Raw genomic sequence first — 68216 nt, 5'->3', positions numbered from 1 at the left:
AGGAACAAAAACCAATGGCCGAACCAAACCGAACTGAACCAAGGAGTGCAACATGTTAAGCCAGAGATTAAATTCAAATAAATCGACATGCTCGCCTGGAAATGAAAACATTCACAGAGCCAGCGACAACGGCAACAACAGCAACAAAAACGACAACAAAGCGAAATGAGAAATAAATTATTTTTGTTGGCAAGCACATTTGAACGTGCTAATACCCTGTAAAGTTAGCGAAGCTTAAGCTAGAAATTACTAAATAAATAATATTAATATCAAATCAATTCGATTTGATATGAATACAATGTTTATATATATTAATACTATATATATACTGCAATAATATTATATATAAAAAAAATATATAATACTATGTTTATATATATTTATACTATATATATACTGTAATAATATTATATATAAAAAGAAATATAATATAAAAAATATATAAAAAATATAAAAATAAATTAATAAATATTATATATTATACAAAAAAATGGAAATTCAAAAGAGATTCCCAGCAAAACCAGGTTTGATATTAGGAAAAGCTTGTCTCAATATGAAAAATTATTTCTGGCGCTGAAACTGCTAACAAGTATGAATAATTTGCAAGTCTTATCAAGTTGTCAAGCTACCACCAAATTTTAGTATAAGCCACATTACGAAAAGATTCTACCCAAAATCTGGACAAATGAGTATTGAGAAATCTAGTAACTCAACATGGACCTGGACAAGCCTTGGAGCTAAGGTATATATAAGCTATATATATATAAGGTAATTAAATATACGAGGATGGTTAGAAAAGTTGCATGTCTTAATGTAATAGAAAGACTAAAAATTATAAAAAATAATTTAAAATAAAATAAATATAAATAAAATATTCCGAAATATTATACATTTATAAATTACTAAAATTATTTATTTTAAATTTAATCTACATAATTGTTGCATATAAAATTAAATAATTTAAATCTTTTATAAAATTGCATAATCCATAAATACAAATATAAAGTTATATATTTATAATTAATTATTAATTATTAAATTATTATTAAATTTAATAAAATATATTTTTCTGCCTGTTCTGCCTTAATGATTAAATTGAACTTTTATTTACATATTTTATATGTAAATTAAATTCCTAATAATTATCTCTCTTAAGTCCACCGCATTGACTATTCCCATAGACTCTAACTGCACTGCCGGAGCCATCGCTGGGAGCCAAAGTTGGCAGGCAGCGACGTTGTCGAGTTAACCTAAAAGCTGGTTGGGATTTGCGTGGCTTTAGTCGGAGACGTCGATGAAGATGGAGCTGGAGACGCGTGGAGCTGAGGTGAAGAGCAGCGAAGCGTTTGAGGAACAGATCGCAGCGGTCGCAGGGCGCAGCCAATTTGCGAATATTTTCATTTCAATTGCGCGCTCTGCCAGGATGAGCTCGACTGGCTGCCTTGGCCCAGGCTTTGGCTGGCCATGTGTCTGCATCTGCGTCTGTGTTTGCGTCTGCGTTTGCGGCCATTGACACAGGTCACACACGGCAAAGGCAAGGCCAGAGCCACAGCTCTTGAGCTGATACGCAGACCAAACGTCATTTGGTTGCATGATCTATGCCCAAGTTTTGCCGCTCACCTGTGCTACCTTTGCCGAGCTGATCCTCTAGCTGGAGCTGCAGTCAGGGCTATCATTAGTGGCTGCCCCGAGGCAGAAGAGTACGCTCTGTCGTTCTGTTACCAGATACCGCCAATGGCTTTTGTTTTTATATGCATCATCGCCTTTTGTTTGCGAAAAACTTTCTTAAATTCTTGAGCTGCTGTCGACGGCGGCGACGACGACGACTGCGCTGCCAGCGCAGACTAGTTTCGTATCTTAAAGATGAAATAAAAATTATTTACGATCGTTTTGTCAGCCAGAACTGGACGCAGACAGCGAGGACTGAGACAGTGGCCTGGCCACCTTCACCTTCTCTCTCTCTCTCTCTCTCTCTCTCTCTCTCTTTCCGTCCCTGTCTCTCGCTCTGATACTGTCTCTTTCTATAGGCTGTCGCACTTGTTGTTGCTGCTGCTGCTGCTGCCGTTGCTGCTGTTCTCAACTTTGTTGTATTTCACGCTCATCAAACAACCAGCGACAACTGTTGCAACTGCCTCTGGCTTGCCGTCCGTCCATCTGGCCGTCTCTGGTCTCTGGTCTGGTTCGCTTTGCGTGCCGCTCAGTTAATCGGCTATGAACAGTTATCGGACTGGTTTTATTGGGTAGCATTTGTTATGTGTAGCGGCTGCCTTGGCTGCCACTGCGACTCGGCCTGCGGTTGTCGTTGTGGTTGCGCCTTCTGCGGTTCCTACTGGCCGGCTATTTATATTGGAATTAGTGCGCTTTCTGGCGATAAGCGTTGTGCGTTTTATAAGCGTGTTCACTTGGAAATTTAGATAGGAGCTGTGAAACCGTTTCCCATGTCAAAAAGTATCTTTCTCAATGCCTCTGCTGACCACAGCGCGGCGAATTACTTAAATATCTCAAAAATAAACTTTAATTCGTTTCGAATTGCTAATAAACAGTTACTTTTATCGATTAATCAGAGTTGGCCAAAGCTATCGATAGCATATCGTAAGAAGCGACAATCGGACAGGTTGTTCTTTAATTTTTATACCCTGTATGCACTGTCTGGAGCTGATTACAGGGTATTAAGGCGTCGATTAGATTACTTACATACACATTTAATCAATACTTTTCATTTAATTAACAAATTACTCAAATCTTTCAGATCTTAAAGCCGATTAAGCGCTGGCTTACGAAGCGATTCGAGCGCTCACCTGGCTCTGCTGCAAGCCTGCCCACATCAAGTGCTAAACTCTCCAGTCCACACATTCTGTATATTAGCTTTACTTCGTGGATGTCCACTGAAAATGAATATCAATTTGCTGCCTGATTCAAGCTGCTTCTAGAAATTTATTCACTTGCAACTAAGTTGGCCGCATGAAGGCGCCTGCTTTGCACAGTCAGGTGGCTTACACCTGTGCCACATGCTGGCGACAATGCCGAACTGGCCTTGGCTTTGTTTTTTTTGCGTCTATGTGTGAGTGTGTGTGTGTGCGTGTGTCTGTGTGTGCTATGCCACCTCCTGTGCCCGTGTACTTGGCACAGCTTTTCCTACTTGAAGCAGCCAGCAACAAGGACTTTTTGTCGTCTGCGCTTGGTTCAGGGGTTTTTTGGCCTTTGTGAGCGCTTGTAAAATGTTATTTGGTAGTTCAGTTTGCCGGTGCGTTTTACTATCTACACACGCGCGCACACACACACGCACACGCACACACAGACTGTTTGACTGGCTGGCAGGTTTTTGTATTTATGGGTCGAGGCTACTCGCAGCCCGTTACAGCGCCGAAGGTTGACGCTGAGTGGGCGGGACAGCAGCCACATAGCCTCCAGCCAAGTTTGAGTGCACGAGAGTGTGCGTGAGTGCGTCTGTGTGTGTGTGTGTGTGTGCTTGTTGTTGTTGCTAAGCTATTCCCAATTAAAAGAGGGGCCCGCGAAGGCTAACACCGCGTCGCTGCTGAAGGTTAATAAATGTGCTTGGCCAACTTAAACATTAGGCATTTGCCCATATATTTTTCGCTATTAATATACGTGCATATATATATATATGAATGTTTTTTTATATACATTTAATACGATGACGTCACAGCCTTGCTGTGACGTAACTAGCTGTTGCCCACACGCTGACAAGCTTTGATATTCTTAGCTTAAGCATATTTGCCTCTGCTGAAGGCAGGTGCCTACAATTGGCATTTCTAATGCCCCCACACACACACTTATACAGCAAGTAAGCGTTGTGACACATAGATGTATAAATAGCAGCTGTCCCTGCCACCCAAGCACCCAACTAGCTTTGTTTTGCCTTTTGCCTACTCGTTTTTGTCGTTTGTTTTACTTTTTACATTTTTGCTGCATACTTTGCGGCGCTCAGAAATCAATTGTTGTGGGCGGTAGCTAAGGTCAAAGGTAGCGCACCGCAATTGTAATGTAATTGACATTTTACAAAGCGACGTCAACGATTTCAATTAATTAACTCATCATCAGAAAGAGAGAGCGACCGAGTGAGAGATAGGCAGGAGAGTGAGATAGCATGCGAAGCATTTGCTGACATATTTCATTTGTTTGTGCTGCAAATGTCTAATTGATTGAACAGCTTAAGCAGCTTGCCGTTTCTTTGACGTAATAATCAATAAGTGATTTAATTTTAAATGAAATTTTTCGTCTCATGAGTTTTACGGGCTTTGCTGTCAACACGCGCAACCTGTCGCCTGTTACTCAACCTTTTCGACCCATCCGCTTGCTTTACGAGGCGCGCAATAAAAGCCACACGCATTCACTTGCCTCACCTCTACTGTGTCTCTGTGTATATGTGTGTGTGCCCATTCCTTTCAATGCTCATGTCGGCTTGCTGTTTTGTTCCCTTGAAACGCTGTTCGCTCGCTCGCACACTTTAAGCGCGACACAAATTGCCAACGTTTTTGCATCCTTTGCCATATTTCTTGCTTGACTGTCTGTGTGTGTGTGCACACTTTTGTATGTAGCTATGCATGAAACATAATTACATATTGTGCGCTGTCACTTTTGGCGCTCCGCGTCGGCATCCTCCTCCAACCCTCCCCCTCCGACCAGATACTCCCACCGCAGACTGTTTCACCTTCTGCTGCTGTTTGTCATTTGTTACATGTATATATGTACCTAAATATATATATGTATATACAAATTTATATATATATCTATATACATATAGCTGCATAGACAGGGTGTTCCACTTCCCTGACGCTTTCTCTCTTTCTCTCATTCTCCTTCTCTCTTTCTGCCCCTCATTCCATTTCCCTTAAACATTTTGCTCGACGCTTTGTTTTTAGTTGTTATTTATGTAATTATTAACATTTTCGCTTCTAAGCTACGTTGCTGTTGCTGTTGTTGTTGTTGCTCTTTTGTAGCTGGCATTGTCACTGTGGACGTCCCTTGGTTTTTGGCTCTTGCCTGCTGTCATTCTGTTGCTGTTTTCATTTAAATAATAATTTCATTGCGAACGCCCTCAATGAAGATTTGTGCTACCCCTCATAAAAAAAGGAAAACAAATGGGAATTATAAGTCGGCTAGCTGGAGTGGGCAGATTGTTTTAGCTAATGAGGAAATGTTTACTTGAATTTTGCGTTTTCCACATGGCGTATGCGTAATGTGTGAAATACTTTGGCTATGTCGCGCCCGATTATAAATTCCAAGCGCATATTAGATCAAAGTGAACTTTATTATTATACAAAAAATAAGCTCTGGAATACTAAAAAGGGAAAACTTATGTACAATTATTACTGAAAAACAATATTCTTACACTTAACAACACTGAGAAAACTTGTTGACTAAATGTTCTAAAGAAATTCATTTTATAACGTGCTGATTTACGCTACTTTATATATATTTGACTAAGAAGTTGAATTTATGCACTGTACAACACTTTATTTGACACTTACCAACACTAATATTTCAATATTAAATAGAAACTTTTAGAATAAATACAAGATTTGTTTTTAGATATTCATAACTTAGAAATATTCTATTTGCATTATAAATAACATTCTACAATACTTTATTCGGCATTTACCAACACTGATATTTGACTGTATGTCATATTATAAATATGTGTTGGTTTATATGTACTTACAATTGACTAACACTTTTCAACACTACATGCAAAAAGTAATAAACTTTAGTTAATACAACTTGCTACGTTTAGTGGATAATTGATTAATTCACACATCATGTTTTCTTTTTTCAGCTGCAGACTTTAGCAATTGTTAAAGCTCAACAATTATATTAACTTTTATACACCCACACACACATCGGTGTGTGAGTGTTTGCACACATCCTTGCCGTGGCATGCAAAATCTGCTCAACTAATGAATTCAAGCGTATTAATTATTACGCATACGCCACATTGTGCGAAGGACGTTGAGCACAGTCAACACAGGCAACCCAGCAGGACTCATGCCCAACCTCAAAACCCATTCCCTTTCCCACCCTCGCTCGCTCTCTCTCTCTCTCTCACTCTCTCTCTTTCTCTCTCATTCCAGGCATTGCTCCATAAACACGCGCCCAGCCACCTACTCAGAGGCGCAAATTGTGCTTTGCTCGTTCGTCCTTTTTGCTGGTGATGCTTCCTGTGCTGCCGTTTAGAGGCTGCCAAAAAACATTTATACAATTTTGCACGGAAATACGCATACACACACACACCAGCACACACACACACACAGCGCATAAAAGTTTAAGCAGCGCAGCAAAAATGCCAAAAAGTTTCCACAGCATTCAACACAGAAAATGGCACAAAAAGCGAGCGCAAAACAGAGGAGAAAAAAAATGCCAAGAAAAATCTATGAAAATGAAAATTAAAGCAAAAAAAGACAATGCAAATCTGACAGCAACGAGGAGGCGTGGTTGGGCCAAAGGGAAGAACCGACGGGAAAAAAGGGTAGAATAACTTTTTTCCTTTGTATGCCCGAGCAGCCAACATATTTTTGGTAAAATTCTATTTTAATGGATGCTACAGAAGTTTTTTCAGCTTAAAGCTTAGCTAGCTAAGTATCGAAAAACTATATATACCATATGCAGTTACGCAAAAAATTTATATGCAAATATAATTGTTTAAAAAAGTTCGCGTTAGCGTTTCAAACATTTTGTTAAAAGCTGCTGGAAAAAGGCCTCAAAATTGAAATTTAAAACTGAAATTGTTTGATTAAATTGGGCAAATTTTTAATGTTATAAGTTATATAAATAAAAAGAATTTTAAATAATATTATTTCGGCTGAAGCAAACTGTGATTCACTAGAGATTTACTCGAAATCAAGTCTAAGATCTGATAGTTGTCATAAATAATATTTATTTACAAAATTTTGTTAATTTACAGGGTATTTTCAAATCGTTACTCGCCATGCAACACTTAAAAGGTAGCAAAAGTTGTTTGTTGGCAGCCAAGTTTGAGTTTGAGTTTGAGTTGAGTTGAGTTGAGTTGAGGTTAGGCCCCATTTACAGGGTAGGACCTCGGCAACACTTGATGACACGCATACAGACGTACATGCATGTATGTATGTAAGGGACTATATGCGATGCTGTGTATAAGTAAGTGTGTTGTCGTTGTTCACGTTGTTGTTGTTTTGCCTGCCACATGGCACAATGGAGCGATTGTTGTTGGAGCTCCCGTTTCGGTTTTGTGCGGCTCCTACGTTATCATTCAGCGTGCAAGCTGTTTGCTCATTGTCTATTTATGCAAACACACACACATACATACACATATGTGACTGGCAGAGAGAGGAAGAGAGGGACAGAGATAGAGAGAGACGGAGCAGAGCGAGAGATATGAGCACGTAAGCCAACGCATTGAGGGCCAACTGAAAATGGGCATTTCGTTTCGAAGCTTGGGGCAATATAGCCCAGCCCCCATCTCTCACACACACACAGCACGCACGTGTGTTAAACAGACAGTTACAATTTGTATATCAACTGCGTTACAGCACACTCGCACACACACACACACACACAGATGTGCATATCATGTATATAAGTGTGTAAAGTGAGTATCCTTCGCAGGGCTCGTAAAGTGACGGCGGTTGCGGCACACACATGTACATGTACATGTGTATGTGTATGTGTATGTGTGTGTGTGTGTGTAGTGTAACGGTAAAACAGACATTGACAATGCATTTGGTATGCTCAACTGCCACGCCCACAGCGTAACAAAAACAACAACAACCCAGCAAACATTTGCATGGCAAATGCAGACAGCATTCCTGGAGAAGCTGGAAAGGGTGAGAGAGGGGGAGAGAGGGAAAGGAGGGGCAAAAGGGCCAGAGAATCGGACTGAGAGTTTCAATGATTGCTTCATTTGTTATGTCCATTAAGTTAATATAACATATATATATGTACTGATTGTGCACATTAACTATACATAAACTATGCCTATAACTGAATTGTCTCAATATATATATATATATATTTGTATATAAATCAGATTACTGAAGGCAGCCAGAGGAAGAGAAAGAAGCAGTAAGTAAGACTTACTGCAAGTGAAAGACAGTCTTAATATTTATAAGAAAACCCAATCAAACACTTACATAAAGAGTAAAGAGTACTTCTTGCATATATGAGAAGCGCATAGAGAGGCGAAAGTATATTTTATGTAGCATACTTGTAGTTATAATAAACCATACTACGACTAATCAGAGTATCCCTAATTAAACACAGATGCTTTACTTACTACTTATGAGAAGCGTATAGAAAGGCTTTACTGTGTTTCATGAAACATATTTATATATCTCACATTTAAGAATTCCTTTTATTAAACATACCTATATATTTAATAATTGAAGAGAAGCGCATAGACAGAAGACACTTCAAAGCTCCTTCAGTTAAACATACTCACATCACATAAAGTTGAGTATTTACATTCATGCTCGGGCTTCTGGCACATGTTTGAGATACACACTCCCAGATACACTCGCATCTATAAATGTATTGATAAATCATGTATACATAATTCCCAATTGTCCTCACATACTCACCGATTGATGGGCTTACCTCAAAAACTTGAGGTCGTAGAGTGGCCTTATGTGTATGAGTGAGGCAAATACGCACAAGTATTTAGCATTTCACAAATGCCATGCCACAGCTGCTACAGCTACTTGATGGCTCTGTCCAGGGTTGGGGTTGGGGTTGGGGTGAAGGTAGAGAGGGTGGGCGGGGTGTTGAGGGTTTGGGGGACTGGGGGACTGGGCGCTGGGTAGGTCAACTTTTATTACCATCATGACCCGCAAATCGCACACAAAATCCGCATACAAAACTCACAAAAGCCTCTTGGCATCAAAGAGCAGTCGGGGTGGCTACCTATATGTGTCCTCTGCATGTCCTGTGTGCAAACGTGTCAGCTTGTACATATGTGTGTCCCGGTGTGTGTGTGCGTGTGTGTAAGGATATGCTGTGCCATGTTGATCGTCTGCCCGCTTCCCCAGTTGCTCTGTGCACTTAACTTCTGTTCGCCTGGCACTTTGTAAGCAAATTTTTAAAATTTGCCTCCATATACAGACATGTTTGCATGCGTATGTACATATATGTATGTATGTGTGTGGGGATGTACAAGCGTTAGCATGTGTGTACATGTGTACACAGCTAGCATAAGCCGTCGAGTGTGTGTGTGTTGCTTGCCAACACTTGGTCTGCTTTCTCTCTCTCATTCACTGTGTTTCGAAATAACCAATTTCATTTACTTACATTTCTATGTTTTATTTTAAACTACATTTAACTACAGTTATTTTAAGGATTACAGATTTACTTGAAATTAAATATAAAGCTGCTAGAATTTGTTGAATGTTTTTAAAACGAAGTTTAATAATTATTATTGTGTAACTACTTCACAGTCACTTTTATAAGCTCCACTCCAATTGAACGCCATAGACTTTTATGGCTTTTTATTTGCTTAAGGCCAACTGCTGAGCTAATGCGCTATAGAGGCGCAGCAAAGGACTCATGGCTGTCGCAGTGTAAATATAATTTGTTAGACTTTACTTCGATGAAGCAAGTATTATATATGAAGTCTTCCAGCAGCAAGAAGACTGCTTAGGCTGTTTAAGCAATCAGCTCATATTTGTAGTTGCTTTCCCTGCTCTGATTATAATACTCCTTAGACATGAGTCGTAACGTATTAAATAATTACAGGGTATACTCTGCTAGCTTATGCGCCCAAGCTATGCTTTATAGTAACGGCATAACATATTTGTCACACTTGCTAGACTGTGTTCCTCTTGATTATATTTTAGCCTAATTCATTTGCTTACATTTAAATAAATATATATATATATATATATATAAATATATATATATATATATATATATATATATATATAAATGTGTATATATTTATAAACTTATAAAAATATATATTTATAAATATATTTGCCACCATGACATTTAAAGTTGGAAATTTTTGTTTTTATTTGAGCGAGAAAATTCATAAGTGTGCATTATTAGGCAGCCATAGATGCCCACACACCACTCACACACACGCACCCACACATACACACACAATCCAGTGGGGACGACAGGTGCTTGGCTCAGTTTACCGCCCACGCCGCCCAATGCGCCACTTAGCATTTAAGTGGGCGGCATTGTGGGTGCCCAACACTCGCACCAGATGCCCAAGTCGCCCACGCCGCCCACTTGTGCCACACACAACCAGCCCCCTCCCTCTCAGTCGCTGCTAAGACATTTTGGTAAATCTTCTTTAACAAGCGCAGCCAAAGGCAACAAAAACAAGAAGCAAGCGCATAAAATGCTATGAAAAAGCAAGCCAAAGCAGCACACCGAACGAGAGCGAAAGAGCAAGAGAGCGACAGAGACAGATAAACTCAAACATAAGTCGCACACACACACATACACACACAGAGGCAGCTAAAGCCGCAGGAGCGGCAAGGACGTTGTGTTATAAATTTTATGAGCTTGCCAGCAGCAGCAGCAGCAGCTGTGTGTGTATAAGTGTATCTGTGTGTGTGTGTGTGTGTGTTGGCTCATAAAAATAAGCTGCACTCGTGCCACGTTTTCCACGCTTTTCTCACATTTCGTGTGCTGCTTCTCCTCCTGCTTGTGCCACTTGCTATAAAAAACTTTGCTTGGGTGTTGGCATTTGTTTGCTGTACGTGTGTCTGTGTGTGTTGGTGTTCGCTAATGTGTGTGTGTGTGTGTGTGTCTCTTGGCAGTCAGTCAGTCAGGCATTGTTGTTGTATTTCCCTTTCGCCTGGCAAGCGGAAACATAACCAGAAGGATAACGCTATAATGCCCCAGTGGTACAATACATACGAAAAACATTTCTCGACTATGTCTCTTGCCTTCCTGCTCTCTCACTCTCTCAGTCTCTGTCGCTGTCTCACTCTCCCTCTCTCCCCCTCTGACTCTGCTAGCTATGTATTTTTCTTTGTTAGCCACTCCACTGTTGCCTCTTTCAACTTGTTGTTGTTGCTGCACTGCTTTTGGCTTTAGCTTTTCTTGCCATTTTTCTCATTTTCTTTTGCCACTTTTTTCAGCTTCTTTTTTGTATTACTTCACATTGTGAGCAAATATATATACATATACCTATCTATGTATGCATGCAGCCAGTGGGGAATGTCGTAGAGCTGCATTTAAGAATTCTATTCTATAAGAAACATTTTTAAAATAATTTCCTAAAATATTGATTCCGAGAATAAGTATGTAATACAAGTGCGTAAAGTTCTTAAATATTTAATAAAGTATTTCAGTTTTGTATCTGATTTCATGTGCTAAAAAAATTTCATTCTCTTCAAACTTATATTTAGCTTATATATATTTCAGTTATTGGTATAGGATAACTACACATCGATCACAGTCCACTAGAGCGTGGCTAACATTTTTTTTGCTTGTATGAATGCCCTGTATGCAAATTTAAAGAGAGTATATAAGCTTCGTATTTCCCTTAAGCTACTTTGAGTCTAAAATAGACGTAATTAGGCTGGTATAGTTTATAAACTAACCTCATTTATACTTACTAGAGATCCAATAGGCTTAGGCCTTATATTTTTTAAAGATTTAATCATCTAATATTTCACTTTCTTCGTCTAGAGTCCACACTTCAAACAGAGCATCGCCCAGTCGTCTCTACCTCCAGCAAAAAAGACTTCAGTTGCCTGTATTGTTGCGGATGTACATTGCGTGTGGCTGCTGCTGCTGCTTGTCTGTTGTTCCTGTTCGCCTGCTGACGTGCGGGTTGGTTTGTTACTCTTATTTTTTGCTCATTTCTCACAGCTCTCTTCCTTTTTTGCCCTGGTATATATGTTTATGTAAAGTATATATGTTGCTGCTTGAATATAACTTTTGTTGCTTCATTCAATGTTGGTTAAATGTGGTATGCTCAAGAGAGTTGCGAGCAATTTCATGGGATCGAGCGCGATAAATGCCCCTTCACAGCTCGCCTTCCTCTGCTAGCCCTGCCCATAAAAGTATGCTACAAAAAAGGAATGGGTGAGCGAGAGAGGAGCACGCACACAACCAAATAGAAAAGTAAGCTCGCCTTGCATTTCATGCAGTTTGCCACGCCCACAACACTATTTTTGGTGCTCGCAAGCTGCCTCTGCAGCCCCTGCCCAAGACTTTGCTGGCGAAAATGATTTCAGTTTCAGTTATTTTTCGTACATTTTTTACGATGACGCTGCCTTTTCGTATGCTTTGTTTTTGCAAGATAAAGGATGGGGTGCAGCTTGGGGGCTAGAGGGGGAATGGAGTGGTTTGGGGAGGGGAAAGAACTGGGAAACGGGCACAGTGACAGCAGCGTGCGCGAAAATGAAATAAACTTTATATGCCACTCTCTGGCACAGCGGAAGGAGTGGCTGGGGGTAGCTAAGGGATGTGGAGAGGCGCGTCCATGTGGGTGCCTCTTTTTGCAACGTCGACGCGGTGACGGAGGCCAAGTTGAACAGGCGAGAAGCGCGTGCAGCAAGTGGCACATTTCACGCGGCAAATGAAACTCAGCGAGTGGCAAGGCATCAGGCAACAAGGGGAACAGAGTTCTGTGCGCCCAAAAAACACATTTCGTATTCAGTGCTCGTAAAGTAGAAGCAGCAGCAGCAGCAGCAGCAGTAGGAGCAGGACTTTAGTGAGATTTTTTGGCCATAGGGTGATAGGCGGTAGGAGGGAGGCATGGCAGCAGAGAGCGCTTACAGCTAGCTGATGGTTTATGCTGTGGGTTTTAAAAATCTTGCGTTGATGTCGTTGCGTGTGGCGCAGCTTTTCATTGTTGTTGCAATCGCTGTCGCTGCTGTTGCCGTTGTTGCTGTTGCTGTTGTTGTACAGCTTCCACCTGACGAGCACATAAAACGAGAAGCAAAGGCACACAAAACAGTTGAGCGCCTGAAATAGCAAAAATGTTCAAATTGCAGTAGTAAAATTTTAGCCCAGCGCCATAAATGAAAAACGAAACTTGTCTCCGCTCTGACGACTTTTGAAGTGCAGCCCAGCCAACAGTCGGTCGAATGCCATAAAGCGTTTGGGGTGAAATTTAAGTGTAGAGCAAAAACTGGGCTAGAAGAACAAGATGCTGCCAAGGGAGCAGTAAAACCTGAACTATAATGAACTGATATAAAATATATATAACTTATCAAATGATCCAATTCAGTTTCGCAATTAGGGCTGCAAAACAGTTAAGAGGAAAAGCAGTTTCTAATTTAGAATAACAAGTTATGGGAAAGGAAAGGTGGTCTGAAGAGGGATTTCAGGTAGTCACCAGTTCTATCAGGAAACTAAACTATTGCCACTGCTGCTAAGGCGATAAGCCAGCTGAGAATATTATGATTACAGATTATGCTAAGAGAGTCAAAGCCAATGAAGCTACCGTCCACTTTCTGTTCTGTGTGTTCACCCAAAGCCAACAGCTTTGACTAATTAGTAAGAGAGAAAAGTGAACCTGGATATATGAATATAAAAATTCTATGTTCACAAAGTTTGGAGAGAATTTTCCGTGCAATACTTTTCCAATTTTCTTTCAGAGCTTGCACTTGACTTAATAATTGCATTTAGGATAAAACTCGCATATTATATTTTGCAACATAATTTCGCATTTCATACGTTTTTATTGAGCATTAGTCAAGAGAAAGAGACAGGGAAAGGGGGAGAGAGGGAGAGCGCGCCAAAGAAGCAAACATTTCTTTTCATTTGAGTTGAAGCTTCTCACCCACTTGTCACTTGCGTCCATGCATTTTTAATAGACGCTCTGACATGAAAAAACTGCAAAGGGAAGCTGGAAAAAAGAAACAAAAAAACATATTTGCCAACGCGGCGTATACGTAATTTTCGCATATTGCATATTCGTTGCAACGGCAAAGTTGCCAGCGTGTGGCATATAATGCAGCAAGACTTCAACGCACATTCACACACATTTCATGGCTTATGTAAGCAAAGTGAGTGGCTGGGGTAGGGAATGGCGTAGGGGATGACGTGGGGGTGGAGGCAGCAAGCAAAAGGCAGCGCTTTAGTGTCAACATTTTGCATGGCGGAAAATGCGAGAAAAGCGAATACAAGCGAAACAGTTCAACAGCAAAGAAAGACCAGAAGAGACAGAACAAGAGAGAGAGAGCGAGAGAAGCAGAGTAAGGGAGGAGGCTGGGCGTGGAAGTGGGTGGTTGCACTGTGGGCGTGTCAGACAGCAGCAGTAAGCGGAAGTTGAGTTACAAAATTAAATTGATAATTTTTTTTTTGCAGCAGCAGCAACAAAAAGTTGACTCCACAACTTTGCGAGAAGTAAGACTGTGTATGTGTGTGTGTGTGTTGTGGTATGCTTGTGTGTGTGAACAATGGCGACGCAGTCAGCGTCAACATAATGCACAACGGAAACGCTTGAAGTACATTCACATGCCACAACAACAACTACAACAAAAAGTAACTGCTTGGGATGAAGAGCAGCCAAGGAAGTTGTCTGCTGTCTTCTTATATATATATATATATATATATGTAAACCTATATATATATATATACACATATATATACATATATCTGTAGCAAGGACACGTAGACGCCAATGCACTCTAGCAGAGATGCGAGCTCCAGCTAAGTACATTGCCACTGGCTACACGAAAAAGCGAAAAAAAAAGTGTGCATTGCTTGCAACGCAATGTGGCATGCTCGACCGCTATCCGCTATCCACTATCCACAATTTGTGGCAAGCTGCTTTCAAGTGGCACACGCAACATTTCAAATGTCAATACACAGCTCGAGCTGTGATCAATTTTTTCTTCCTTTTTTGGGCATCGAACATCGACTTGATGAAGTGGCAAACACCACGCGCCCCAGCCCCTTTTCGCAGAGCAGGCAAAATAGTTTGCTGAAAAACTTTGCAATAATGCTGCAAAAGCAAATACTTGAAGACCACTCAAAACAGCTCCAACTGGCCCACGCCCCGTCCCTCGATCAGCCACCTTTCTTGGCGCCATTGGGGCTGCTGTTAATATGACAAAAAGCAGCAGCAGCAGCAGCAGCAAGAAATGCAAAAGTTTTCTTGCAACGTATACCCAGCCCCTGTGCACTCCTTCAAAGATGCAGACAAACTTTGTGCCGGGTATTGCAACGCTTTATTCCATGTAAAGGACCCCAACGACAACGACAACAACAACAACAACTAAAGCAATTACAACAACAAATCCAGACAAATTTAAAGGCAAAAGCCCGTGAGCAGCATCCACAACAAAAGTTTTGCACCAAAGCAACTAAATGAAATTTTCATGCTGCATTCAAAAAGTGAACCAGCGAAATAGGAAGAAGAATAAGATGAGGAAAAACTTGAAAATGAAAAAGCAACCGAAATAAATAAACGTATGCGAATTCAAAGAGAAAACTGAGCTCTGCACGTAGCATAAGAAAGAAATCGATTTTTTAATTAAAAGTGAAGAAAAGAGTTGAAGTGTGCGAATATTTTTGCTATAGTTTAAAAGTATAAGTAAATAAAAGTAATTATATATATAAAAATATAATATATATATTTATATGTATATAATACATAAAATATTAAAATTATATATATATATATATATAATTTAAAATATTACCTAAATAGATCTCATAGTTGACATATAGTCTGAATGCTAACAGATCTTCTTTTGTAATATTTAAATAATATTTAATATTTAAAAATATTTCTTTTAATATTTTTTAAAGCAAGTTTAGATAGTCTACAACACAAAATAATTATAATATAAAATGAAATAATTATATAGCATAGCTTCTAAATGTTGAGTAAGAAAAACTAGAATTTCACTTTGGTCAACTTAAGTTTATCAAAGTTTTGCGTATATGCTATATATATGAAATCTATATATGAAATATCACATATGTCATTTTATGTAAAACATCTAAGAGAGTCCGCATGCTAAATAACTTTTCCTAGTAAAATATAAAGCTGGAAAATAGTTTCCATGAACTCAAAGATATTTCTAACATATATATTATACATTTACATAACATTCTTTATTCTTAAATGCCTCGAGCACATATACTATATAATCAGTTAGCTGGCAGCCCGTGTATATCTGAAGAAAAAACTGATAAATAACGCAGCTAATTTCATAAAAGTTAAAGAGCGACAGATAAAAATAATATGAAAATGGAATTCGCAGCAGTCTTCACTTGGCTTGGCCTTCTGAAATATTAAAATCATTTGAAAATTAAGTTCAAATTGCATTGCTGTGGAGGTTGTGTTGTTGAGGGTGTTGGGGTGTTGGGGGTGTGGGTTTCATGGCTGGGCTAGCGGGCTGGCGTGTCTGCGACCCCTGGGCAGCCACTGGCCGTGGCCATAAGTCGACTGTTAAATGCTACTTACGGCTGCTTCATATTCCATAGGGCAACTCAGTTGCCTTGCTTCTGCTGCGCCCCGCTCTGAGTCTGGCATAGGCGTAGGCTATTACTTTTTGGCATAAAACTTTGTCCTCAGCTCAGCGTTGACTTCTTTCGTTACTGCTGCCAACTTTTGCCAGACATTCTCGTATCCTCGTTTGGTTTGCCTGTTGTTCTCTGCAGTTTCTTTTCTACAGTTTGCGAGTTTATAAAAGCCTCAACTGCCTGGAAGGAGGGGGAGTAGCTTCTACTTTGGGCGTGGCACCTTTGGCGTTTTAATTACGCAAAAACGTAAAAGTTTTTGTAAAAGCGAAATGCAAATTAATCGATATCGTTTAAGTTAATGTGACGCCCACCAGCCCGAAATTCGGTAGCATTTGATGTTTATAAAGCAGGAGGAGGAGGGCATTTAAATCTTCACAGAGCATAAAATTGGAATGTGAAGCAACAAGGCCTAGACATAGAAACGGCAATTAAAATCGAAAACTCTATTCGTCTTCTTCTTCTTCTTCTTCTTTTCCTTCTGGCTGTTTATATATGCTAATTAATTGGCCTTTAGCCAAGTAGACAGCAGCTGAAAGTGAAGGGAGTCCGCATCGAGTATCACCAGCTCTCAATGGACCATAAATGTTAATTTCGAAAAATGATCAACGTTCATGAAGACAACAACAACACCTACAACGACATCAACAACAACAACAATGAACTGGGCCACAAAATTTAGCCTAATGAGATTTTTCAACTTATGACAAGTTATGCTAATTCAGCAACTGCTGCCACATAAGGCCGCATTGCGGGGGAGCAGAAGTTGCTATTGTTTAAGCCCTCCCCCCCGCCGCGTCCCTCCACACCACTCCACTCCACTCACTCAACAACTCGACTAGCATGGGAAGCGCTAAGCAGCGAAAGATGTTCGTCTGACCCAGTCCATAATGTAATTATTCAATGAAAACCTCTTAAGATTGAAAGCGGCTTGCGGCTTGAGGTGTCGCTGCGCTTGAGAGATATCTGGGAATTTGGTTTTATTATGAGGTTATTAGTTAAGATACTTATAGTTACTATTAATCATTATTATTTTTATTTCTAATAATACTAATACTAAAACTAATACTAACACCAATAATATTATAATACTATATATATATAATACTAATACCAAAGCTAACCCCAAATCAAATTCAAATCTTTTAGCCCTTGTATTTACCTGAACTCAATTTTTCAAGCGTCTAAAAGCGAACAGTTCCTAATTTTTCTCAGTATTAACAAAGCTTTTTTCCATATTCGCAGTTCCTCCAAAAGCATTAATAACATATAGTTAACAATTAGTTATAAAGCAAATGCGATCACATAAAGCGATTCGCTTTGAGGCAAAGCCATAAAAGATGTCACTTGGCGTGTATTGCTAATTTTTGGCAAACAAACCAGTTGACAAATGTGCGCAATAAAAAAACTTAAATTTCGAACGAAAGAGCGTTTGTCAGTTGCAGCAGCTGGCGGCCAGACACATTTCGTCGCAGGTTGCGTAGGTCGCGCTTGAAATTATAAACAAAAAACAAAAACACAAAACTTGGTTATTTCAAGAAATGTTGAAGAAAAACAAACAATAAAACTTGAAACTTAAAAGAAACCGGCTTGAAACTGTTGAAATTTTTGGCTCGCTAGACTTCCTCGCGCATTTGCACTCGCATAGCCCAGCCATCACACCCACACGCAGACACACACTCTCTAGCTTGCACGTATTCGTAATGCGTATTACGTATACGCAATGTTAGCCACGGCGCTGAAACGCATTTTGTTAATCGCACAAATGCTTTTAATAAATATGTTACTCGCTGGGTATATTTGTTGTCATAATAGCCAATAAACCAAGCATACACACGCACACTCATGTGTGTGTGTATGGCAGTCACTTCAATCCAAAGGCAATGACACAAATGTTTTATGGCCCTGTCAGGCAGTGGCAGGTCCTTTAGCCACTTGCTCCAGCCTTCCGCACAAAACACAACCATTCATATTCACACACCCATTCACACATACACACACACATTCGCACAGTTGAGTGTGTATTTGTTCGGCTCGTTCTTGCTTCTTGGGTCCACAAAATGCATTTCTAATTAAGTTAATTGCGGCAAATGCTAAACTTAAGTCACTAACCTAAATTAATAAAAGGCTGCGCAGCCGACATATGAATGTGACTGTGAATCTATGAGTGTGTTTGTGTGTGTGAATGTGTATGATTTGTGTGTGTGTGTGTGTAATACCCAGGAAATAAGTTACTGCCATTGCTTATAATGCCTTACATGCCCTTCAGCAAGTGAGCTTTATAAGTTAGCTCAAGAATTATAGTTTCGTTAGGTCAATTGACTCAGCTCTCAGCTTAAAATAGAAATGATTCAGCTTGCGCAAGTTAATATTAATAATAATTTATTGTATATAATACTTAATAAATTCTGATAAAAACTGATTGAAGCTACAGTCTAGAAAGCTCTTTGAACTAGGCACAATAATTGTGCCTGACAACTTTAATGAGCTTTCAAAACTCTTCTGTATCTTTCACGAGCTGTTCAGTAAAGCTTCAGTGGGTACATTAATTATTATTCAATCCTCGAAGCTCTTTTCTAAGTAACTTATTTGCTCAGCAACACTGAACAAACTTCTTAATTGGGTATTGACTTTAGATTTCCACCTAATGCTTAATATTAAACTAAGCGACCCTGCACAGGCGCCTATAGAGCAATAAATGTGTGCTTCGTGTTGCGCGCCTTGTTGTAATTTTATTTAATAACTGTTTTGTTGTTGTTTATGAAACATTTGCCGACGGCTGTCGGTTCATTTCACACACCAACAACACCACAACGCACACTCTCACACGCACACGTTAAAGGCGGAAGTGAGCAGCGCGCGCGTGTGCTGCCGACAGAGGTTGAGGCGGAGGCAGCGGCAGAAGCAGAGGTATAGGCAGCGGGGCAACCATATAAAAGGGACAATTGGACAACTGGGCGCCGCCTGTGGTGTCAACGATGCCATTTGGTTTTGGTTCAGTTCGGTTTGGTTTGGTTTATTGTTCCACTTTTCATGTCAAAGTTATTGTAATTGTGTTAAGGCATTTCCTGTGTATATCCTACACACACACACACACACGCACACACACACACACTCGCACACTCTTGCTGAGCTATAAATAAAAATCGGAGCAGTGCCGCAGGGCGGCGCAGACACTTGTTTGACTTTGGCTCAGTCACCATGTTTGTTGGCGTCTCTCACGTTACGCTCTCTCTCTCTCTCTCTCTCTCTCTCTCTCTCTCTCTCTCTCTCTCGTCTCTCCTTTTCCTTATGCTGATGTGTCTATGTATTTTTTAACGCACATCATTATCATTCCGTTTGTGTTTTGAACGGGCGCACAGCAGCTGTAAGCAGGCGAAATCCAACTGCTGTTGACTGGGCGCAGCTTTCGCCAACTCACACCCCACTCAGCACACACACACACACACACACACAGACATACACATATACATATACAAAAAGAATGAGCAAATAAAGGAAAAGCTTATGGTTTTTGCTGTTGCTGCTGCCTTTTTGTTGCCTTCTCCCTCTCACCTCTTTGTTCTTTCTCTCTCTGGCTCACTCGTTGATTTTTGTTAGATTTTTTTGTGTGTGGGCTGCTCGAAGTGGTATATAAGCCACTGAGTGTGACTTGGTGTGCGTGTGTGTGTTTGTATATACACTCGGAGTACAAATAACAAAAGGATACAACAAACTCAGAACAGAAAGTTTTGACACTTTTATACTTGGCTTGCACCGACCCGAAACCAACCCAATAAACCGACCCATCCACATTTTGGAGGCGGGGCTGCAGTTGAGGTTGGAGGTTCAGTGGGTTGTTTAATGGAGCCTGGCGCGTTTGTGTTTTCAAAAGTCGAGCACATGAGCAAGTGTGTGTATGCGTGTGAGCGTCTCTGTGTGTGTGTGTATATGTGAATGGAAATGGGTCTATTTGGGCTAATATCATTGTAACTTATGATATTCATATGATATTATTGCTTCTAGGCAAACTCAATCGCAGACTTGTGGATTGGGTTGCTTTCAAATATTAAAGACTCTTTAGTTTAGTGTTTTTTTTTATGATTATAATTATAAGTGCTGCTCATGAGAGTTAAAATAAACAACAACATTATAAGTTATTTTAATTATTTTAGTTTTTTGTTGCTATTTTGGCTTTTAAATAGTAATTTTCTATTATGAATAAGATGTTTTCTAACTTAAGTTCAAGCTCAAATTCCTAATAAGATTAAGTTGATAACCTGATATCGATTATATCAGCATCGATAACAGGTCATCGGGCATATCAAAGCAGAGAAGTCTTTGTATAAGAGTCAATTCCTTAATTCAAGTAGTCTTTGACATAGTTTACTGATATATATTCACCACATACAACAGATAAAGCATAACTCAACTGTTCTTATACTCAATTATATTTAATTGCACACGCTAATTACAATGTTCTGCAAATACCCAAGCATTCAGGGCAATCACTGCTATGGCGGCTTTAACTATGAGAATTTTCTGCGGTAAGTCATAATTGGATAAAGGACTTTGTGGCAATGTATAATAGAGTTCGATTTTAGCAACGCCGAGCTGAAAAGGAGGGGCTGGGAGCCACCGACGCCCATTACCACTGGCACCACTGTGGTGGGTTTACATTTCAGTGGGGGCGTCATGATTGGCACGGATACGAGGGCAACACGCTTGAATATGATTAGCTCGAATACTTCCCTAAAGATTCGTCGGCTGCACAGCAATATTTAGTAAGTGTCCGCTTGATCAGAAAGCGAATGATCCACTCTGAACTAACACATTCTGCCTAGCTGTGGGGGCAGTGGCTATGCCAGCGATCTGGTCAATTTGACCCGCCTGCTGGAATTACAGATGGAAATGCATTATAAGAGCACCAATAAAAGAAGGGTGCCCGTCGTCTGTGCCAAGCAGCTGACCAAGGCACTGCTGATGCGCTACATGGGCCGCATGATGATTAGCTTTGTGCTGGGTGGCGTGGATAGAAGTGGTGTACACCTGTACAGTGTGCACTTCGATGGCACCACCGAGATGTGTCTGTACAACTCGATTGGCACCGGTCAGTATGGCGCTATGGGCATCCTGGAGGATCGCTGGAAGCTTGGCTTGAGCGAAGATGAAGCACGCGAACTGATTGTCGATGCGGTCAGTGCCGGGATTAACAATGATCTGATTTCTGGCTCTAGCGTAGATCTCGTTGTCATACGAAACGATTTCAGCGTGGAAAAATGCAATGAGATAATCCATACACCCTTAAGACCAGATCCTTTTCCAGTATTGACCCAAAAAATTGACTACAAAAAATTACTGAATGAAGTTCAGATTTTGGAGGAAAGTATAATGGAATTAAATCAAGTAGTTCCAAAACCAATTGGGAGGAAACGTGTCAAGAAACCCGTCAGACGAGATGAAGTGCGTACCACACTAGGATGCATACTAATGAATCGCAAGCGTAGCGCAGATTTCGATAAAGACGAGCCGCCCAAAAAGAAAAGAAAAACTTGGATTGACGCTTAGTTCACAGGCAACTAAAACGCTCGAACTTAACTGAATAAAAGTTGTTAAGCAGATGGAACATGTCTTTGCCTTCTAAGTTTAAACCGATGAGGTTTCCCTTATATATATGTCATTTCATAAATATCCAATATCCATCCATTAGCGCATGCTACCAATAAGCTAACTTTAAATGCAACTAACGGCACTGAGCATTTAGTTAACAGTGTTGGGCAAGTAGCGAAAAAGTAGCCCAGCTTCAGCTTATGCAGCAACTAGTTACGCATCGATAACGATAACAGGTTTGCTGCTTAGTCCAGTGTTGTGAAACACGCATTTCATTCAGTTCAAATTCTGTGCATTAACAGTCGCCCGTAGCTGGAATTTAGTTGAGTTTAATGACATTTATGTACTTTATTTTCATTTTTAGGGTTAACAAAATGGTTGTACATAAAAGACGTTTTTGTTTTTTGTTTTTGTGTTGGCTCGCATTGCACAGTTAACCATTAAATTACATAAGACATACATAATTTGACATTGCCTATTTGCCTCATCGTTTAGCGCATTATTCTCAGTTTCTCTTTCCTTAATTGATAATTAAACGTGTTTTTTCTAGTTTTTCTTTTTGCTTTTTGTTGAGAAGCTATTTCGAGTGAGTCAAAGTTTGGAAAATTTTCTTACAGTTATCATACTCTGTACAGGTAAAAGATTTTTACACATTTCTGTTGCTTGGGAGTTCGTCTACAAATCCATTACAATATTTCAATCATCATAGCTCTAACTGGTTTCACATACATATATGTATATATATATATATATATAGATTTATAGATTTATCTTTTTTTTCGTGTGCATTAACCGGACCCAGCACATTTGCGCTCTATATTTATGTTGTAGCTGATTTTGGTTTAAAATTGTTTTTGCTTAATTGATAAATATTTTTCTTGCTATTTATTCCATTTTGTTTTTCATATAATATATATTTTTGTATATCTTGAAGTTTTATTGTATAAGCAGCCTGTTAGATTTGCTCAACGACGGTTTTTAGACGCTAGAGTTGAAGTTTTGTTCTTCTTTTGATTTATACAAAGTTTTTCAAACAATTTACAAAAGAAAATGGAATCAAAATGCTCATCGATCAAACGTCTTACATACATGGTGTAAAAATACAAATTAATCATATTGATTAGTCATTTGTTTACATACACATCTTCTGTTTCTATATGTATATAAATATATCAATCATTTTCTATAGTTTTTTATTTCTTTTTTTTTTTTTGCTGTTGCGCTACTTAAGATTATTGTACAAGCAAATCAAAACCATTTGAGGTCTAGTGTAAAACGAAACATTTTCAACATTTCCAAACAAAAAGAAAAGAAACAAATCACAACGAACAATTCTTAAAACAAAACATGGAACCAAATCGGAGATGTTCGGCACCATTTGACCACCGAAACATTCTCTCCCTCTCTGCCAGTTGCTCTGCTTTAGCTCCTCCTGCTGCTGCTGCTTTGCTCTACTGATACTCATCGTCGCTGCTGAGCAGCATGGTTTTCTCGTTGTAGTTCTGACTAATGGTAGCCACACGCTGTCCGCCCGGAATGAATTTGCGCTGATTGCCCAGTGTCTTGGATGCCACACAGCTGTTGTTGCCGCCTCCAGTTGCAACCGCATTGTATCCACCGCTGCTCGTTGTGGTGCCTCCCATGGTGGCAGCTTGGCTGGCACTATTTGGATCCTCCGGATCGTAGCTGGAGACGCGAATACCACGCGAATTCTTGCCACCTGCACGAAGGTTTTATTTACTTAAAGGTTTCATAGTTGGTGTTGGTAGTTAACAAGAGATTCGAAATTCATGCAAAATGCAGGCTTTCTATATATATATATATATACGAACATTGCAAGCAAAGGAAAGGCGACGTAGTTAAGCTTATTGTACATTTATTTAATACAGTTAATTTAAAGATAGTTTATACAATTCGTTTGAACATTTACAAAAGGTTTTATAAAAAAAATTAGAAACATAAGAAGCACGAGCTTTCGATTTGAGGCTATCACAAAAGAAAATCAAAAAGCAAATGTTTTTCTGGTTTTGTTTTTTTTTTTTTTGTTGTTTTTTTTGGTATCTTTGAGCTAAAATTGATATTGTAAACGAAAGATTTTTATATATTCGTTAATTTTAACATTTAAATGCATAATAAGCTAAGAACATGAAGTGTCAGAATCTCAAAATTTGAATATGAATATTCCACCAAAATTTGTCAAGCTAAAAATTGTAAAACTATATTGAGTCTGAAAAAGGGTTGTCAATCTTTCTAGGGTCTATGCTCCACTGTTGATGTATTGCCATTTATACACATAATTACATACGTATAATAATAAAATCTTTGTTTACACATACATATATAATATTATACAATATTATCAATTTATATATAGTGTATGTAGAATAAAACGCTAACATTTAAATAAGTTGATAAAAGGCTTAAATCGTAAACGTAAACATAATATATAAAAAAAATACACACAAATCAGCAGAAGAGGGAACGTTAAACAAGGTAATGTGAAGTGTTTCAGAGTACATCATTCAGTTACATAAAGTACTAAGGCAGCTCTAAGCAATTTTGTGGTAATCGGGTTTTTCGAGTGCGCGCTTTCAGTAAGTAACTAGGCCTAATAAGTATTTAGTTCATAATCTTTTTTTAAATTATTCTTAAGCGGCAACAAAAGGCAACTGTGGTGTCAATTGTTAGGTTTAAGTACACTTGATTTGTCTTTAAACTGCTTGTTTTTGTTTGTCTTTTTTTTCTTTATAATTATTTTTGTATTGTTATTATTTCCCTCCTTTTGTTTTGGAATTATAGTTAGAGTGTTTAGTAGCGGGCATCGCTAGAGTTTTGAATTTGTTTTTATTTTAAATTTGTTTTAAACATTTTTAGAGCTTTTCGTAACGCTGAGTTGAGGTTACTTCTGCAAAAGATAAGAAACAGAAAGAAAAACAAAAGTGTAAAACATAATGATAATGTGTAATGCGAATGGAAAGCAAAGTAAAAATGATAAGATAGAACAATCAATAGCTACAGCGAGCAGGCAACAAACATTCAAAGAGAGACGAAAAATATGGAAAGTAGAAAGAAGGAAGAGAAAGTATTTACCTGAACTATACTGTGTGTATTGTTGATATTGCGGATGGAAATTGTGTATAGCATCTGTCATAATATCCTTGGGATTCATGGTTTCCTGGGAAAAACATGAGAAAGTAAAAGATTTGCTGAGAAAAGTGGATTAAGAGACTTACCTTGAGACTGCTGGAAATAGATTGCATAGTGACAGAGCGTCCGTGGCCATCGCCAATGCAGCTGCGTGCATAGACCTAAAATTGACAGATAAGAATTTGTAAATAAACACTAATGTTTTATACCTAACAGACGTCACACATTCTATAAAAACCATTTGCCCGCCCACATTAATACTATCGCATATCTAATTATAAATTGAACCCCTAGTCGAGAATCTATACCACAAATAGGGAATATACCATATGAATCACATGCCAGGCATGACTGTAGCTGATAGTCAAATCGTTAAAGCATTTGGCTTTGATTGCGAAACTTTTGTAGTCTGTCATTAAAGCGCGCACATTTTTCTGATAAGTCAGAGCGAGCTCCAACTTATCTTATCGGATAGTATACCTGTCAAATCTTACTCACCTGATAGGGAAAAGCATATCGCAGCGCAATGGCAGCAAACAGCATTTCAATGCATATGAAAAAGTTTTGATAGCCAGCGGAAACCGTACCAGCCGAGGTGACAGTGCCAGCACTGTCCACAATGGGCGATATGACCTGCGCCTTCTCAAGTATGGCCAGACCCACGCCCTGCCAAAATGACAAGAAGATGACTGACTTGATGGTGCAGAATTTCAAGACGGGCTCAAATGGTGTCAACAAATCGCGTGTGGCAAAGTAAAACAGATATAGACCATACAAGGCCAGCGAAACGGAAATGTTATAGATGATGGTTATGTAAATGTAGCCGCCATCAGCACTGTAAAAGAACAAACAATAGATTAGGCAAACATTACAGATTGATTACTAACTATGTTGCCACACAACAAACCTCCAATCACCATCATGATAATGTCCAAAGGCCTGCAGAAAGATGATTATAAATGCCACCAGTGGCTTAACCAAGCAGAACTGCAACGTGGCCTGCTTGCAGAAGCGCAAAAAGCCAATGGTGTATGTCTTGCCCTTCAAACAGCATGTGCCATACAAGCAGGAGGTCTTTATGGGCTTGCCACGTATCTCGGACATGATGTTACCCTCACCGCCTAGATACTCATAGCATAGAGACAGAAAGTTGTAAATCACGAAGGCTGTAAAAGCATATTTAGACAGAGATTAGAACGGAACTAAGAAAGAGACTAAGAAGAGATTAGGGAAATACCGCACCTTCATAACAATCGCGCACCGTAAAGAAGTAAATGTAAACGTTGTCGGAGTTGAAGAATAGCAGACTTATCCATGAGTAGGTGGCGTAGATGGGCACAATGAACAGTATGCGAACTATCCAGCGCTGCTCCTGTGGATTGGTGTACCAACGTAAATGCTGATAGATCTGTAAGCGATATATGTGATTAGTTAAGTGTACATCTATTCAATTTCCTGATTTGAGTGCCGACTCACCTGTTGACATGTGACAAACAACGCAGCCCAAACAAATACGCCCGCCAGCACCTGAGCTGTTTTAGTTTGCAGGAATATGCCATCGCCCACATGAAGCAGGGGATCCAATGGCTCCGATGCTACGCCCATTTTAACAACGTAGTTCGTATTCGGTTTCAGGGTCGTCGATGCAGCAGCACTTTCGTTACCTGTCGCAGCAGCAGCAACAGCAGCGACGCTGCTCACAGTTATAGCCGCCTCAATGAGACTGGCCGGTGTTGTGCTCATTCTGCAGCAATAAAATAACAAATATAAGGAGTAAAAGAGGGAAAAGCAAACGCTATGATTAGATACACAAACGTGTTTACTATTTGACAGTCTACACAAAAGTTTTTCAGCTACAATTGTAAAATTATGAGAGACAGCTTGCAATATGCTCAGTAAATGGGGTCAACGGCAAAATGTGGAGCAGTGTAGAGAGAAGCACGCATTAGATCATCATTATCACCAACAACAACAACATGAACATCATCATAGACATGGCGACTGGCACGCAACTTTATTAAATGGGCTCGCAATAAATTTACGTGGGCCGTTAGCTAGCGTGAAAAAGTTTCCTCTCAGGGTCAGCTCTAGCTTAGCTCTATATATCGATTCTATACTCGAGTTTTATGTACAACTATGCAACGTAAGTAAATACAACTGTGTATCAATCAATAATCAAGTGTGAAACAAGCTGCATACACGCGAAGCTGCTCAATGGCGACGCAAATTGACGCAATTATATATGCATTAATATGCAGGTAAATGACAGGCGCACAATTATATGCGGTTCATTCAACTAAAATTATTTGGAAATGATGCAAATTCATATTTTAATTAAAACCTAAATCCTAACATCGAATTGCAAGATAGTTCACTGCAAATCTCTACGAAATCAGTGATTGAATATTTTAAGTTTTGCCCTACAAAATACCGAGAGTTGTTGATATTTTGAATACAATAACGACTACTACATTAAAAACCACAATATTATTATTATTATACTCTTGTTTATTAAACAACAAAGAGAAAAGAGCGCTAATACAAAAATAACACAAAGATGACTCAGACTTATGCAAAAGTTTAACTTTAACTGAACCTCAAGTAAAGTAAAGCGTAATATTTTCTCCACAACAAGTTCATAAATTCCGTGAACACTGAAACCCAAAAAGTGTGAACTCAAACAAATCTACGATAGGCTCTTGAGAAAAATACATGTAAATATCTAGCAAAAAGAGAAATGTCAGATAGAAGCGAAGAAAAATAAAAGCAACAACAAGTTGCCGTCTGCTAAAGATACAGAGATATATTGGCACAAAGCAAGGTCTCCACAAGTCTCCACTCTGCAAATTGAAGTAGCAGCGCGGAAGCGTTTTTGACAGATACGAAGAAAATACAATATGTATGTGTGTGCATATATATGCGTGGTGTATGTAGATTTTGTAGGAGTATAGGCCGAAATCAAAACCAGCAACAATTTCAGTCATCGCTAATTACATTTTGGGGTTTGCTTTGTGTGGCTTCTGGTTGAACAGTCAAATTGATTTTCGTGCATGTGTCCAAAATATAAGCCATACACTGTAAATAAATACGAGGCTTAAATGCCAACATATGCGACCTTTCTGTTGTAGAAGATACCTGTCACTGAGCTGCTTATCAAACCACACACACAGGCACACTTCCAAAGCTACAAATATAGCTCACTCACACTTGCTTATCAAATGCGAAAAATAAAAACACACACACTTGCACAGACAGATATATATACTCATCAAATTTCGTCATCAAAAATGGGTATTTTACTTGCAACTTGTCCATTTCAGGGAAATCAACTTTACACACACACAAATTGCAACACGAACATTATGAATGCAACTTAATTACCTCTTTTAAGTGTAACTTTTCTCGATTTGCTTTTGCTTTCAATTTTCACAGCTCGAAATTCCGTTTAATTTTGCTCCAACAATAACCACTTCAATTTTTTTCTTCGTCGCTGCGACGCGAACTGACGTTCGTGCTCGTCTGCTGTTTAAAAAAGAGGTAACGTAAACACGGTCACAACGACATTACAACACACAGGAGTAATTCTCTGTATATAAAATAATTACGTGCTAATTTTTATATCTAATTCCCACGAAATTTCAGCAATTTTTATACATTCACAAGCGTGCGGAACAGGATTGTTGATAACTTATCGATATTGGCGATGTTTACTTTGTTCTGATATTAATATATCAGCGATGCATTTCCAGGGATGGTGATAATAAATATCGATACTTTATTTCGTGTCAAGTATATGTTACGATTAATAGTGATGAGCGATATATTATTTAATATAAGTGCAGCTGTTCAAATGAGATCAACAGTGCTGAGAAGCAGCTGTGCAATCGATTATCTTTTCGATATAAAAAAGTTCAGGCATGGAAAATCAAAAGTGCCATTTATTTACTTATCTGCGTCGAACTTTGAACTGCTGCTGGAGATTGTTGCATATGCTTAAATAATGTAAACACATCGTGGTTACCAAGCGCCATGGACTTTCGTAACGCCCGAGCACGGCAACCTGAAATAGTGCGTTCGGTACAAAAGGATGCTCGTTACACCAATGAGCTGTCCGAGGATTTATCAGATATTTTACGATTAAGTGGTCCTCGCAACTGGATAAAATATAATCAACTGTGTCAATTGATAGCGAAGTTGAGTTATCATGGCTTTGCTTCTTTAAACAATCTGCAAACACTGGGCGAGGAATACACGGGAATAATACAGGTCGATGGAGACTATAAACATATACCAAGTCGATTGGTAGGCAGATGAATATTATTTTTAATTTAATTACAACTGAGTTTTAATAAATAACTTACTTTTAGCTGCAATTGGTTGCTATCATACTGGAATTTGGTGGTGATGCTTTGTTTCTACGTGTGTTGCAAAAGCTGGAGCTGCATATAGCTGCGCATGATGAAATCGTACCTGATGCTAAGAAGAAGCTGCAGAGGCTCATTCAGTATATGCGACAGTCGCCTAGTTACATCAAAGCGCTGCACAAGTCGCTTTTCTACTTGGACGCCCGAAAGTATCAACTATCCAAGCGTACCACAGGCATCAATTATGTGCTCATCCGGCACTGGCTGCAACCAGAGTTCTCACTGTATGGCTACAAGATTTTGGGCATTATTACATTCCTACAAGTCAGCGTCTCCCTGGCCATTGGCGGCTGGGAGGCATGGAAGGAGCACAAGCGTCAGCAGTTGGAGGCACTCAAGCAGGCGGCTAAGGTATTCATGCAACGGGAGAAGCAGTCGATACCACTGGCAGCAGATGTGCCGCAGTGCATACTCTGCCTGGAGCCAAGGCAGAATAGTAGCCTAACACCTTGTGGTCACCTCTTCTGCTGGAACTGTATACTCGACTGGCTGGAAGAGCGCGATGAGTGTCCGCTGTGCCGAGAGTCAGTAAAAAAGTCGCAGGTGATCCAGCTGCAGAATTATGCTTAAGAATGATTTTTTATATGTTTCTTTTGTATATTAATTTATTGAAGAACTGATGTACATGTTCCATAATAATAATTTGATATATTTAACAGCTTTGGTGGCACTTGGCAACTTGACGGTGTATACCCTCATTGACCCTGTTCTCTAAGTCTAACTTAACATTAACTATTTACAAATGTATTCGATTTTAGTGCCTGAACCTTGGCTTTAAATAATATCTAAATAAACGGTACGATTGAAGATTTGCTTACGCCGACGCGACTCGAAAGCCGAACGTGCCTCTGCTGGCGATTCAAAAGCTACGCGCGCATCCCCCGTAGGCTTACCCTCGTCATTGAAACGCCGTATTATATCATCCGGACTCAGTTTGTAGTCATTAAAGAAGCGCAAAATATCCTTAAGATCCGCCTTAAAGGGCACATTGCGCATGGCTACGACGCAGCCCGCCCGATTGAACTTATCTGGTATGCCATTCTCTTCCGGATCGCTGCTGCCGTTGTTGGCAGTGATGGTGGGTGCAGGCATGACCGGACTAACAGGTCCTTCGTCGCTACTCATTTCTGGACCGACGCGCACGGCAAATGGATTAAAGTGTTGCTTCACATTGTTGCTGTCATCAGCATCCAGCGGCAACTGTTGCTGTTGGCAATTGCTGACATCATCAAAGCGACTTGGGCCACGACGCCTTGATTGCTGCTGTTGTTGCTGCTGCTGTTGTTGTTGTTGCATGGGCGGGGACAAGGGAGCAACTGGATCTAGCTGCCTCGGTCCATTGCCGCCTGGCAAATAATCCATAAACGGTTTATTCATGCGATCCGCAATCTCTTGCGGCGTAATGGGCGTCAGCCGCAACCCACGTCCACGAAAGCGACGATTATGAAACTCCCTGATAGCTATTTTGGCATTAAGCGAGTCGGCAAACTCGACTATAAACTCGCCAGCACTCTGATTGCGATCATTGAACAGCATCTCAATGTGCTCGATTCGCAGATTCTCCGATACGAACAGCTCACCCAAATCATTGATTCTCGTGGCATATTCACAGTTGTGAACACGCACAAAGACGTCCTCCGGCCGACGTTGTTGTTGCTGCTGCTGCTGCTGTTGGTGATGTTGTGGCTGCTGCATTGGATGATTGTTGTTGAAATTGTTGTTCAGCATGCCAAAGGGTCCCATGTTGTTGTTATTGTTGTTCATCATATGCATGCCATTGCTATGATTGTTCATACCGTTATTTTGCTGCTGAAAGGCAAAAGGTGGCATATTACCGTTATGCATAGCAGTGTTGGCAAACGGCTGCAAATTATTGTGATGATTGCTGTTGTTGTTGTGTGTATTTTGTTGTTGTTCGTGATTGCGTCGACGCGGATCGTTATTAAATTTGGCCATGGCCATTAAAAGTTCCTGTGAAGGCAGCTGCTGCTGCTGCTGCAGCTGTTGTTGCTGTTGCAGGTGTTGCTGCTGTTGTTGTTGCTGTTGCTGTTGTAGTAGCTGTTGTTGTTGTTGTTGTTGTTTGCTCACCTGTTCACGCTCAGCGTCCTCACGCTGCTGCTGTTCCTCCTTTTGCAACTGCTCGCTGGCACGTCGCATCTTCTCTCTAGCATTCTGCATCTCTGCCTGACTGCTAGCACGCACGCGCAACTTACGGAACCCAATATAATGCCTGGAGGCATCCTCGAGCGCTGAGCGTGCTTCATTCTCTCTGGCAAACAGTACAAAGGCCACAAATTCACGGCGATTGTTGGGACTGGGCGCCAGAAGGATGTCCACAATGGTGCAGGTGGCAGAGAACATTTTCATAATGTCCTGCTCGGTGGTTAGCTGTGGCAAGTCCTCAACGTACAGAACACTGATTGGAGGCAATGCAGCAGGCGCAACTGTTGCACGTTCAGCCGGGCTGTTGCTGCTGTGACTATTGCTGTTGCCACGCTGGGAGCGCTCATCGGCCTGCTCGAATTCCTCATCAGAAATGGGCACGATCTGCACCAGACGATCACGGAATAGCGTATTGTTACGTAGCAGCGCCTTCTGAGCGCTGGACACGCGCGAGAACTCAATATAGGCCACGCCAGTGCGTGTGCCATTCGGGCCGCTAACAATCTTGATGCCATTGTGTGGTATATAGAGGCCGGCAAAGTATTTGCGTAGATCACTGTACGAGGTGCTGGGACACATGCCACTAATCTTGATGTAGCACGTCTCGGCGATCAATATGGGCGCAGACAAGCCAGCAACACCCGCACCAGCGCCAGCACCGCCGGCAGCAGCAGTACCGGCCGGGCCTGGCGAGTTGCCCATGCCAGCAGCAGTCTTTGCTGCCTGCTGTTGCAGCAACAGCTGCTGCTGCTGCTGGAATAGCTGCGGATACATTTGAGCATACGGATTAACGTTGGCAAAGGCTATGGGCTCCTGGGGCGACTGCTGCAGCTGCTGCTTGGGCAGCTGTTGATGTTGCTGTGGCAACGGCTGCTGCTGCGGTTGTTGCTGCGTGCCAGCAGTTAGATTGAGATTGTAGTTATTGGTGGTCACATTGCTGGTGGTATTATAGCTCTGCAGCACAGGCGGCAGCACGTTCATCATGCCTAGCTGCTGCTGCAGACCGGGCATAGCATTTAGCCCAGGCGGCACAGCTGCAGCAGCAACAGTTGCAATGGTTGCCGCTGCACCTGCTGCTGTCGGTGGCACGGTGGCGCCCAATGCCCAGGGCATTAGATTGGATACGGCGCCAATGGGCACCGTTTTGGGTTTTGGCAATATTTTGAGCTCACGCTCACTGCTATCGCTGCGTAGCTCGGGGCGACGCTTGCGCCCACGATCGCGAGACGCACGATCGTGGCTGCGATCGCTGTCATCGGAGCTACTGGAATGACTGCGGCTGCGCCTAAAGAGTGCCAGATCGACTGTTGCTGGCTTGTCGACGGCGACCTTGAGGCCGCCGACGTCGGCCAGTGATATGCCTGCCTGCTGTTGATATGCCAAAAATGAGGGCGTGGCCGATGCTGCTGCAGCCACCGAAGCAAGTTGCTGCTTCACCTGTTGTCCCTGCGGCTGCTGGCCAAGCAGAAAACTGTTCAGGCCACCAATAATTGGCGGCTGAGGCACAGGCGGCATTGTTGTTGCTGCTGCTGCTGCTGCTGCTACTGACGCCGCCACTAGCTTGGGCGTGGGCGTCGGCGTAGGCGTGGCAACGGCAGCCGGACTCACATTGCGAGCCGTTTCGATGACCTTTTGCATTTCGGCACGCGAGGAGAGCAGCAAACGCACTTGAATCTCCATCAGCTTCTCACGATCCTTGAGCATAGCGCAGCGAGCATCCTCGTCGGTGCTGTTGAATGTTCGAGAGAGAGAGAAAGAAAGAGAGAAGGGCAAAGGCTTAAAGTTAAAGGATAACAGTTGTCAAATGCGTAACAAACAGAACTATTTGAGAGACTTGGCTATAACCTAGGCCTTAACCTCTGCCTCTAGCCAGCGAGATACCAACTCTGCTTACTACATATAATTACATTAAGAGAGTGAGTGAGAGAGAGATAGTAACACAGTGTTTGTTCTAACTACCTGAAAGCGATGAATGCGTCGCCCATTTCGCCACCGATTATGTGAACACCGCCCTCCGGTATCGAGAGGCCCGTGAAGAAATTTCGTATATCTCGAGCATTTGCCGTCCACGGCAGATTTTGCAAACGAATAATGACACTCATCTTGATTCAAGACTCTTTTTCTATTTATTTGTTATAGGTTTTCAGATTTTTAGTTTTGGTTTTGGTTTTGTTTATTTGTTTCGTTGTTCAGTTCAAAAAGCTTTTGCGCCAGCCTCTCTGAGTGGTTGAATCCCTCATTCGCATCAGGTCCAGGTACTGCTTGCCGAGACCCAGCCACCTTTTCAAGCATCTGAAATGAGAATCATAGGCTTATGGAGAATACGCTAACAATTTATATATACTAAATAGGTGAGATTGTAGTTAATAATATTTATTTATTTATTATTTATTCAAGCGACCCTGAGTGTATATATATTAATATATATATATATATATTATAGACATTGTGTGAAATCTATATTAACATATTCCTGCAGCAGATACAACCTCAAGGTTGCAAGCAAAGACCATGTGGAAGCTAATTGAATCGTACCAATATTTAAATATGAACGTATGGATCTGTAACCAGTATGGTATCTATAGTTAATCATATACAATCAATATCTATATATCAGAATCAGGATAAATTCACTTGAGATCAACGATCGAATACAGGGTTTATCTCTAAAAATAAATTCTTCAGCTTTCGTTTTATTATATTTCTTGAATATATCTAAGAAATATTCTATATTAGTCCTACAATTACAATATTAATTGTATAAACACATAAGAGATCTGCTATAGATCTGCCACGCTCCAGTTATAAAGGTTCCATATTATTAAACTTAGCAACAGAGCTAAAAATTTATTTACCTTTACATTATTTGTTGAGCTTATATAGTTAACAGAATGCATTTTTTTAATGAAACTGCAAAAATCTCGATGCTTTCTTAGCCATAATTACTAAACGATTTTAGACCACAAAACTTACCAAAATTTTGAAGGCTAAGCAAAAAAATTTAAAAAAAAAATCGTTTACTGTGTGCATTGCTAACACATTTATATATGCAGATAAAAATTTGGAATTTGTTAGCCAATTGTTAGATAAACATATCTAGTTTATACAGCTATATTTAGAGCTAGAATTTAGCTGTTTTTGGAAAGCGTATTTTAACTACGTTATAAGCTTTTTCATGTTATGTTTTGTTGACATTGCAGCAGCTTTGACCTTCGAGCAATAGGCACTGAATATATTTATTTATATATAATATATAAATATATATATAAATATATTAATATAACTTAGGCATAAAAGCATCAGCTATGAAGCAATAGGCACATTAAAGTTGTTAGCAAATATAGAATTCAAAGAGCAAATCCAAAGACTTTTTTATTCATTTCCGGATATAGAGCTTACCTATATATTACCTATATATTTTAGCTATTCAAAGTTTTTTAATCTCTTTTGGCATTTATATATAGCGCTTGGAGTATTGCCCGCAATTATGATGGCAGCTCCATAAGCCATAAGCTATATCAATAATTTATCTTGAATTATCTGAAACGTGTTGACATTTCAACACGAGCCAGATTCTCACAAGCTGCAACTGTGCAACGAAATGTGGCAATTCGGGCGACTGTCTGTCGCTGGCATTGCATAAGAGCGACCAGTTTGCGCCGCTAATGCCACTAATGAAGCGATAGAGTGCGTTTCGAATGACAATTAGAAAGATTTGCACATTGCGCGTCTGTCACTTACCCACACACAGCTGCGACCTTCCAGCCGCGAGTGAAGGTCGCCGCACGCAAGGAGATGCCACTGAAACTATGCTACTGGCATAGAGCAGACCCTAATGCTAATTGATTGTGTTTCACGTTTCAATTTCCTCATTAGATGCACTCAATTACCTGTTGAATGTAAAACTGACTATACCAAAAATAAAAACCAGTTGATCAGATTGAACGTAAATGGGAAAGCGATTATGCAGCTATAATTTAATACGCGTTGCAAGTGCCGCCGCTGCGGCCGTCGCTTGTGGCACTGACATGTGCAACTAAGTAGACAAAAACCAACAACCGACCACAACAACAACAACAACAACCGACATAAAACAAAAATAAGCAGGAGTAGGAGCTGGTGGCCTGTTTCATTTGTGTCCACATTCGTTTGTTTGCTTTTCTTTTCTTTTTTTTGATTTGTTTTTGTTTTTCTTTTTGTTGTAGCTGATTAACGCGAAAAGTTTAACAGGAAACTTAACTCCAACTCCTTCCGCTTGGCTATATAAAAAGGCATTGTTGCGCCATCTGGGCCGCAGTTACACCAAACATTTGATCGCGTTGTTGTCGTCGTCATCGTCGTCGTCGTCGTCTTCGTTGTTGTTGTCGATCGTCGATCGAGTGTTGAGCATTCAAAAGAAATGAAATTCGCAATTGTGAGTGATATAAACATTAATAATAAAATCAAATCTACTAAAAATATATAATATAGACAGAGCTACACAGCTGATCGCAGCAGCGAACGATCTTTGGGATTACAGCAAACATATTACGCCACTTCTTAAGCTAACTTACTGATCATAAATGAGATCTCATTAGAGAGGCAACAGCAGCTTAACATTAGCTCAAATACTTTAGATCTTTAGCGATTTTATTTTCATCTTGTCAATTTCCAGTGAGCAACCGACATAATTTATTAGTCGTTATCAAAACAGTTAAGATCTACAATTGTCAGATATATATATTTTCGATCTTAATGATTTTCATAAAATTTCTTTAGCTTATTATCTAACAGCAAATAATTAAATATGAATTTTTGGTTCAGATTATGCAAATATCTAATTGAATCTTTAGATCTTTGGGATTTTATTTTTGTGTGGTTCCAACTAGATTAAAATATAATTTTATCCATTTCTAGACAGCTGAAATTTAGACTTAAAAATCTGAACGATATTTATTTATTATGATCATAAGAGCTTGGAGGTCCAACTGTAGCTTTATAAAACTGATATATTCTCTTCCGATCTTAGCGATTTTATTAGCAACATATCTAACGGTATTCATATTGCAGTTCCCATTGATAAAAGTTTAAACAGATTCAGTTTTAGCTGTCATTTATTTTTACTGTTAAGATGCAGTTTGTGTCCAGCATCTAACTAATAAATCCTTTGTAGAATTGCTGAAGCTAATGATGTATTAAAAATTAATGGAATCACTTAAACTAAAAAATTAATGTCACCAGCATCTAGCTTAGATTCTAAAGGTAATTCCAAGCCAAGGACAAAATTAAGTCTCATTAAGTTAGAAGTCTTAGTTCTTAAGGTTCGTTTACAAGCATCTATGAATATGTATATATCGCTGTATATGGAGAATACATTTGAGCTGAATACATACATTATATTTCCACATATCAAGCTTAACAGATCACTGGCAATCGCTCAATGGCCTTACTAACCATAAAAGCGATTCAAGTCAAAATGAATTAAAATAAAATAATGAAAGCTTGAACTGAATCTTATATTCTAGACAATGTCGGCACTGGGTCTGCTATTGCTTGTCGGCGCCCAGGGCACCACCATAATCAGCATTAAGTATCCGCCACAGAGCGCCGACGCTAAATCGCTAGATCGCACACAGCCGACGAAACGAGATCTAAGTCTAAGCTATGCAGCCACCAATATTGACTCAAAGGAGGGCACGCGTGTCAAGACGATCACAGTAATCAAGAATGTGGGCGGCATTGGAGAGTCCAGTGCGGCGAGCAATAGGCAAGTGAAGCTGGCGATCAATCCCGAGCTGCATAAAAACGAGGAGTGGGCGACTGCTTTTCGTGATAACTTTGAATCGTATGGTGGATTGCCTGAAGTGCCAGACATAGATGATCTATTTGATTTCGTGAATAAGAAAAAGGTCCCAGCACCAACCGAGAAAGAAATAAAGAAAGAGCCGAAGCCTACAGAGAGCACCACAAAGGCGCCGCCGCCCCCGCCGCCTCCACCACCACAACCAACAAAAGCAACCAGCGAACATGCCGAAGATGCGGATGACAGTGATGAGGCGACCGTGGAGAAAATCAAGGGCGATGCCGAGCTGCTGCCACATATCAAACAGGCGAATATATTGCGACTGCAAGCGTTGGCTCTGAGGAAGCAGCAACAGCTGCACCAGCAGCAGCAGCAGCAGCAACCAGAACAGGATCAACAAGCAGATAAGCGATTGCGCACACGCGAATCTCTGATCAATGTTAACTACTCGACGCCCATGCATTCAGTTAGCCAGTTTTTTGAGAATTATGTGCAGGTGCTACCCAATGGCTATGATTACACCAAGCCGCAGCAGCCACAGCAGCCTTGCGCTCTGCCATCACCTCCAAATAGCATACAGGTGACAACGCCATCGGGACGCAGCTACAATATACCGCAGAGCAATAGCAGTGGCATCAACGGCGGCGCAAATCATCCCTACCTGGCGCCATCTCTTGGCAAGAGAACGCAGATACAGCCAGCAGCACCTGCTCAACCTCAACCACAAGCGCAGCCGCAGCCCCAGCAGCCGCCAAATTTCTCCACGGTTAATTCGATTTTGCCGCCTATTGTGCAGACGCCGCAGGGTAATAACTTTCCAGCAAATGTGCCACAGCAGCAGCAGCCACTGGCACCACCTCAAGGCGCGGGTACAGTAGGATCTTCCACTAGCCAGCGGCCCTATGTCGCACCCAGTCTACGCAACAATGGCCTGGGCATAAATCGAGGCCCGTCCACGCCGCAACCGCCCGCATTGCCAGCCTATGCTACAGGCAATGTGAATGGTGCACCCAGCTATCGTACCAATTCATTTGGCGCCAATCATCCGAATATCTTTCGATCGCGTGGCTTAAAATATTAAAATACTGTGTAATCTTACAACTAATAGATTCTTAAGACTTCTGATGTGTTGATGCATATATGTATGAAAGCGTATTCCTAAATATATCACACAAACTCACATAAACACACATACATACACAAACATACGTAACACACATGTCCCAAGGTACAGGCTGGATAAATCAATAGCGCCGCAAAATTGCAATCGATACGTGACGCGATGGTAAGCACTTTGTATAGCTGGACCAAGCTGTTAATTAATTACATGTCCAAAAGAGAACAGTTTCTAGTAGTTGGTGTTATTCGTTGCTGGCGCTGATTTCTACTAATGTATTTGTCGTCGCACTATGAAGTACGCACATTTTTGCATATGTATGCGTGCATGTTTGTACTTTTATCAATGAACTTTTACTCACCAATGGCAAACCATAAAAACGCAACGAAAACTTATTGAGGACCAATGCACAAAGACAGAAGAGCTCGGGTTTTTTGTTTAGCTCAAACGCTATATTTATTTTGACAATTTCTATTGTTTATCAATATGAAAATGTGAATTTTCTCTCAGCAACACAGCCTAGTTGACTTCAATTGTAGTAGTAACAAAAATAAAATGGCGACCGTGAGGCATTAATCGATATTACACAATATCGATACATGCTTATGTCAAACATAGTACACTAATCACGAAAACTATATGATTGCGAAATACGCTTCTAAGCTTTGTGCTTGTGGTGCAATATAAGAAGCATTTGACGTGAGTTTAATTTAGTAGAAAATTGTTCAATACCATATTCAAATAAAAATTTAAAAATAATCTTACTGTTGCAATCTTTTTAATTGTTATCACAATTAATATTTGAGCTTTCAGGTAGCTGAGTTGCCATTCACATGTTTTGCGATTACGTTATGGTATTTTTACGTTCCGCACTTGCAGTCACACTGTTTTTCATAGGTCAGCACGGATGCTGATTTTTCCAAACGAGGACTTTTTGGTTTTTATATCAAAATTGGTTGCTTTCACAACACAAAAAATATTCCCCAACAATTTGGAATCACTTTAAGTCTGTGCTTGCACATTCGACAACTGAAATTTGAGCCACAAGAACGGCATTTTACGCAGCGCAAAACCGCAGTCGTCACACCTTTGGACATCAATCACACCAATACCTTCAGACATTATTAGAAGAGGACGGCAAATAAGCGAAAATAAAGCAAAGGCAAAAGGTCTTTTTGAGAAGCAAACATAAAGAAGGCACAAGTACTGAATCTAGTACTTTTTAAACGCTTCGATTTTCGATTTAAACCGAAAACCACTCGAATAACCTTTTGGAAATATTACGCAAGTATTATTTCTGGGTATAATTGTTAATAATCATGGCTCAGTAAAGATGAATCCTCAACGAAAAATTGTCGCGCAACGCACTCCTTGTGGAGACGAACGTCAACGCGAGACGCAGTTTGCTGTCGATTGGCAGCAACAAACAGCCAACGCACAATCTTCCGCTTTCTTCTATCCTTCCCTCAACAAGCACTGCGGCCTTAACGCAGCCAACAATAACAAATACAATGGAAAACAACAACAAGAAGCAACCGCCACAACAACGTGCAAATAAATCATCTGGAGAAGCACAACGCAAATCTAGTGGTGAGCAATGCAAATTTTACATACGATTGTTTTTTGGATTAGTGATGGGTTTTTAAGAATAGTTGATCTTATATTTATTCTAATTTATCAGTCCGTCCGTTGGTCTTTCTGAGACTTTTATAGTTACACCCTTCAAATTGAATTCATATTAGGTTATCTTTAAATCTATCGGGGGGAAAATCGAATTGTGCAAAATACAATTGTTCTTTTCTGATTATATTTCTTTGACCAAGCCATAGTAAAAATAGTTGGAACTTATGACATATTATACAGCTAAGTTATCTCTTGAGTTCTAATTTACCCCTCTATCTCCCTGTCGTGCAGACTTGTATGTCAACAAAACTCGCAATTCTCGACGTCGCGAACAGATTCCTACACCACGCAACGAGCAGCAACAACGCAGCACTAAGCAACAGCAGCCGGGAAAACTACGCGCCAATGTGGACAAGCGTCCACGTGCCCGCGGCGGCGGGGGCGGTGGTGTTGGAAACAATAACAACAATTTCGACTTCAGTCAGGGGTCTGGCAATGGGGATGGCATTGCATGCACCGGTCCGGATAACGCTTATGGCGGCTCCGGATTAGCACCTGCGGGCGCCGGCTACATGCGTAGTGATCTTGACTATGAGTTAAATTCTGTGTATGCGCACGGCAGCAAGAAGCAGAACCTGAACCATCTGCTGAATTTTCATTGCGTGCCGCGTGAGTCGTCCAACACATCCGACTGGCACGCCAGTGGACATGGCATGGTGTCGACACGTCGACAGCCACGTTACAACAAGGAGCAGTTTTTGCAGGCAAACTTTCAGTTTGTTATACGCAGCAGCGCCAAAGCGCAGGTTAATGGTTCGCCGGACACGTTGATCGATTGGAATCTTATCGAACAGATCAATATACATACCACCGAGGAACCGCAGTGTCCCATTTGCCTCTATCCACCGGTGGCTGCCAAGCTAACTCGTTGTGGCCACGCCTACTGCTGGCCCTGTCTGCTCCACTATCTTTCATTGAGTGACAAAAGCTGGCGCAAGTGTCCGATCTGCTATGATGCCATCCATGCAGCAGATTTGAAGAGCTGCACCATCGAACAGCAGCACGCCATGAATGTGGGCGATACCATCAGTTTCCATTTGATGCGCCGACGCAAAGGTTCCATTTATATTGAGCGTTATACTGGCGCAACCGCCGCTGCTCTAGAGCCTCACGAACGTTTTCCCTTGCTAAGCGCCGTGGATGAGGCCAAACATTTCTCGAAGTTCTTAATTGCCAAACGTGCAGATGTTGCCGCTATTGTTGAGCGCGAACGTCGCGAACTGTTGGCCGAGTCCGATGTATCCTGCCCAGAGGATATATTTATACAGCAGGCGCTGATAACACTAAACGAACGTTGCGAAAAACTTGGCTTAGAGCCCGAGGATCAGCAACCGATTATACAAGTCGTAGAAGAAAAGCAATTGCAAGCTAAAACTCCAGATACTGATATTGACGAAGCCTCCGTCTCATCTTTTGGCGAGGCGAGCAGCAGCAGCAGCTCCAACATCAGCAACGGCAACAAATATTATTATTTCTATCAATCAAACGATGCGCAAAACATTTACTTGCATCCATTGAACGTGAAGATGCTACAGGCATGCTATGGCAGCTTGGATTTGGCTCCAGTGCTGATCACTGCGCAGATCATACAAAAGGAACATCACTCCATGGACGAGGAACATCGACGCAAATTTACATGCTTGGGTCATTTGCCTTTGACCTGTCAGTTCGCTGTGGTCGAAGTGGAGCTGCAGTCTCCAATTATATCGACCAGCATACTCAAGCTCTTCAAGGGTAAGTGTGTCGGAGAGTTATGTATGCAAAGAGGCTTTTATTTAATCGTGCAAATTTTTAGACGATATACTACAGCGCAAGAAGGAGCGTCAACGTCGCGAGCGCGAGGAAAGGAAACGTGAGCAGCACATCAATGAAATAAACGACCGCCAGATGGGCAAACTAATTGCCAGTTCAGCCAATTTGAATCTGAACTCCAATCAAGAGTTTCCCACTGTACGTATATATACATATTTCTGCATAATTGTTAAAAACTAAAATTACTTTTGCAGTGTGGCTTTGAAGAGGATTTGCCCTTACCACGCGGCGCTGTGCCCATTACTATTGCCCAGGCAGCAAGTGGTCCCTGTTACTCCAGCGTAGCTGCCAGTCCTAAAAAGGAGTTGTGGCCTAGCATTGGAGGGGCCTCACCTGGCAGCTCCACAGGCTTGCGTCATAGAGCTCCAGAGTTTCAGGTTGGCGCGTGGGGTCGAGCTGCACCAGCAGCGCCTGCAGTTCAATCAACTGTAGCCAGTCGTCCCACTTTTGATGAAGATCATGAACTGCGTGCCGTTGGCCCTTGGGCTCTGGGAGAGTTGCTTGTGGGTGCATTGGGTCAACAGAAGCAACAACCGCGTGCAGGCAAATCTAATGCTATTGCAGTGGATGCTGTGACCAGCAAGAAGCAACAGAAGAAAGCTAAGGGCAAAAAAATGGTACCGCTCTTTGCCGTTGGCATGAATAGAGCTCCGTAGTTTGAACCGGAATAAGATCTTAACATTATTAATTAAACACGCTAATTAATACATTGTAGCAAGAAATTTTTGTTAAAAGCGCCAAGTTCGCAGGATTATTTCAATGTTATTGCAAATAACTTTTTCTGAACCATAAAACCCTTATTTCATATGTATTTCGCATTAATGTATGTAACAATATATAATCAATAAAAATGAGCATGGCAAATAATTGAAAATTATTCCATATTCACAGAACATACATCAAAAAAGTTGCGTTGCTTTCAATTTCAATTTTTATTTTTCCAAAAAGTATTTAACAAAGCATTTTGTTTATTTTATCTTTCATGTTTTGCAAAATTGAACTTTGCATCTATTTTTTATATTTTTTGTTTTCTTAGAATGTGGTTTTTGTGTATATGTATTTTATTATGTATTGTATTCATGTTGGTGTTGTATTTCAACTTATAGTTAAGGTATTACGCGAAATAATTTAATATAAATAATTCTAAATAGTTTTCATTTATCCTCCGACGCAAGAATTCATTTAAGGCTTCATACTAAAAAGTGAGTCTTGTATTGGATTTTCATTTCGTTTCCTTTTGCGCTACAGCATTTCACATTTTGTAAAGTGTTTGCAGCTTCATTTTCCATTTTTTCCTTATTCCTTTCAATTCTCTTTTGGCTAAAAATTGGCTACAGGATAGTCTTAAGGGTAGACAAGTGCAGGTGCAACTAAAGCTAACACGACGACAGAATACCACTTAGTTTAGTACAGCTAAAGCATATTGCGACAGTTTGTGTTGTGTGGAAAGAGAAATGCCACACGAGTTAATCGCACGAAAAGCCAATTTAATAAATATACAATAGTTTCAATAGAGAGAAAGCGAAACTAGCCAAATTTGAAATCTGTAAAATATGGTTGCTTGCAACACACTCACACTACAACTAACTAATTCATTTAATTGCTGCGCCGCTCTACGAACTCTGCATCGTAAACAGCATCATCATCATCATCATCGAAGTCATCCGGCGATGAGGCAACCGTCGAGCGGGTCTGATAACTGGGCCTAGCCAGTGAGGAACGGTTCTTGCTATTTCCATTCAGTGAATTTGTACTTCCTGCACTGTACTCGGCGGGCAGTTCCAAATACTCATCTGAATCATTGCCCTCGCCATCCAAATCGTCGCCATTTACAGAGCCGGACGGGCTACCGGGCGGACTGAGTGCCTGTATAAGCTTGCCCTTCGACTCGTTCCATAAATGATTCAGACGCTCTCGTCCAAAAAGCAGTAGAAATGTGTCAATGAATTCACGAGATTTTTCTTCCCATTTGGTGATAATGTCGCCCTTGACTTTGGTCAATTCACGTTTGCCACGCGACTTCAGCTCATCCATTTTGTTTTGCAAACGGAATTTCTTCTCAGATAGAAAGGAAACGTTTAGTTCCTTGGCGGAATAGCCGCGAGCCAGATTGCGACGCACATACAAATCATAATCCTTAACAATACGCGCCACAATATCCGAAGTGGATACGCCCTCGGTACGTTCCGTGGCGACAAACATGCCACGCGCCTTCAACGGGCCATAGATATCATCTAGGCCATCGTGTCCATAGGGAATGTCATCGTGTGCCACAAAGTCAATTTTATTTTCCGCTATGAACTCATCCGATAGCGTCCAGGGGGCACTCTGAACAATCTGCAAACGAATTGGAAATAATCGAGTATGAGAGAGGCATACAATCTAGATAGTCTCTAGCACTCACCTCATCAACGTAGCGACAATGACGCACTCCCTCATAGCGTTCAAAGCCATTCATGACAGTGCGTCCCTTCATGCGATGCGTGAGCTCATCATTGCATACGCCCACAATCAAATAGACATTGGGAAAGATGTTTTTGGCCTGCATCAGCTGCCTGGCGTGGCCCTGATGGAACAGATCGTAGATGCCATCCGCATACACGCGCACCCGACGACTCGTCTGACCGGAGCGGGCCATTTGATAGGTAATCCGCTGAGTATAGTCGCAACGTTCACGTTCCAATATAGCCACCTCATCGCAGGAGAAGGGCGCTGGCTTGCAAATTGTCTGCAAAGGGAAAATGGAAAACGGGGGCTTAGCCAAGCTAAACTTTGACACATTTTCAAGCCCTTACAAACTCCTTAAAGTCCATGTGCAGCGGTAACATTTTAAACTCAAACATTTGGGGCGTCGGCGGCGCCTCTTGCTGATCGGACATTTTTAGGAATTTTTTCTTTTTTTTTCCTTTCTTTCTTTTATGGTTTGTATATATTTGTATCAAATAAATATATATTTGTTTAGAGCTGTCGTATCACAGTGAAAATATGATCTGCTTGGTTTGCTTACAGCTGTCTAACTGAGAGCTCCATGCGGCAACTGCTCCCACTTTGCCAACCAGCCACAACAAATGCTCGGCTCACTGCGACTTGCTGTCGAGGATTCCGATTGGCCGACTCAATTGCGCAGCGGCTTTCAATTAATTGGCGGCAACTGCTTCCAAATCAATACAATTGACAACAATAAAGTGAACGGAAGGACGGACGAGACATGGAAACTGGCCACAAATTTCAATTGAATCAATTTGAGTATATGCATACATGTATGTGTGCATCTCTAAATTTACATTGGGAAAACGCTGACACTAGTCTCGCTCGCACGACTAGGCACGACTTGGCACGAGGCGCTGCTCTCAGCAGCATCAGGCGATATCGTATGATACCGTACTGAACAAGTCAGTTAATGGCGAACGCGAGCAGCTAATCAAAGTGTCGTCAATCAAATTCGCAGCAGCGCAGCAAAACTGATTGCCAAAAACAAGAGAAAAAAATCAGATCACTTTTCTATAAATGGAAATGTTGCAGCAAATACAATAAACAAATATAAATTACACATATAAAACGTTAAAAGCTGAACTGATTCAAGCACACAATTTATGTACGAACCAAGACCGAAAGATAGAACGTGAACTGAGTTAGTTCTAGCTTGGAGTTACAAAGAATGAATGTTAATAATGAACCATGCCTGAAGATAGCAAGTTGTCGCGCAGTCTTTAAGTACGCAGCCCTGGTTTACTTCATTTCAAGCTCAAGCTGGTGTTTATGGAGTTTCACATACCAAACCTTAACCCTGTAATTAAGTGGGTTCACAGTTTGAAGGTGGGCAGCCCTGGTTTACTTAAATTTATTTTTAAGGCTAAAAGCTTATTTGAGTAAGTTTAAAATAATCTGTAAAATGCAAATTACAAAATATACATTGGCAAAAAACATTAGTCAAAAATATTCCTCATTAAAAAGTTAATAACTTGTGTCAAGCAAAATAAAAGAAATAGCTAAAAACACATTAATTAAAAAAAAAACAGACATTTGACATGCACACCTACATACATACGTATAAATAAGTGTCAGTATATATATATATATATAAATGTATGTATCTACACTATATACATATGTATGTGTATGTATGTACACTGAAATCATTTCACGCTTGAATAATCTGCACGAGGAAATAAAATACATAAAAATATATGCAACTAAATAGGTTAATACATTTGTACATATATATTTATATGAGTAATGAATGACTTTTTTATCAACTAATAACTGGCCACAAGTTATCTAATAGCTTTTGTACATTAATATAAATGTATATTGCGAAACAAAAGTCTTACAGACATAATCAATTCTAATATTGGCCAATCTAATACATCTACACAATCTACACATCTACACAATACATCTAGTCTCTTTCGCCTCTATTAGTCATCAACTATTCGCAAGAATAACTCTATTTTCCTTTTTCTTTTTCCTTGGAAATCGCAAGATTAAATAAAACAAAGACGCTTTTTTATAGAAATTCTTTGAAAGTGCGAATTTCTGTTTACAATCTCCGATGATGCAATCTATTTGAGTTGACCTTGTGAAAGGCAAAACATTTCGCTTGCTGTCTCGTTTGCACACTTACCGCTAGATCAGCAAATCCGCTGCTGTTGAAAGATTGGTGGGAGGAGGATGCGGCCATTGTTGAGGACGTTAACGGCGGTGGAGTCGGCGTGGAAAGTAACATTGGTGGTGGGGACAACAGCGGCAATACCGGTGAAGCTGTGGGCGGAACATATTTGCGTTTAACTCCAGTGCTGCCATTGAGATACTCCTCCGACACCGCAGTTGAGGAGCTGGCGGGCAAAGCGTCATCAGGTGAGGTCGCTTCGGCGCCGTCATCCGCCTCGCTCTGTGAGATTGTGCGCGTGACGTCGCGCAGTGTGGTCGCTGCGTGTGGCCCAGCCATGTCCACAATTATCGGCTTACCCGGGCAGGGACTACTCGCCTTGGCTGGAGGCGTGCCTGTGGTTGTGCGCTGAGTTGTCGTCAGTTCTTTGGCGTCAATGGCAGGCATGGTAATGGCTGTCTCGTAGGTGCGCTTTCGAGTGCTTAACGTCGATGTGACTACAACGGCGCTGGCAACAGCAGAGGCAGCTGCGCCCGCGTTAATTGTGTTGTTGGTGTTATTGGCGATTACGGATGAAGTTGCCATCGCAGCGTCTCTGTTGTAGCGGTCGCGGCAGTTTTCCTGATTTACTCTTAAAACTTGTACACACTAAAATTGAACTCTTCGTTGTTGTTGAAATTCTGCAAATAGAGCGAACAAGTGTATACATAAATAAATAAACGAATACATGTAAGCGAGAGCAAGTGTGTACATATGTAATATGATGTAAATTCATTTGTGTGCGCGCGTGTGTACGACTGGCGCTGTTGCTTCTTCTTGCTCACTATGGCGGATACGACACGTGACATTTTCAATAAATTGCTGCCGGATGCCATGGACAAATCAATTCGCTATAATTGTTATTTGTTTCGCTTTGCCACGCGCTTTGATACAAAAATAAAACAAAATGCAGCAGCGAAATAACAATAAAAACGAAGGTAAAGAATGTTAAAAACAACAACACATTCTGGCACGTATTCAGCATTCATCATAGGACTGACAGAAAGAGAGAGATAGTGTGGGAGCGCTCTCTCAGCTTGATCGCAAATGTATTTCGAGTGAGCTAAATAGAAAGTAAATCTTAACACATACAGTTGATCAAATACCGTTATTGTTGGGTTCGATGACAACTCGAACCATTCACTATGCACACATACGCACATATACACTTATAGATACACAATTTATTAATTAAAGTCCAAAAATGCACGTAAACACAAATATTTAGGGAGCGTAAAGAATCTATAGCTATATAGATATATTTCTCTCTCTCCTTGTCTCTCGCGCACAAGCGCGTTACTCTGTGCAATCAGCTGTTCGTTGCGTGCTTTTTATACAATTTTTAAATTTATCCAATGCTGTGTGCTGGTCTCATAAAATATTTATATAGTTTGTTTAGAGCGCTGCCTGGCCTTGACTAGGCATATTACGTCAAAGCTGTTTTGTTTGTCTGTACGCCAGAGCCTTAGCGTTTCTTATCGTGTAGCTATGATAAGGTTAGTAGGAAAAATATACCAGCCCGGAGACCAACAGTTAGCCCTTAAGGGTACTCCGTTCAAGGCTGCTAGTGCTTAGGGTTCAGCTGACTCATTCAATTGTGCACATGCTAAACCGGCTTTGAACCTGCGCATTCTCACTCACGATCGCGCGTTCGTTCAAGTTCAAGTTAGTTTTACACAAAACTGGATTTTATGCCACTGATGTAATCGTTATTTTTGCTCTGCGGTAGAAGAAATGGTGAAATTGAGACTGCAAAAAACGTGATAATTCGGTGCCAAGCAACAAGAAGAATCGTAACGTGGTTTTAAGAGCAGCTGCGGGCAATTTTTGCTCAGCCAGTGGCGTCGCAAGCAAGCGTCAGCTCCAATCGTACGATCGGCGAACAGTCTCATACACACAAAAAAATTTGCATACATTGATCCCCTGCCAGTGTATGCATGACTCAAAACGTAAACAAAGTACGATGAAAAAAAAAAAACCAGAACATGGGTACGTGGTAAATGAAGAGTGCAAAACGCATCTGAAAATGGGCAGATGGCAAAGTCAGCAGTGATAAAGTTGGCCGCCTGGTAGCTACCTGTTGTCTAATCTTAACATTTTACCTCCATTATCTTTTTGAAACATGTTTCCGCTGCACTCTGTACACATAAGTTAATGAGTTCCAAAATGACGAAGTGTACTAAGTACATAGATAAAATAATAGTTAACGGTAAAATATATAAATACATATATAGTATGCCATATGTCTATATATTGATTCAAGCACGAGTTCACTGATAAGCGGCGAACGCAGCGATAACAGGCGGATCTATACATTGTATATACTAAATACGTACTCTACTTAATACTTTGAGTGAGCGAACCTTGCAAAATTCCCCACCAAACAACGAAAATTCACTATCGTCATCTGAAACGCCTCTAAGCTAAGCTCCAATATGGGGTTAACGTTCGTAGCTCGTGTTTCTTTCTTTTTCTGACAAAAAAGTCGTGTGGAAAGGCCAAGACGCAAAAAAATGGAATTTATGTTTTGTTGTATGTTTTCTTGGAATTTTCGTTCGACAGCGACTTTAAAGTACAGTCAACACGTAAAATCCACGTTAACATAAGGTGGGAGCGCTGTTATTCATTGATAAGCTGCTTGTCTTGCTTCTATATATAGAGCAACAATATACCATATTTTGTATTACATATGCGTTGCATTGATAACCCCACAGTTGGCTCCCAAGCATTATCACCATTCAATAATTTGCCCAAAATAAAAAATTCAATTGGAATTTGTCCGGTGAAACAGCACAACTGAAACACATTCTACTTTATATAATGTAATTAAAGTAAAAGTTAAAGCTTCTGGTACGCCTTAAATCTGTCACACTTGAACTGGCTCACGTGTTCATTGCATAAAAATATAGATAAAGAGTTATTAGCGAACTATTTGTTCAATTTACACCAGCTATTGGCATAGTTGCTCGATAAGCTGATAATCGTACTACTTTACCGCACAAATTCTCGAAAAATTCAATTTGAAATGTTTGTACCCACTGACAAAATAAATCCACTACAAACAAATACACACAGAAGTCACCCACACATGAATGTCGATAAACGGTTTCATTGAGTAACGAAAACAGCTGACTAACTGTGCGTAGGTTTCACATGCGTACGCCACGATCGAACGCTCTCTCTTACTACGCTCTCCTTCTCCTCTCCTCCGCTCTCCTTTATTTTTGTTTCGTTTCGGTATGTACATTCATAGTTTTGAGACCAGAGTCAAAATTAGGCAACGGTAAAAAAAACGAGTGGCCGCTTGGGAAAGTGGAGCATGAGCGCAGCTGGCAGCGACGTCAGCGTCAAGCATGAGTAATCTGGGCATTGCTTGGTTATTATTAAATTTGTTTTTTTTTTTTGCTATTTATTTTTTTGCAATGCCAACCGACAATGACGGTGCCAACTTTAAATCATACGATCAGAGCACAAAGTTCGCTAATAGAGGTGCCACACTTGAAAGAAAAGGTCAGAACGATTACTAAAGAGAAAACGAGAGAGCAAGAGAAATAAAATAAGAGAGAGCAGCACTGCGCGTTGCAAGTGCCACAACAAACCCATGAAAGTCGTACGATGCCGAGAGAATGACGTGGCGACGACCTCTGGTTAGGGTTAAGGGGGAGGGCTGAAAGGAATTGGCGTCGCCACGCCGGTTGTGGAACAAATCAATGGCGCAGCAGCAGCAGCAGCTGTTGTGCGAATGCATCAAATATCTGGGACCTGAGCAGCGTTGTTATGTAAACATCTGAGCCTTGGCGGAAAAAGTAATCCATAAAGACGCATATTGAGCGCATGAAGAACAAATCAAAATCTAGTGTTAATTTGCTAAATGAGAGCAGACAGAGAGAGAACGAAACAGGGCAATTGCTCACGTCACGGGCAGCGCGTCAACGTCATCGCCAATTGGCAGGGGAGCAGCAGCAGCCGCCGCACTGCCCGCTTTGTAAATATTTGTGCACATACATATAAGCATTTTTAGTGTAACCCAAAAGGCAACAGCACACACAATCTACTAAAAGAAAAATTTAGGCCAACTTACTTTCAACTTTTCTTTTATTTTAGCTTGAAATTTTCGGCTAAAAATCGATGAGTGCTCGTGGTGCTACGTTGTATTATATATTTTCTTTTTTCATACAATATAACGCACCAGGAATTGAATTGTTTTTTTAGCACTGTACGCCTGAGTGGCAATTATTAACGATCGTCGCTGATTCACTTAGTGATATTGTTATTTGTTGATGTTTCAACTACATCAAATGGTTTAAACCTAATGTGTCCGCGTCTGTCCGTCGCAACAAAACGAGTGGAAATCGCGCTCAGAGTAACTTATGTTAAGCGTTGCCACACTGTTAATCTATGCCACCGGTTAAACAGGCGTATATCGATAATTTAATAGCACGTTGCCATCAATTACATTTTGTAATCGAATGCTAATTACTTCATGTTTACAATCTTGGGGAAAACGCTATTTATAAATCTATTAAATAACTTAAATATAATTAAAATAGACTATAATATTGTATTTTTTGCCTTATTGTGGCTGTCTTTTGTATATTTATTGACACTCAATAACTTTATAAATGTTTTTTTTTTTCGCTAAATAAAATAAAAAAATAAAGCTTTATATTAACGTAAACACCAGTAATCTTAATCTCTCACTTAATTTCAATAATAATATCATTAAATAATGACAAAATTCATGTCACAAAAACTCTTTGGTACATCAACTAAATAAAAAAAAGCAACCGTTATAAAAATAAATTCACTAACTTAGGGTAAAAATTGACCAAGTTATTGGAGTAGCTTAAATGCTAATAGCTACACAATTTTTCGTACTGAACAACATTTTTTAGAATTATTTGGGATTAATTTCATAATTGCACAATTATTTGTTCAACTTTGGCTTCACACTTTGACTCTTAGACACTTGGCAAGCGAGTTGGATGGCAAGTGTTTTGGATTAGGATTAAAATTGGATGACAAGTCTTTATAGCTTAGATCAAACTAACAACGAATTCGAGTTTTGGTTAGAGATTCCCCGTTTGGGTATTAAGGGCATATGTATGAGTATTCTAGGTCACTGGTTGCAAATGTCTGTGGGTGTGTGGTTGGCTGGGAGATACATTGACTTATTATTTTCTCAGCACTGGGATGGAATGCGTATGCCCTGTGTTATAGAGTTCTCCAGCACGATGTGGCAATCATCTAGCGGCTCCAAAATTTGAATAAGAAATGTCAAAAGATTGCGGCGACGCAAAAAACTCTCCTCCTCGTATAGCTCCTGTGTGACCTTCGTCAAGGCCATGGGCTTGATGAGGCGTGTCAATAGATGCTCCCTGAAAATGCAACATATGTAATATAAAACTATACTTATTTCACTTAATTTAACTTATCAGACCTTAAACTGAGGCATATAAGCAGCTGAAATTTGCCATCTTTGCCCAATGTACTGGCCGTGCCGTTGATCTCATCCATCAGCTGCACATAGAGACGCCATATGCTGGAAATTTCACGTCGTTGCAGGCTGTTGCAACTGCCATTACTGAAGGAGGAGTCCATGCTGGATGCCGAATCATCTAGTTCCTGTTGCAGATTCTGTTCGAACAGCTCTTTGATCTTGGCTGCAAAATACACTTTAATTTAGTTTACAGCATAATCAATATTATAAAGCACCCACTAAAGTAATCCCAGATGTACAGATTACGTCCAAAGAAACGGGATGAGCGAAAGCCACAGAGGAAGACCTGTTCCAGGCATTTAACCAATCCATCATCACCACACAACAGATTTGTCAAAGTGCCCACATCCCGATCCCGGCTCGGTTTGTAATGCCACTTGACAATCACATTGACGCAGTTGCCCAGCTGATGTTGGATTTCTGAAGGCGACACCGACTCCTGGCGCTGCACACTGGGACTGCGGGTACGTGGCGGTGTGCGTGTAGGTGGCACTAGTTCGGCATTCTTAACGCTGGTGCACACACGTTGACCCACCAGCAAACGTTCAGTCGAATCGTCATCGACCCCCTTGCCCAGCCAACGGCCGCAGGGGAATCTAAATTCACAATTGCGTGTTATTTGATATTCAAATGTGGTTATTAAGTGTAAATTACTTGTAGGTGTGCCCAGTGACCTCATTGCGCATTACCACTTGCTCCACCAACCACTTGTGACTCTGCCCGGAATTGTCATGTCCTATGCGCATGGTGGTCAGCAAACCCAGATTCTTGTACTGCAAGTCATTATAAAGAAGTCAGAGAGTGTGAATGCAATAATATAGGGGTTCGACTCACATGAAAAATGAACTCCAGCGAGCCTTTGGGCACGGGCACACGTTGCGTTTCATTCATGGTACCGGAGACCATGATCCACACGTTGCTGGAGGTGTGATAGGAGCCGTGTTTACGCGAAGGAAAGATGACAACTCGATAGGGCAATTCTAAGCGAAGAGAAGCAAAGAGTGTTAATCACAAAATAAATATCTCTCTGTCTTAGCTTAGCATAACCTACTCGTTGTGGGATAGATGTTGGTAAAGCTGAAGTAGTCCACAGTATTGAGCGTGAGCAAATGATAGAGAAACTGCTCCTTCTCCTCCTCGCAGCGCAGGAAGGCAGAACGCTTGTAGAGTGTACGCAGCAGACTCTCATCAGAGAGCAGCGTGCGAAAGTGACGCGACAAGAGTTTCTTCTCCAAAGAGAGACGCACCCAGGCGCGTGTATACCCAATATGTGTCTTGATGTCCGCCATGGCCAGCACGTTTCTAAAGGGAGAGAGGAGAGGATTGTGATTAATGTGTCAAATTAGCTAGAGCCACAGTCTAAACCCACTTGACATCAAACTCCAACGACTCGGGCAGCGGGCACAGCTGCTCCAAACCTACAAACTTGTTGCGGTCCCGTGAACGACTGCGGTTCGGACTGGGCGGACTGTCGAAGTCCGTTTGGAATGTGGACAGATCTGTTCAGTAAAGAGTAAAGCTTACATTAGATGCACTTGCCATACATGATCGATGCACTTACAATCCATGCGCTTGCGCATGGCATTCCAGGCTAACGCTGGCGAAGCACTGGCAATGTTCATCTTGTTGCTGCTGGGGCTGCTGGACACAGGCGTTGCAGGCTCCACGCTGCGTGCTTCCTGCTGCTCCAGATAGGCCTGCAGATGAGCCCATAACGCCGACTTGCCCTGTTTATTCTGCAAGCCATGAGACCATATCTTCTCCAGCAAATCACACATGCTCGCTATGAGCGTGTTCTCCTCAACGCCGTCGCCTTTGAGGCCCAGGGCCACCGCCTCGTTGCCCATCTTTTCGAGCAGCATGCGCTTCGTCTTTGATTTGATGTCCTGTTAAAATTTAAGGCATTTACAGCTGCAGTCAAGAGTCGCTCGGCTATGCTTTGTTACCTTTAGCAAACGCTCCACAAATGTCCAGTTGGCCTGGGCTATCAGAGCGGGACTGACGTCCGCTGTGGTCAGATTAGCTGAGAGTCGATTGATGGCCGCATTCGAGTTGCAATTGGCACTGTTCGCCGGCTTCTGATCCAGCGATATCTCCCGAGCGCGCCACTTGTTGCCATTCTTAACTCGCCGCAAGCTGTTGCCTCTGTTCAAGGATTGATTTTGTTTTTTGTTTGTTTTTTATGAATGGTTAGCGGCATGGTTTGAAGTTTAAGTGAAATTTTGAGAGAGAAAGATTTAGATTAATTGTAGTTACTAAAAGTGAGTCCAAATAATGCAAAGGATGTGTGCGCATGCGGTGCAAAGGATCAAAACGAGAGAGAAAAATGCAAAAAAAAAAGAAACGAAAAATTTAACAACAGTTGATGAATTATTATTTGCTGTCGTCGCAATTTATTGGCTTAAGTAAATGTTAATCAATAAATTATTGTACAAAAGGAAAACAAAAGCAACACGAGTTACATTCTAATTGGAAGACAAAACAGACTGAACATCTGCACTAATACAGATACTATATAATACATATGCTAACACAATTGGGTAGTATCAACGACTTCAGGTGGAGGAAGAGGTGGAATAGAGGCTCTACGGCGTGGAGGGAAATGCGAAATGATTAGGCTAAGTTGGAAGTCGGGAAAAGGGAACGTGCTCTGGGACTGGAGTGGATTGGAGTGGAGTGGAGTGTAGGTACAAAAAGTTGGGTACAAGTGCATAAAACACTACCTCGAGGCGCACTCCTGATTCAATACACCCTTCTCGAGCAACGGAAAGCTGCGAAAGTAGGCTGCACGATTCGATAAAATCTCACTTGGCGGCGTCACCTCAATGTCTATGCAATTGAGACGCTTCTCGAAGCGCTGCTGGGAGTCCTGGCTGAGCACGCACGGCTCATAGCTGGTGGCGCAGATCATGTTCTCGCCATGTCGACGTCTGTGAAGCAACAAATCAAAGTTTTTAACTCAACTCACAGCAATGCAAGACGATGCTTACCTTAGCAGCTTAATGCGCTGATCGAATAGCTGCAGCTGCTCATCAGGCTGTGGCTCCCACATGGCCAATATTTTGTTGTCAATGAGTGTGGCAAACATTTGAGATTCAAGGAAGCGCGAGAGAAAGGCGCGATGATGTTCTGGCTGATCGGAGAGAAACGACGACTTGTCAAAGTTCTGCAATGTTTCGCGATTCGAGAGCCACTCGTCCTTGGCCTGATTGGGATAAATGACAAAGTATTCGTAGGCATGGAACATGTGAGCGAAACGATTCAGAAATATCTCCCGCAACGAATTATTTATGCGCAAATCCTGATAGTATTGTTCCACAGCCGATAAATTTGGCTTTTCAGTGCGCCGTGATAACGAGCCCATGCGAGAGGGCGGCAGTGTTCCATCCACGGCATCGACATCATGATATATGCCCACTGGTGAGGAGGACAAGGACAGAGTGGGACTGCCAACAGGTGAACCACCACCAGCCTGTGCAGCACGCATGCCACCTTTGCGACGCAGAAAATCAGCAATGCGCGGCACATGGTCTATTTTCGATGGATGCGCCACCAATGGTTGGTAGTCTACACCTGGCATTTGTGCGGGCGAGCCACCTCCGCCAGACAGCGTATAAACTGTTTCCTGCAGTTGCTGGAAGCGCTCTTTGCTTCGCCGCGCCGCCTGCACCCCGTTGGGCAGTGTGCAGCTAGAGATCATGGCATCGGCGCCGCCACGCATGGCGTAGCCATTTTTTAGGCTGGGCTCCTGGGCGCGATCGCGCTCTATTTCAAACTTGTCCAGCACCGAGATAATTTCGGCCATAAAGTCCATCTTGTGCGGAAACACGGGCAGCTCTTCGGGCAGCTGTATGTGCTTCTTGTCGATGTCCACAAAGCACAAAGCTGCTTCGCTGCCAATTTTATGCGCCGCCTCGCATCCAGCATGCAGACCCATCACAAACGGCACAGGCGCGTCCAGAAAATGATGCAGTGCAGCAGGCAGAATAGGCGCATAGACATGCGGCCAAATGAACGGAAAAAGCAGCGATGTTATGCTCTCGCCCACAATCATGAGTCTTTGGTAGTCTGCCAAAGGAATAGATGTGTTATTTATGAAAGAGATTAAACGAGTCGTTGTTGAGCTTCTCACCTGTGGAACGCAGCAGCACCTGGCTCTCTAGCAGCACACAGGTCAACAGCTGAATGACGCATTCCACACCCAGATAACTAAAGAGCAAACGCAGCGGAAAGTCCAGCAGCGGCAGCTCAGTGGCCAGTGCAGGACGCTGCAGGATCAATGCAATAGCTGGCAGATGTGGCTCCATAGGTGGCAAATAGACACGTATCGATTTGCCCGGCTGAGGCAGCATCACTTCATAGAGTATGTTATACACATACGACTCCAGGCTAATGCCAGCGCCTGGCTGTCGTGGAAGACAACTGCAAAAGTAAATTTATAATTACATTTACAGCTGTGCACAAATCGAATCTTATCTTAACTGATAATATAAACAATATATATTGAATTAATTTATATAAAAAGTCTGTTAATAATTTATATATGACCGAAGCAACGATTAGATAGTAAATGTTATGTCTGGTATAAATCTAGAATATGAAATAATCACTGCAAGCTGACATATAGTTAAAAAATAGTGTAAATACTTTAAGCGGTGAAGAATATGTAACTCAGATTCGATAAAATCTCACTTGGCGGCGTCACCTCAATGTCTATGCAATTGAGACGCTTCTCGAAGCGCTGCTGGGAGTCCTGGCTGAGCACGCACGGCTCATAGCTGGTGGCGCAGATCATGTTCTCGCCATGTCGACGTCTGTGAAGCAACAAATCAAAGTTTTTAACTCAACTCACAGCAATGCAAGACGATGCTTACCTTAGCAGCTTAATGCGCTGATCGAATAGCTGCAGCTGCTCATCAGGCTGTGGCTCCCACATGGCCAATATTTTGTTGTCAATGAGTGTGGCAAACATTTGAGATTCAAGGAAGCGCGAGAGAAAGGCGCGATGATGTTCTGGCTGATCGGAGAGAAACGACGACTTGTCAAAGTTCTGCAATGTTTCGCGATTCGAGAGCCACTCGTCCTTGGCCTGATTGGGATAAATGACAAAGTATTCGTAGGCATGGAACATGTGAGCGAAACGATTCAGAAATATCTCCCGCAACGAATTATTTATGCGCAAATCCTGATAGTATTGTTCCACAGCCGATAAATTTGGCTTTTCAGTGCGCCGTGATAACGAGCCCATGCGAGAGGGCGGCAGTGTTCCATCCACGGCATCGACATCATGATATATGCCCACTGGTGAGGAGGACAAGGACAGAGTGGGACTGCCAACAGGTGAACCACCACCAGCCTGTGCAGCACGCATGCCACCTTTGCGACGCAGAAAATCAGCAATGCGCGGCACATGGTCTATTTTCGATGGATGCGCCACCAATGGTTGGTAGTCTACACCTGGCATTTGTGCGGGCGAGCCACCTCCGCCAGACAGCGTATAAACTGTTTCCTGCAGTTGCTGGAAGCGCTCTTTGCTTCGCCGCGCCGCCTGCACCCCGTTGGGCAGTGTGCAGCTAGAGATCATGGCATCGGCGCCGCCACGCATGGCGTAGCCATTTTTTAGGCTGGGCTCCTGGGCGCGATCGCGCTCTATTTCAAACTTGTCCAGCACCGAGATAATTTCGGCCATAAAGTCCATCTTGTGCGGAAACACGGGCAGCTCTTCGGGCAGCTGTATGTGCTTCTTGTCGATGTCCACAAAGCACAAAGCTGCTTCGCTGCCAATTTTATGCGCCGCCTCGCATCCAGCATGCAGACCCATCACAAACGGCACAGGCGCGTCCAGAAAATGATGCAGTGCAGCAGGCAGAATAGGCGCATAGACATGCGGCCAAATGAACGGAAAAAGCAGCGATGTTATGCTCTCGCCCACAATCATGAGTCTTTGGTAGTCTGCCAAAGGAATAGATGTGTTATTTATGAAAGAGATTAAACGAGTCGTTGTTGAGCTTCTCACCTGTGGAACGCAGCAGCACCTGGCTCTCTAGCAGCACACAGGTCAACAGCTGAATGACGCATTCCACACCCAGATAACTAAAGAGCAAACGCAGCGGAAAGTCCAGCAGCGGCAGCTCAGTGGCCAGTGCAGGACGCTGCAGGATCAATGCAATAGCTGGCAGATGTGGCTCCATAGGTGGCAAATAGACACGTATCGATTTGCCCGGCTGAGGCAGCATCACTTCATAGAGTATGTTATACACATACGACTCCAGGCTAATGCCAGCGCCTGGCTGTCGTGGAAGACAACTGCAAAAGTAAATTTATAATTACATTTACAGCTGTGCACAAATCGAATCTTATCTTAACTGATAATATAAACAATATATATTGAATTAATTTATATAAAAAGTCTGTTAATAATTTATATATATGACCGAGCAACGATTAGATAGTAAATGTTATGTCTGGTATAAATCATAGAATATTAAATATCACTGCAAGCTGACATATAGTAAAAAATAGTGTAAATACTTTAAGCGTGAAGAATATTTAACTACAAAATTAAAGATAAGACTTTAGATAGATTAGGTTTAAAGTAAAACCCCCATTTTACCGGTACAGATTCTTGAGGAACAGCTCAGCGGCAAATGCATAGGGAGCTTGACAAATCAATGAGATACTTTTGGCCACATATAGTTTGTCCTTGCTAATGTCATAATAGCTTTGTGCGGACTGCGGCGCCTGGCCGGCTACTTTGAAGTGTCGCGGCAGCGAACGACTGACCGGTCCATCCTGTTTGATACGGCTCAGTGAATGCGTTTGCTGCCCATTCGATAGCTCCGTTATAAACATGGACTGAAGCGTATGGATGGCGCCGCAAATATTGCGATTGCGTATCTCCTCGTAGAAGACCAAGCTGAAACCATAACAACGTTTGCCATCCTCTCGCGTTGTGGCAAACGAATGGAACTTTGGCTCAATGTTGTGTTTCTGAGTGCGAAAGCGCAATCCCTGCGGCAGCGACAACTGAAAGAGGAAAGCAAAATAGATAAGTATTCATACAAAACAATCAGATCTACTTATAAGTCATTTCATAACAGAATGCATTTGCTAATGTATCTATAAATCTTCAATTATCGGCTGTCGTTAAGCTCTACATAAGAAAATCATTTGTTCGCTTCATAAAATGCAATCACTGTAAAACGTTTCAGAAACAGATGCCCAATATATATATAAATATGCCTATTATATATAAATAAATGTATATATACATTGCTGGGCACTTAAGATACTCAAACTATATACATGTCAAGATTTTTTTGTATGATAAGCTACGCGTGGCTGTTTGCTTATCGACAGCGCAGTCGTCGCTGTTGATGTGGCATCAATTAAAAGCAGCTCGCAGTCATATCATCATCAATGAGCACCAAGTCAGTGAAGCATGAATTTCATATTTATGTGTTCAGGGCACTTGGACTGTGCCCGATTGGAGGGCTAGACTTGCTTGCATCATCATGCACGCAATTGAACTTAATTGAAGACCTCGCCCATATAGCTTCGGTGGCTGCACCTACCATGCATATGCCGTGTGCATCAAATGGATTCCAGGCTACATTTTCGGGATAATGGGCTAATGGTTTGCTCTTGTAGGCGCGATCCAGCGGCGAACAGTGCAAATTATCACCTAAAAAATATAAAGAGAAACTCGAGTTAATATATTGACAACTTTCTAACTACTTGTTGATGTGGTCTACCTGCAAAGCGATCGGGCTCCAGGCCCGTATCCAAATCCAAGCCACATATCACAAAGTAATCTGCAAAGCGTGAGAACTGCGGATCCGCATCGCGTTTCAATTGATTCAACTCGGATTGCTCGCCAGGCGACGTCGGTGATTGCACCATGGACATAGTTGCTGCCGTCGTGGCTGCTGAGCTGCCGTTGTTGCTATTGCTGCTGCCATTGCTGTTGCTGTTGCTATTGCTGAGCATCAATTTGGACAAACGGCTGGCAACATTTTCACGCGCCGTCATAATTTGTTTGTCTGTCTTTTGTTCGTTGCTCGATTGCTCTAAATTGTACATCAAACAAACGCCTCCATGTGTGCGTGCCTGTGTATACACATATGTTCGTCTGTGTATGTGTGTATTGGGTACTATTACCGTTGTGCGCTCGTTTTTTGATGTTGTTGTTTTTTTGCCACTTTCCAATTATCACGACGATGGCGACGACGTCAACGTCCCTGGCCCTGTATCAGTTTTGTCTGCAATTATATTATTGTTAATCGTCAAAATGAGACACTATTTGTATGTGTGTGTGTATGTGCATGTGTAAGTGTGACCCTTTTGGATGCCTTGTATGTATGTATATGCAAAAATTCTATGCCAATGGCACAGTTGTCGTTGTCTGCTTTTCACCCCCACACTCTTCTCTAAGACGCATTCGTTGATTGTAACCTTGTTCAGGTGATTTTATTTTTCAAATTTTAAACACTTGCGATTTAGACCAAGATATAAATTGAACACTTATTCGTTTGAATGTATAGTAAAAATTGTTAACACAAACAAAACAACTTTGCGTATTACCGTTGTTCGCAATTTGCACTTTCCAAAATTATTTTTGCTATGCGATTGCATTACTATCGATGATTTTGTCGATTTGTTGTAATGGTTTGTTTTTATGATTAGGTTCGATACTGGTTCAATGGAATCAAATCCAGAACAGCTGATTTTTGTTTACATTTTTTTGTAAACATGCAAAGTACAGATGTACTACATTTAATGGAACATTGTTAGCTATGCATATAAAATTTATTCATTGGAGTTATTTTCAGTGGCATAACCTAGTTTTTATATACACATGAGCGCACGACTAATATATAGCTCGCCACTATACTAAATACTTACTACAATAAATATACTTACTTAATAAATATACTTACTACAATCATCAACCATTACCTATTATTTTCATAATAATAAACTATCGATATTTTATAACATCGCGTTAATCCTATCGTACAGAACGTCAAATATCGATAATAGAAATTTGTCAAATCAGTTGATGTGTACACACTGACTTCGTGAAACGTGAAAAAAGTTCTAAACTGTATTTATGTGTGGCGACATTGTCGCATATTTAATAAAAAGCTGGAGAACGGCGAACGGAAAAACACGTTCACAGCTAATTTAAGCTTGATCGATCAGGAATTCGTTTATAATGTTGGAGTCGATATTGAATTGTTTTTAAAAAAGCGTTTGAGCAGTGGGTAAGAGCTCTTAGAACTTCTGAAGCACACGAATATATGTGTGTGCGTGGATATATATAATGTGTAGATTTGAGTGAGTGTGTGAGTATGTGAACCTGTGTGCGTGCAAATGTGTCTGTGGCATAAAAAGGCTTCGGTCGTAAGCAGCAGCAGCAGCAGCTGGTGGGAAAAACAACAACAATAAAAACAAATCCTAGTTGTGGCACTAGATTCCTGGCGTCCCTACTCATTTCGTGCCACGCTTCTCTCTCTCACTTTTCTTGTTTATTTGTGTCCGTAACAACGCGGAAACTGGCAAAAACAACATCAAATTCACAGTGGGGCCTCGATGCGATATTACCGGTTTGCAAATGCCACAATTTCGAGTTTTCCCAGCTGCCCCACAACAGCAACAGCAGCAGCTGCAATAACAACAACAATAATAGTGTAACATGCAACATTGCTTTCCGCATTGCATCGTTTGTGTTTAGAGCTGGTAACACGGTTTTTGTGGCGTTTAAAATGCAAGACGCGTTTAATAAACAATTAATTGCAATGCAATAAACAACTTCGACTCGCACCATCAGCAGTTTGTTCGTGTAATATTTTCATTATTATTATTGTTATTGTATGTATGTTAATTGTTACATTGCGCTATTGTTTCTGTTGCATAAGAAGTTATTTACAAGTCGGGCTTTGCGTGCTTCTTATTGCCCGTCTCTTCTCTCTAGTTGGCGACAACCTGTTAGCTGTAAAGAAACAAAATATAGAGAGAGGGACAGAGTGAACGAAAGAGAGACACGCACGCACACACACACAAAGCGCTAACTCGCTTTGGCCTCTTTCTTTTGTAGTGTGCTGCTCTTTCCACCTGTGAACAATTATCGCCGTTATCTCATACATCAAACATGTGAGAACTATCGACAGCAATACGATCTTTTAACGTTTTCCGTGGGTCAAGGCCCTCATCGACGCACGGTTGTCTGTTTTCGTAATCAGCTTATCGATCCGCACGGATTTGAATCGTAAGTAGTGCACTTACATATATACTAATACAACTATTTAACAAGTTCTTAATATTGTTCTGACAGCCGTAAACACGAACAGCAGCAGCAACAACAACAACAACAGCAGCATCAGCAACAACAGCCAGTGAAGAGCTGGCGAAGCAACGGTAGAAGCAGCAGCGCAAGCAGAAAACGCGTAACGGAACTGTGTAAAATGGGCGTTAAGAAGCATATCAGCGAAACACCTTGTAAGTATTACGATAAAAATAATAACGCTTGCTTGGTGTGCTCATTAAAGTTATGTTAATCGATATTTAATGAGTGCTGTAAAATATTTAATTATACTCAGTCTTTAAAATTGAATTTAACAAATATTGAGGAAATACCATACATAAATGTGTATGTATTACATCTATGCATGTGTGTGCATGCGTGTTTTATGTATGCAATGGAAGTTGGCACAATTGGCAAGCTTAAAAATATTTTGCAAATAGACAAACCAAAAACAAAGAAAACCGAACAAAAATAAAATAAAACGAATTCCAATTAATTATTTACGTTTGTGTGTGTGCGTGTGTAAACGACTAAAAATAAAGCCAAACACGCCGGCGAACGTACGGGCGCCAGTTCGTTTTGTTTGTTCGGGTCACGCAGCTTATTCAAGGTCGCCCTCTTTCGCGAGCTGCCTTTCAAGTTGCATCACACTCAGCTCTCAGCTAACTCGCTCTCTCTCCCTCTCCCTCTCTGGCACGTATCTCGCTCGCTCACTCGCTCACTTGTTGCGCCCTGTTTGAGCGAGACATGTTGACATTCACGAAGCAGTGCCCAAAGCGAACGAACGTAAAATTGGGTCAACATTAGTGAATTTTGTATATTTGTGTATGTATATATATATATATATGTATACATTTTGCCAAATGCGTTGCTTCACCTGATGAAATGATTAAAGTTTGCTAATTCCTTTCTTTTTGCTCTTTTTGTTTTGGTTTTCTTTTGCAGTAAGTAAATCGAACTCTGTGGATCTCTACAGGCCGCCCGCACTCAGGCACAACAGCAGTGAGGAAGCAACAGCAGTAGCTGCAACGAACGAAACGGTGCCAGAGACTGCCGCAGCACCACAAACTACAACAACAACAGAAATAATCTCGACAACTACCTCAGTCGCACGCAAAAGGTCTCCAGGCAGGTACGCAAAGCAAATAGATTAAAACCCAGCAACCTTTTTTTGTTTAGTTAAAATACACCAGTTTTATAATCATAATTGAACGCAGTGCTTTGAAAGCGTTTGTATTTGATAAAAAATTCGTTTTTATTGTTATTGCATTATAGTTTTGCAATTCTTTGTAAGGTGCTTGCACTCAACAACTGTTTTTTTTACGAAATTCTTCTGTCTTTTGTGTGTGCGTGTGTGTTAATCGGATACCTTTCATTATTTTTTGCTGCTTTGTTTTGATCAACTGCTTCGCAGAGAGCAAGCAAGCGCCGCCGCGGCCGAAGCAGCAGCAGCAACGCGTCGTGAACGACGTCCCGATCGAGCGGTTTATGTGCCAAGGGCACGACGCAGTCAAACAACGCCTCCAACAACAACAACAACAACAACAGCAGCAGCGGCAATGCCGACGCCAACGCCAACCGGAGCAGCAGCAACAGCACCGACTACGTGCACTCCACAGCTACAGCCACAGCCATTAGGCATGCCAGTTGTGAATGCAAACCCGTCGAAATCAGACGACGGCAACGGTCAACAGCAGCAGCAGCAGCAGCATCAGCAAGCGAAAACAAAGAAATCAAGATCTCGCAGAGATCGCGGAAAGAAAACAGTTGGCAAAACGATTGAGCCAGATACGTTGCTTGTGATTGCGCCTAGCGAAAACCAAGCCAAACAGATACCAACGTCAGGACTACCATCAGATAACTGTGATAAGGAGGTAATTATACTCTAACTTTGTTAGCCAAACTCAAACTAAAACAATTCCACTAAATTTTCAGACCATGCGAACAAAGACGAGCAAAACCCACAAACAGCAACAGCAGCAATCGTTGCGCATCGAAGATGCTGCGCTGCCAAGAGCCAACAGCAATGCGCCAACGACTGAGGATGCGAACAAATGTGATAACGAAGTGCGCGAATTGCAGCGAGCCTCCAAGGTAAATGCGTTAAATTACATTTAAGGGGAAGTATTTCATTCATTTTTCTGTCTATGCTTATAGGAAATCAATCGCAGCAACCGTCGCATCATGAAACAAACTTTTGTATCGGATGTGCTTGAGATACCCGAAAAGATTGAATCAGCGCCCAAGACAACCAATGTTGCTGCCACCGCAGTAGCAACAGCAGCATCCGCTGCATCGCTTACGCCACCTGCCGATAGCACCACCGAGGATGACGATGAGGAAAATGAAGATGACTGGGAGAATATGTTTGACGAGAACGGTGACTGTCTGAATCCAAAGATTCTGCAGGAGCTCACCGAATCGGTAGGCAAATGCAAAATTGAATTGCCCAAAATGGATTATAGCGTGAGTAAATGTAGTTGCGTAAATGTTGCAATTAATATTCTATTTATTTTCTATTACTTCAGCTTTATCACATTAAGCAATCGCTGCTCAATGAGGAGGAGTTTCCGCATGGCGAACGTACGGGCGCCAGTTCGTTTTGTTTGTGGGTCACGCAGCTTTTCAGTCCCCTCTTTCGCGAGCTGCTTTCAAGTTGATACACTCAGCTCTCAGCTAACTCGCTCTTCCCCTCCCCTCTTGGCACGTCTCGCTCGCCACTTCGCTTCAGCCTTATCGCGCCCTGTTTGAGCGAGACATGTTGACATTCACGAAGCAGTGCCCAAAGCGAACGAACGTAAAATTGGGTCAACATTAGTGAATTTTGTATATTTGTGTATGTATATATATATATATATGTATACATTTTGCCAAATGCGTTGCTTCACCTGATGAAATGATTAAAGTTTGCTAATTCCTTTCTTTTTGCTCTTTTTGTTTTGGTTTTCTTTTGCAGTAAGTAAATCGAACTCTGTGGATCTCTACAGGCCGCCCGCACTCAGGCACAACAGCAGTGAGGAAGCAACAGCAGTAGCTGCAACGAACGAAACGGTGCCAGAGACTGCCGCAGCACCACAAACTACAACAACAACAGAAATAATCTCGACAACTACCTCAGTCGCACGCAAAAGGTCTCCAGGCAGGTACGCAAAGCAAATAGATTAAAACCCAGCAACCTTTTTTTGTTTAGTTAAAATACACCAGTTTTATAATCATAATTGAACGCAGTGCTTTGAAAGCGTTTGTATTTGATAAAAAATTCGTTTTTATTGTTATTGCATTATAGTTTTGCAATTCTTTGTAAGGTGCTTGCACTCAACAACTGTTTTTTTTACGAAATTCTTCTGTCTTTTGTGTGTGCGTGTGTGTTAATCGGATACCTTTCATTATTTTTTGCTGCTTTGTTTTGATCAACTGCTTCGCAGAGAGCAAGCAAGCGCCGCCGCGGCCGAAGCAGCAGCAGCAACGCGTCGTGAACGACGTCCCGATCGAGCGGTTTATGTGCCAAGGGCACGACGCAGTCAAACAACGCCTCCAACAACAACAACAACAACAACAGCAGCAGCGGCAATGCCGACGCCAACGCCAACCGGAGCAGCAGCAACAGCACCGACTACGTGCACTCCACAGCTACAGCCACAGCCATTAGGCATGCCAGTTGTGAATGCAAACCCGTCGAAATCAGACGACGGCAACGGTCAACAGCAGCAGCAGCAGCAGCATCAGCAAGCGAAAACAAAGAAATCAAGATCTCGCAGAGATCGCGGAAAGAAAACAGTTGGCAAAACGATTGAGCCAGATACGTTGCTTGTGATTGCGCCTAGCGAAAACCAAGCCAAACAGATACCAACGTCAGGACTACCATCAGATAACTGTGATAAGGAGGTAATTATACTCTAACTTTGTTAGCCAAACTCAAACTAAAACAATTCCACTAAATTTTCAGACCATGCGAACAAAGACGAGCAAAACCCACAAACAGCAACAGCAGCAATCGTTGCGCATCGAAGATGCTGCGCTGCCAAGAGCCAACAGCAATGCGCCAACGACTGAGGATGCGAACAAATGTGATAACGAAGTGCGCGAATTGCAGCGAGCCTCCAAGGTAAATGCGTTAAATTACATTTAAGGGGAAGTATTTCATTCATTTTTCTGTCTATGCTTATAGGAAATCAATCGCAGCAACCGTCGCATCATGAAACAAACTTTTGTATCGGATGTGCTTGAGATACCCGAAAAGATTGAATCAGCGCCCAAGACAACCAATGTTGCTGCCACCGCAGTAGCAACAGCAGCATCCGCTGCATCGCTTACGCCACCTGCCGATAGCACCACCGAGGATGACGATGAGGAAAATGAAGATGACTGGGAGAATATGTTTGACGAGAACGGTGACTGTCTGAATCCAAAGATTCTGCAGGAGCTCACCGAATCGGTAGGCAAATGCAAAATTGAATTGCCCAAAATGGATTATAGCGTGAGTAAATGTAGTTGCGTAAATGTTGCAATTAATATTCTATTTATTTTCTATTACTTCAGCTTTATCACATTAAGCAATCGCTGCTCAATGAGGAGGAGTTTCCGCATGTGCTGGAGATCTCGAATTTCCCTGTGGAATTCAAGACACCGGATTTGCTAATGCTCTTCTCGCAATACAAAAGTGCCGGCTTTGACATTAAATGGGTGGATGATACACATGCTCTGGCCGTTTTTAGCAGCTCCCGCATTGGTGTGTAGTAGAAGGCGTGAGCGTTGCTTATCTAAGGCAAAATATAATTGTGATTTTTATTCATTTGGCAGCTGCTGAAGTCTTGACCATGGGTCATCCATTTGTTAAGTTAAAACCACTGGCCGAGGCCACATTGGAGTCGCGTCTCAAGGCGAAGAAGGCGGGCGCCACTTCGCTTCAGCCTTATCGACAACGACCAGAGACTTGTACGGCGTTGGCGCGTCGTCTGGTGTCCGGTGCTCTTGGTGTTAAGCTGCCTACAGCACCGGAGGAAAGGGAGAACGAAAGGCGTGTCCTACGCGAAGCCAAAGGTAAGTGTTTTATCCATATCACTAATAGTTGTTTTAAATCCAATCCATTTCTTTCTTTTAGAACGGAAACTTTTAGCTGCCAAACAGCGCGACGAGGTCTGGGAGAGCTAGGCCACGGCGACGAGTTGCATGAATGCATTTTCGGCGGTATGCTACACAATTGCTGCCCCAAATCCAACTCTCACTCTCCCCTCGTTCTTCCTCTCTTTCTCTCTATTCCTTTTCACTGTCTCAATCAAAGCTAGTTTATAACCTAAAGATAAATTGTACGCTTAATTGTGTACTTCAAATGTTTTCGCTTTTCATGCAATTTGCAATACAAATTTTTGCTCAATTTGTTATAGTTTTTTAGGAATGCATGCGTATGCGTTTAAATGAGAAATATCTGCAAATTATACATACATATATAAATATACATATGTATATTCAAAGGTACATATATTTATTTGTCGTAGAACATAAGCATACATGCATAATACCTAAATACATGTTGTTTTAACTCCAAGCATAAAATTTTATTTATAAGCGCAAGCAATTTATATAAATATATTTTAATAAAGTTTATAGTGCT

At 41.4% G+C, this 68216-nt stretch overlaps 9 protein-coding genes across 21 annotated transcripts; 5 read left to right on the top strand and 4 right to left on the bottom strand.

The window, feature by feature from the left end:
* The first annotated feature begins 20793 nt into the window (after window positions 1-20793).
* LOC111603707 (proteasome subunit beta type-2-like) lies at window positions 20794-22034 on the top strand. 2 transcript variants are annotated; one of them, XM_023321407.2, is made up of 3 exons: window positions 20794-20960; window positions 21018-21197; window positions 21258-22034. In XM_023321407.2, exons 1-3 carry the CDS (start codon window positions 20890-20892, stop codon window positions 21979-21981), a joined length of 975 nt encoding a protein of 324 aa, XP_023177175.1. In that variant the 5' UTR covers window positions 20794-20889; the 3' UTR covers window positions 21982-22034. The 2 variants fall into 2 exon arrangements, with proteins under 2 accessions (XP_023177175.1, XP_023177176.1); XM_023321408.2 differs by having other exon boundaries at window positions 21005-21197.
* Window positions 22035-23227: 1193 nt separating this feature from the next.
* Window positions 23228-28886, bottom strand: LOC111603715 (transmembrane protein 184B). Of its 5 annotated transcripts, none has more exons than XM_023321420.2 (9): window positions 28776-28886; window positions 28552-28692; window positions 26647-26914; window positions 26413-26578; window positions 26078-26336; window positions 25669-26005; window positions 25257-25331; window positions 25114-25198; window positions 23228-23743 (listed from the first exon to the last, which is right to left on the bottom strand). In XM_023321420.2, exons 3-9 carry the CDS (start codon window positions 26911-26913, stop codon window positions 23475-23477), a joined length of 1458 nt encoding a protein of 485 aa, XP_023177188.2. In that variant the 5' UTR covers window position 26914; window positions 28552-28692; window positions 28776-28886; the 3' UTR covers window positions 23228-23474. The 5 variants fall into 5 exon arrangements, with proteins under 5 accessions (XP_023177188.2, XP_023177189.2, XP_030081504.1 ...); XM_023321421.2 differs by having other exon boundaries at window positions 28552-28689; XM_023321423.2 differs by lacking the exon at window positions 23228-23743 and adding an exon at window positions 24367-24928 and having other exon boundaries at window positions 28776-28885.
* Window positions 28887-29020: 134 nt separating this feature from the next.
* LOC111603717 (peroxisome biogenesis factor 10) lies at window positions 29021-30187 on the top strand. The gene is made up of 2 exons (XM_023321425.2): window positions 29021-29472; window positions 29538-30187. The coding sequence occupies exons 1-2, from the start codon at window positions 29200-29202 to the stop codon at window positions 30162-30164; spliced, it is 900 nt and encodes a 299-aa protein (XP_023177193.2). The 5' UTR covers window positions 29021-29199; the 3' UTR covers window positions 30165-30187.
* A 168-nt stretch (window positions 30188-30355) lies between these two features.
* On the bottom strand, window positions 30356-39309 carry LOC111603712 (putative uncharacterized protein DDB_G0271606). Of its 5 annotated transcripts, none has more exons than XM_023321416.2 (4): window positions 39018-39309; window positions 33717-34049; window positions 31683-33486; window positions 30356-31403 (listed from the first exon to the last, which is right to left on the bottom strand). In XM_023321416.2, exons 2-4 carry the CDS (start codon window positions 33857-33859, stop codon window positions 30369-30371), a joined length of 2982 nt encoding a protein of 993 aa, XP_023177184.2. In that variant the 5' UTR covers window positions 33860-34049; window positions 39018-39309; the 3' UTR covers window positions 30356-30368. The 5 variants fall into 5 exon arrangements, with proteins under 5 accessions (XP_023177184.2, XP_023177185.2, XP_023177181.2 ...); XM_023321417.2 differs by having other exon boundaries at window positions 30356-31400; XM_023321413.2 differs by having other exon boundaries at window positions 30356-33486; window positions 39018-39304.
* On the top strand, window positions 37247-39007 carry LOC111603716 (integrator complex subunit 3 homolog). The gene is made up of 3 exons (XM_030225659.1): window positions 37247-37873; window positions 37931-38824; window positions 38878-39007. Exons 1-2 carry the CDS (start codon window positions 37265-37267, stop codon window positions 38618-38620), a joined length of 1299 nt encoding a protein of 432 aa, XP_030081519.1. The 5' UTR covers window positions 37247-37264; the 3' UTR covers window positions 38621-38824; window positions 38878-39007.
* A 194-nt stretch (window positions 39310-39503) lies between the features above and the next one.
* Window positions 39504-42967, top strand: LOC111603714 (RING finger protein 10). The gene is made up of 4 exons (XM_023321418.2): window positions 39504-40246; window positions 40571-42073; window positions 42135-42289; window positions 42346-42967. Exons 1-4 carry the CDS (start codon window positions 40168-40170, stop codon window positions 42805-42807), a joined length of 2199 nt encoding a protein of 732 aa, XP_023177186.2. The 5' UTR covers window positions 39504-40167; the 3' UTR covers window positions 42808-42967.
* A 496-nt stretch (window positions 42968-43463) lies between these two features.
* LOC111603688 (choline-phosphate cytidylyltransferase A) lies at window positions 43464-51146 on the bottom strand. Of its 3 annotated transcripts, none has more exons than XM_023321371.2 (4): window positions 50881-51146; window positions 46776-47440; window positions 44556-44879; window positions 43464-44488 (listed from the first exon to the last, which is right to left on the bottom strand). In XM_023321371.2, exons 2-4 carry the CDS (start codon window positions 47343-47345, stop codon window positions 43748-43750), a joined length of 1635 nt encoding a protein of 544 aa, XP_023177139.1. In that variant the 5' UTR covers window positions 47346-47440; window positions 50881-51146; the 3' UTR covers window positions 43464-43747. The 3 variants fall into 3 exon arrangements, with proteins under 3 accessions (XP_023177139.1, XP_023177138.1, XP_023177141.1); XM_023321370.2 differs by lacking the exon at window positions 50881-51146 and adding an exon at window positions 47892-48007; XM_023321373.2 differs by lacking the exons at window positions 46776-47440; window positions 50881-51146 and adding an exon at window positions 44947-45387.
* A 429-nt stretch (window positions 51147-51575) lies between these two features.
* LOC111603690 (DENN domain-containing protein 5B) lies at window positions 51576-60988 on the bottom strand. 2 transcript variants are annotated; one of them, XM_030222818.1, is made up of 17 exons: window positions 60883-60988; window positions 60054-60560; window positions 59874-59983; window positions 58913-59325; window positions 58316-58605; window positions 57887-58251; window positions 55290-56044; window positions 55023-55229; window positions 54246-54444; window positions 53861-54185; window positions 53669-53798; window positions 53351-53601; window positions 53134-53279; window positions 52954-53072; window positions 52519-52895; window positions 52240-52462; window positions 51576-52177 (listed from the first exon to the last, which is right to left on the bottom strand). In XM_030222818.1, the coding sequence occupies exons 2-17, from the start codon at window positions 60379-60381 to the stop codon at window positions 51982-51984; spliced, it is 4434 nt and encodes a 1477-aa protein (XP_030078678.1). In that variant the 5' UTR covers window positions 60382-60560; window positions 60883-60988; the 3' UTR covers window positions 51576-51981. The 2 variants fall into 2 exon arrangements, with proteins under 2 accessions (XP_030078678.1, XP_030078674.1); XM_030222814.1 differs by lacking the exons at window positions 51576-52177; window positions 52240-52462; window positions 52519-52895; ... (4 more) ...; window positions 53861-54185; window positions 55290-56044 and adding an exon at window positions 56987-57113 and having other exon boundaries at window positions 54362-54554; window positions 55023-55102; window positions 57174-58251; window positions 60883-60985.
* A 399-nt stretch (window positions 60989-61387) lies between these two features.
* On the top strand, window positions 61388-67916 carry LOC111603675 (flocculation protein FLO11). Its single transcript, XM_030225682.1, has 16 exons — window positions 61388-61565; window positions 62399-62569; window positions 62636-62799; window positions 63551-63737; window positions 64020-64479; window positions 64541-64699; window positions 64763-65071; window positions 65134-65260; window positions 65358-65441; window positions 65562-65748; window positions 66031-66490; window positions 66552-66710; window positions 66774-67082; window positions 67145-67334; window positions 67406-67645; window positions 67707-67916. Exons 3-16 carry the CDS (start codon window positions 62766-62768, stop codon window positions 67754-67756), a joined length of 2955 nt encoding a protein of 984 aa, XP_030081542.1. The 5' UTR covers window positions 61388-61565; window positions 62399-62569; window positions 62636-62765; the 3' UTR covers window positions 67757-67916.
* Window positions 67917-68216: the final 300 nt, after the last annotated feature.

Source organism: Drosophila hydei, unplaced genomic scaffold (assembly GCF_003285905.1).
Source record: "Drosophila hydei strain 15085-1641.00,03,60 unplaced genomic scaffold, DhydRS2 tig00000001-arrow-pilon, whole genome shotgun sequence".
Lineage (NCBI taxonomy): Eukaryota > Metazoa > Arthropoda > Insecta > Diptera > Drosophilidae > Drosophila > Drosophila hydei.
Note: the sequence above shows the minus strand (reverse complement) of the source record. Positions and strands in the feature narration are given on the sequence as shown.

Bases quoted from the DNA above. Each gene is read 5' to 3' on its own strand.
- LOC111603715 (XM_023321420.2), bottom strand. From the start codon at position 26,913: ATGAGCACAACACCGGCCAGTCTCATTGAGGCGGCTATAACTGTGAGC. The intron at 26,579-26,646 runs GTGAGTCGGCAC...TATCGCTTACAG, and splicing joins TGTTTGTCACATGTCAACAG to ATCTATCAGCATTTACGTTG. The intron at 26,337-26,412 runs GTGCGGTATTTC...ATGCTTTTACAG, and splicing joins GGTGCGCGATTGTTATGAAG to CCTTCGTGATTTACAACTTT.
- LOC111603707 (XM_023321407.2), top strand. From the start codon at position 20,890: ATGTTCTGCAAATACCCAAGCATTCAGGGCAATCACTGCTATGGCGGC. The intron at 20,961-21,017 runs GTAAGTCATAAT...GTTCGATTTTAG, and splicing joins AACTATGAGAATTTTCTGCG to CAACGCCGAGCTGAAAAGGA. The intron at 21,198-21,257 runs GTAAGTGTCCGC...CATTCTGCCTAG, and splicing joins CGGCTGCACAGCAATATTTA to CTGTGGGGGCAGTGGCTATG.
- LOC111603717 (XM_023321425.2), top strand. From the start codon at position 29,200: ATGGACTTTCGTAACGCCCGAGCACGGCAACCTGAAATAGTGCGTTCG. The intron at 29,473-29,537 runs GTAGGCAGATGA...ACTTACTTTTAG, and splicing joins AACATATACCAAGTCGATTG to CTGCAATTGGTTGCTATCAT.
- LOC111603690 (XM_030222818.1), bottom strand. From the start codon at position 60,381: ATGTACAATTTAGAGCAATCGAGCAACGAACAAAAGACAGACAAACAA. The intron at 59,326-59,873 runs GTAGGTGCAGCC...TTCCTCTTTCAG, and splicing joins ATGCACACGGCATATGCATG to TTGTCGCTGCCGCAGGGATT. The intron at 54,186-54,245 runs GTAACAAAGCAT...AAATTTTAACAG, and splicing joins TTGTGGAGCGTTTGCTAAAG to GACATCAAATCAAAGACGAA.
- LOC111603712 (XM_023321413.2), bottom strand. From the start codon at position 33,859: ATGAGTGTCATTATTCGTTTGCAAAATCTGCCGTGGACGGCAAATGCT. The intron at 33,487-33,716 runs GTAGTTAGAACA...AACATTCAACAG, and splicing joins GACGCATTCATCGCTTTCAG to CACCGACGAGGATGCTCGCT.
- LOC111603675 (XM_030225682.1), top strand. From the start codon at position 62,766: ATGGGCGTTAAGAAGCATATCAGCGAAACACCTT. The intron at 62,800-63,550 runs GTAAGTATTACG...TTTCTTTTGCAG, and splicing joins GCATATCAGCGAAACACCTT to TAAGTAAATCGAACTCTGTG. The intron at 64,700-64,762 runs GTAAATGCGTTA...CTATGCTTATAG, and splicing joins AATTGCAGCGAGCCTCCAAG to GAAATCAATCGCAGCAACCG.
- LOC111603714 (XM_023321418.2), top strand. From the start codon at position 40,168: ATGGAAAACAACAACAAGAAGCAACCGCCACAACAACGTGCAAATAAA. The intron at 42,074-42,134 runs GTAAGTGTGTCG...GCAAATTTTTAG, and splicing joins CATACTCAAGCTCTTCAAGG to ACGATATACTACAGCGCAAG. The intron at 42,290-42,345 runs GTACGTATATAT...TTACTTTTGCAG, and splicing joins CCAATCAAGAGTTTCCCACT to TGTGGCTTTGAAGAGGATTT.
- LOC111603688 (XM_023321371.2), bottom strand. From the start codon at position 47,345: ATGGCAACTTCATCCGTAATCGCCAATAACACCAACAACACAATTAAC. The intron at 44,880-46,775 runs GTAAGTGTGCAA...TTCCCTTTGCAG, and splicing joins GCGGATTTGCTGATCTAGCG to ACAATTTGCAAGCCAGCGCC. The intron at 44,489-44,555 runs GTGAGTGCTAGA...ATTCGTTTGCAG, and splicing joins ATTGTCGCTACGTTGATGAG to ATTGTTCAGAGTGCCCCCTG.
- LOC111603716 (XM_030225659.1), top strand. From the start codon at position 37,265: ATGTCGGCACTGGGTCTGCTATTGCTTGTCGGCGCCCAGGGCACCACC. The intron at 37,874-37,930 runs GCTCTGAGGAAG...CAACCAGAACAG, and splicing joins TATTGCGACTGCAAGCGTTG to GATCAACAAGCAGATAAGCG.